The 72089-nt window shown below is 33.0% G+C and overlaps 1 protein-coding gene across 5 annotated transcripts; it reads right to left on the bottom strand.

Annotated features, from left to right (window-relative positions):
• Positions 1-41391: 41391 nt before the first annotated feature.
• LOC129312333 (protein FAR-RED ELONGATED HYPOCOTYL 3-like) lies at positions 41392-62554 on the bottom strand. 5 transcript variants are annotated; one of them, XM_054954885.1, is made up of 10 exons: positions 62398-62530; positions 59535-59609; positions 48150-50357; positions 47825-47881; positions 47527-47595; positions 47383-47445; positions 47231-47299; positions 47093-47143; positions 46928-47008; positions 41392-41923 (listed from the first exon to the last, which is right to left on the bottom strand). In XM_054954885.1, the coding sequence occupies exons 2-9, from the start codon at positions 59538-59540 to the stop codon at positions 46952-46954; spliced, it is 2580 nt and encodes an 859-aa protein (XP_054810860.1). In that variant the 5' UTR covers positions 59541-59609; positions 62398-62530; the 3' UTR covers positions 41392-41923; positions 46928-46951. The 5 variants fall into 5 exon arrangements, with proteins under 5 accessions (XP_054810860.1, XP_054810859.1, XP_054810858.1 ...); XM_054954884.1 differs by having other exon boundaries at positions 41392-41915; positions 62398-62529; XM_054954883.1 differs by lacking the exon at positions 41392-41923 and adding an exon at positions 46047-46310 and having other exon boundaries at positions 62398-62527.
• Between the last annotated feature and the right edge of the window lie 9535 nt (positions 62555-72089).

Genomic DNA, 72089 nt, shown 5'->3' with positions numbered 1-72089 from the left:
TTTTTAGCCACTGAAGGTGCCTTTTTTAATGTGCCTAAGGGAGAATTAATATTCAAAGTGGGTGAGGAAAAAGAGATAGTTAAATTTACTAAAGCCACTAACCTCCTTATTCTTAAAAAAATCTTTATGCAGCATATAGGTGAACAGGAAGAGGAGAAACACCTAAAAGACCCTCCCTTACATACTTTAGGAAATAAAGAAGAGGAAATTAGCAATGGAGAAGGGAGGGAGCTACAAAGGCAACCTACAGATCTACTCACTAGTCCTCGCAAAAGCTCTAGCACTCATATATTAGAATCAAATTGAAAAGTTCCTTGCTCATTAACAAGAACCCTCTCCAAAAGGAAGATGAATGTTAGTTGGGTAAGAAAGTGTCTTCTAATTTAGGAGGATAAGGATTTCTACCATACTCAAAAGGCATCGCTTGATTTTTACAGTAGTGTCTAGTTATAGACATTAAATATAGCACTTGTTGGGAGGCAGCCCAATTTTGTTTTTATTTCCTTTTCTTTGTTATTTTAATTTGTTTTAATTTCTTTTTACCGTCTGTTATCTCCATAAAATTTTATTTGATCACTAAGACCCCTTTTAAAATGAATTGCAAGATTACAATGCTTAAAAAGGAGCTTCTTAAAGGTTATCAAAGTCATATCAAAACAAATTAAATCAGGAGAGTTTCAGTTCCTTTATCTTTTTCCTTTTCTGCAAATATTAAGGACAATGTAAAATTTAAGTGTGAGGGAGGGAATATCATAATTATTTTCTATTGCCTATTCTGTTATAATTTCCTTAGCAATTTACATGCTGTAATTGGCCTTAATTCTGAAAATTTTAAAAATTTTTAAATTTTTTTTGAAACTTTTTGCTTTTTTGTACTATTTTATTTAGCTATATAACTACTAAGGGTAACTATGTATTTGAGAAAGAGTTTAAAGCTGCCAATACCCTGTAGGAGTTTATCAAAAATATACTTAGTGCATGAATTATTTGTCCTAATTATTTATGCATATGCCTAGAAAGCTAACACCTTACAAAGTAGTTAAAAAGGGGAATGATCCTATAAAAAACAGAGAGTAAAAAATTGCTGAGTACATACCTACTTCGCTGATGCCAACTAGGCCTAATAACCAGGGACCTTCATCACCAATGTTGGCCTTCACATCAAATAGATTAATAAGTATCAAGAATGTGCCAATAAAGTTCTTAAAGTTTGAGTAACTGGGCCCTTGTATCACTAATATGAAGGTTTGCGTCAAAAGGACCTAAGGAGTATTTAAGGAGAAAGGCAATTCATGAATAGTTAATTATGGTGACCCCATTGCACTAACTCAGAAAAAGAAACAGGTAAGGTCTAAGGGTATAGACAAATTTATTTTACAGATAAGTGCTTAATCAAAATTTAATTCACTCCCTATGATGGTACTAGTATAGTTATTAGCTTTCTCTCTCATATTGAAACTCTATGGGTTGGCTATACAGTTAAGTTTTACTGGCACTTTGAGTAAAGTTCTTCTTTTTTGATATACTTATTTAAGGAATAAGGCTAAACGCAGAAGTATTTGCTTAAGGACAAGTAACAAGCTAAGTGTGAAGGAATTTGATAAGTGTATATTTTATAATTAAATAGGTATAGATTTTAGTTTGAATTTGATTATATTTATTGAGATTTCATATCTATTTAATTAATATTTATATATTTTTCCATCATCACTTGATTATAAGATAAAAAGGAATTTTAATACAAAATCTACTCATATCTTTTTATCTTTATATTTTGCAGAGAAAAAGAATAAACCAAATTGAAGGAAAGAAGGAAAAGAAAAAAAAATATATATATATATATATCAGAGTCCCACATCGACAAGGAACAAAAGAAGGAGCCTCCACTTTAACTATAAATACTCTCTCCATCAATAGGGAAGGCATCCAATCACTTATTTGAGTACCTCAAGAATTCTCTTTGAGATATTTGAACCTCGTAGAAGCATGCTAAAGGCTGAAAGCAAGATCATTGAGGAGTTTCACAAATTATAATTATTTCTTTTCTACTCCTTAATTTTCTCTGTGATCATTTTTCATGATTGGGGATTTTAGAACGATCTTATTTGATTTTATTATGTGTTTCTAAATTACCCAATTAGGATAAGGATGTAACCCAATTAGGGAACTAGTTTTTTATTTTCTTTGTTTTGACTCTTTGCATTTATATTTATGAATATTTTTGCTTTTTTTTAATTATATTTATTTCTCTTGTTCTTCATATTGATTTAATGACTGGCCACCATTTAATTAAATCTATGGGTAATCTTGATGGACTGAGAGGTGAAGGGAGAATCTAGATCTAGAGAAATAAACATAAATAACTAGGTTAGAGATAGTTTTAGAAATTTATGGTGAGTTAAAATATAGCTTCACAGTTTAATTAGTTGCTTGGGTATTGTGAAAATGAATTTAACACTAATTAAAAAGGGACTAATAATTCGGGAGAATATTAGGACACTTTAAAATAGTTGTCACTATAATTGATCCGAGTCAACTCAAAGGGTAGAAACTAACAATCTATAAGGTGAATTCTAAATCCGAACGCTTCAAGTGATTGCGTTTTCATCATCATTATTTTCTTTATTTAATTTTATTCTTTATATTTTCATTAAAATTATCCATTTTATCTATTTTTCTTAAATTATTAATTATTTAAATTAGTAAAAGTATAACTTTCTTGTGGGTTCAACACCTCAAATGTTCCGGGTAATTTATTACTGTGATCTCGTACACTTGCAAGAGCAATAAACTATTTTGACATTTCACTTCTCTTTTGACTTGAGGATGTGTTTTTTAGGATTTTTTAAATTGGCTTAATACTCAGATATATTTTCAAAAGGAAATAATGAAAGTAATGGTAATAGTATCTAACGATTAAAAAAAACAAAATTCACATATCATCATTATCATTAATCACCCTTATTTATTTTCCGTAAAAATTAAAATCAAATTGATGTCTTAACTTTAAGAAATAAAGAGATAAAAAATTAAATTCGATTCATATACTCTTTTATTTTAAAAAAATAGATTTTAGATCCAGTTTTTACCTTGGTCTAACAAGTATAAGAATTCTTTCCATTCTTCTTTTATACATTTTAGCAAACATTCTATAGGCATTCACACAATAATACAAAGCCACTTCTTATTCAAATATCTTCTTAAATATCCATTATCAATACTTAAATTTTCGAAGCTTCCAAATCTCCTTATTTCAAACACAAGCAAATTCTCATCAAGGATTGGTTCCATAACAGCATAATGAACACACAAACTTACACACATATCTATTGCAAGAATTAGAACAGGAACGACACAAGACAAAGAAAAGCAAAGCAGACCAATGGCAGAGCAAAGGAGGGAGAAAGAACCAGCAAATCGAACCTCTTGCAGTGATGGAAACAAGTCCGGCGTATCCAAAGAAGACGTGTAAAAGGAATGAAGGAGAAGGGAGAGTCAATAATGGAAAGCAAAACTTGAATGTTGAGGAGTCACAGTTGGCGCCAAAGTGATGGCTTTTAAGTCGAAGTACAGAGCTTTATACTGCATGCAAGACACAGCCTCTATTCTTCGTTTTTGCCCAGAAAAATGCCTCCAGCCCTCTCTCTCAACTACTGATACAGTGACCCTTTATATTAGGGGCTGCCTTGGAGTTTTCTCTCTCCATGTGGGGTGGGAGAAGATCAGAAGTCTTTGTGTGTGAGCTCAACAAACACCAGAAAAGCCCAGCATATTTTTCCTCTTCCCCATATCTGTAGCTACCCAGTTGTGCACGTCTCCCTCTTCTACTCTTCTCGCTTTTTGCCATTCTCTGTGTTTTTTCTTATGTGTTCCGTCCGCTGTGTTCGTGTGTGTGTGAGTCTGCTCTCTCTCTGCTTTTCTCGCTTTTTCCTGTGGCCGAGTCTTCTGTGTATACATATGCTCTCTGCTCTTTTTTTTCTTCTTCTACATTTTCGTGTGTGCCGTCTGCTCTCTCTCTCTCTCTGCCTTTCTCTGTTTTTCGTGTTCTGATTGCTTCTTCATACACGCGATTATCTGCTCTCTCTCTTTGCTCTCTGGCCGAAAGTGTGTTGTGTTTCTGTTTTGCTCTCTCTCTCTCTCTCTCGCGTGTGTGTATCCTTCCTCTTTCTGCTTTTCGTCTGGTCCCTTCTGCTCTCCTCCCGTGTTCTTCGTTTCTCTGCACTAAGGAAAAGAAGCTGATGGTTAAACGCTGGTTTTCCAGCATTTAACCTTTGATTTATGTCTCTTCTTAATTTTTTTTTTTAAAACATAACCCTTTTTTTGCTTGTTAATTATACTTGTTGCTTTTAGAAATTAGATTAAGAGGAAAAATCTGATTTTGAATTGAACAACAATATCTCTTTATTTTTTTTTATTGGAAAGTAACAAGATTTAAGGAAAAAAATTTAAAAAATATTGAACTCTCAAAAAAATTAATTCTCCTAATCTTTGAATTATTGAGTTACTTGGAAGAGATTATTTAAGACTTAAGTAAGATTTTTTTTTTCAAAATTGATTCTAAAGACCAATTAAATTCTCAATATTTTCTTTATGTTATTACTGTTATTATTATTATTTGAAAATATAATCCTAAAAAGAATTAATTTTTTTGTATTTTTATATTTTTTTAGTTGTTTTAATGAACTAGAAAAAAATAAAATTTTAATCAGCAAAAAATTATCTAGGCTAAAATAAAATTAAACCCTATTAATTAATGATTTTTTTATTTTATCTATTTCATTTTTTTGGTTGGGTTTTTTTATTATTTTTATTAAATGTAAAAAATGTCCGAACAAAATACAATATTTATACAAATAATCTAACATCAAAATTATCAATTAATGCCTTGTGGGCCGTTAGGTCAGTGCATTTATCAACTTCTCTATAGATGCGATCAAAGATAATCTCCCAATTACACATGGTAAGGTGTCTGATGCTACTGATAATGGCTGAGAGAGGGTGGTTATAAGGAGAGCTCCAATCAATGAGAGATAAGGCCTTTATAGAATCTGAGTAGACGTTGACTTTAGAAATCTTACCATTCTAACAAAGGTTGAGACCTTCCAAGATTCCTATTAATTCCACAACAGTGTTAGGTTGGTAACTAAGATTTTTAAAAAATTCTTTAATTCAGTTGCCCTTATCATCTTTGATAAGACCACCACAAGCTGCAATTCCATTAAGGTTGACAGAACTATTAACGTCTAATCTGACCCAACTTGAATTTGGCAGGATCCATTTAGTTATATTATGAGTGTCATAATTGCGTAGAAGATCCAGTTTAGACTGAAGCTTCATGTCATATATGATTTGTTGGGTGCATGTGAAAGCAATGTCATTGTCCAAACTGTTATCTTCAAAGTAGGTTTTCTTGCATCTGGCTTTCCATATGTTCCAACACGCTTGTGCAAAGAGTTTTTGCCAAGGCAATCTTCCCATAGACGTGTTGCTAGCTTCATTTTTTAAGTTCCAAAGAATTCAATCCTACATAGAAAGAGAGAAGAAAGTATTCAACTTATTAGGATTGAGCATTTTTTCCCAAACCTCTTTAGCTACCCTACAATTTCATAAAATATGGATGGAAGAGTCAGGAGAGTTACAACTAAAGGGGTAGGTACGTTGTTAAAGGGTATCCCTATTAAAGGAATCATGCTTGATTTGGAAACGGTCCAAACTAGCTTTTTAGAGAAAGTATTTAATTTTTTCATACATTATCCATTTCTAAATTGTTGGCTAGATATTCGAATGATTCTGAGTTTTATGATCCTTCATAGCTTTATAGGCTGATTTGATAGAGAAATTGCCATCGGAAGAAGGCCTCCAAACAAGAATGTCCTCCTCACCATGTCAATTAGGAGGTTGAATGTGAGTGATATGTTTGACTACATCATGGTGGAGATAACGTTTTATAATATCAAAATTCCAATCACAAGTGGCCTTATAAAAATCAGAGACTTTGGCATAAAGGATAGAATCAGCATTATCAAAGGCATGATTGACTAGAGGGTTAGGTAGAGAAGTCCATTTATCATACCAAAAGGAGATATGATCTCCTTTACCAACTTTCCAACCAATGTGAATTAAGAAATGTAACATCCTTAAACTTTAAATCTAGAAAAGTTGATTAATTAAGGGATAAATTAGTTAAAAAATATGATTAATTTATTTAATTATGTTTTTGGGTGGCTAATTGGATTTTTGGGTTATATTTGGCTCTAAATTGAGATAGGATGAAAGTTGGAGCAAGTTGGGAGGCATTGGGGAGAGCAAAATCAACTTGATCATAGGGTGTGGAAGTGTGATAAGTTGAGATATTGAGTTTTATGTTGTGATAGAGTTAGAAGGAGACTTGAAGGGATGATGTGAACAAATTCTAATCTTGACAAGTTTCTTTGTTGAGAATATGAGTGAGAAGTGGGAGAATTGAGAGGTTATTGGTAGCTAATAGTGCTTGTGTTAATTGAAAATTAACATATAGTACTTGTTGTTGTAGATTGTGGTGTGGGAAGACTTATCTTGACACAAGAAGAGAATTAGTACCACGGGTAACCCTTTTAGTAACAAAAGGGTTGAGATAACTAGATAATTTACATTGTTTATTACCTTGTATATGTTATTCTCAAGTTGCTTTTCTATGAATTGTTGAGTATATATGTATAAATTCCTTAAAGGTTAACTATTTTAGAAAATGAGTGGAGTATTGCTTTGTTAAATTTTATATTTTTGAAGCAAATGGTAAGGTTTTGTTATATTTGTTTAGAAAGTTGTTTATGCATGTTTAAGTGAAGATATGTAATGAAATGTGACATATTAGAGGGTGACCTTAGTGGAGATAGTGAAGACTAAGTCTATATGGCATTGCTAGCACCTTGAGATGCCAAGTGCAGCACTTAGTCTCCTTAGTGCCTGAAAATGAGTGCGGTGTTGAAGACTCACTCTCCTTAGTACCCAAAAGGGTGCGGAGTTGGAGACTATACTCCTTAACATCCGTAGGATGCGGTGTTGGAGTAACGACACCCCAATTACTTGTAATAGGGGGAAACAGTAGTCCAGAAGTAGTTTAGGATACTTGGCTGGGTAGTCCTACCATGGATGGTGAGCTTGGGGACCATATATGTGGTTTGGTTCTGTGAAATAGCCTACTGGTTTGGTTGGGAGTATTGGAAGACCGGATGGTTAGGTATCATGCATGCAATTTGTGGTAATCTTATATGATGTGATTATGTCACTTATTTTAATGCTTGTTTATAACTTGGCTTGTTAATCAATAATGTAGATTATCTTAGTTATTGAGATTTTTATCTCACCCCGTGGTTACCATTTTACAGGTTCTACAGTTGAGATTGAGTGAGGGAAGGAATCGAGCAAGGATTTGTAGATTTGCTACATTGAATAGTAATGCCCAATTTTGATTTGAGTGGTATACATAAAATTGTTATATGATATTATATATTGCCAACTAGGAATGCGTATCATTTTGATTGGTTGCACTTATTTCATACTATGTTGTTGTGTATTTTAGCCCAATATGGTATATGATGTGAATATACGGGAATTTTTATAGTGATGGGCTAAAACACCAATACAAGTGCAAGGAATGTATTATCTATGTGGTGACAATGTAATTGTAATGTATTATGTGGCAATAGAAGCCAAATAGTGCATGTAGTATTGATTGTGTGTTTTGGCCATATTGGGTGAAATGGCCATTGAGTGAACAAATTTTTTGTTTGGTATGTTTTTGTGTGTTTGATTGGTCACTCAAGTGTATTTTGGTCCATTGGACTTAGTTCAAGCCTTATAATGGGTTAATGGAATAAGTTATGAGTTTTGTGTACTTGGATGGTTGAAAATTTCTTTGAAAAACTGACTTTTGCATTCGAGTGTCTAAAATTCTCATATGGTGTCGGATCATAACAAAACTTGTACCATTAGTTAGCTTATTAAATAAGCTTCGTGTAGGCGCTTGAAACACTCCAATCAAACATCCGATATGAAAAATGGTGCACGTTCAAAGTTTGTCTAGAAAAGCTATCATGACAGCATTGCTGTTATGGACATGTGCGCCGTGGCGCACGGTACAGCGAGCGAACTTGGCTTTCTGTGCCACATGCCACAGCGCATGGACCAAAACACTCAAAAATGACACTTTTGACCCCGTTTTGAAGTTGTTTACTTCTCAAAACTTTTGCATACTTCCAAAGCCTATATAAATCATTAAGTTTGAGCTCAAACTATCAATTTTAAGGGTTTTTATAGGATCTCAAATATTCCTCAATTATTTTTAAAAGATTATTAGTTTTAACCTGATATGGATAATGTGAGATTAGGAGCAAATACTTGCTCATAATTATGATTGTTTGTTGTGATTGTGTGGGAAACTTTGGTAATGTCAAGGTGGACATTACAAGAAAACATCCCAAATTTTGCATATGTTATTCCAAGTGTAGGACCCGTACCCAGAGATAGTCAAGTTTGGTAATAAGATCCCAATAAAGCTTCGTTATGAATGTAATATTTTTATTTTTGGGTCTTTTGAGGCCATGACCCCCATCCTTTTTGTCAGAATAACACAATCCCATGATAAAAGGTGGGGTTTTTTGTTCCTATCAGTAGAATTCTAGAGAAAATTTCTAGAGATTCAATTCAACTAAAACATTGTCAGGTAAGAGTATAGTTTACATGGTATAGCTAAGGATAGTCATGAGAATAGATTTAATGAGAGCAGATTTCCTTACTATGTTAAGGTAGCAATTTTTCTAGTTACCCAAACACTAGTTAGTCTTATCAATTAGAGGCGTAAAGGTAAGCTTAGTTATTCTCTTATAAATAATAGGGATTTTGAGATATTTTCCAAGGTTGCTAGTTAAGGAATTCCCAATTCATCACTGATTTGTAAAGCTTTAGTGATGTTGACATTTTTGGAGCAATAGAGTTTAGATTTTCTAGTGTTGATCTTCCATCCAAAGGCATTACAAAAGTCTAAAAGACATTGCTAGATAATATGAGCTTGTGGAAGAGATGTTTATGTAAAAAGAATTAGTGAAAAAGAGGTGAGAAATAAGAGGCTTATTAGGTGTTAGCCTAATTGGCTTCCATTCATTTTTATCTAAACTACTAAGAATGCAATGGCTTAAATGCTCAATACAAAGGATAAAAAGATAAGGACAAAGAAGATCCCCCTGATGAATGCCATGAGAAAGTGTAAATTCTTGGTATGGTTTACTATTCCATAGGACCCCCATACTCAATGTGGAGATAGCAACTTGGATTAGTTTCTTGAAGTGATTATTCATCCTAATGGAATTGAGAGGATCATCAATAAAGTTCTAGGATAGTTTGTCAAAAGTTTTTTCAAGGTTTACGTTTATCGCTATAAAGCCTTTCTTCCCATTTTTATTTCATATAGAGTGGATAATTTCTTGAGCAATAATAATATTGTCACTACTTTATTGCCCTTGAATGAAGCTACTTTGATTATCACTAATTAAATGATTCATACATCCACATAGACAGCTAAAGGGAATTTTGGTGATGATTTTATAGCTCACATTACAGAGAGAAATAGGACGGAAGTCTTTCATGTAGGTAGGGTGATCAATCTTAAGAATCAGAGTGATATAAGTGTCGTTAATCACCTTGATAGAATCTAGTTCTCTAAAAACCCCTTTGACAAGGTTAATAATGCTAACTTTAAGATCATCCCAATAAGAGTGAATGAAACCAGCATTGATACCATCAAGGCCAAGAGTTTTAAAAGCACCAATAACAAAGGCAGCATTTTTTATTTCATCATTAGTCACTTCCTTGTGTAGAGTACGAAGTTGGATGGGAGATAGTGGAGGAAAGCATCTTTTAATGGTGAGCTTAGGTCTATCTTCATTATTTTCCTTAAAAAGATCTTCATAGAAAAAAGTAGCCGTGTTTTTAAGGGTATTTTGATCTTCAATCCAATTATCATCATCTGCTTTGAGAGATAAAATCTAATTTCTTTTCCTTTCTGATGATGGATGTGGTATGGAAGAATTTTGTGTTTTGATCTCCCCATTTGAGCCATTTACATCTAGACTTTTAGAACCATATCAACTTTTCTTACAAGAGAACTTTGTTATATTCTTCCCAAAGTGATTTTTCCAGTTTTCTTAGGAAGTAATCATCTCTATAGTTCCTACTTCTATCAATTCCTTCCAGTCTTTGAAGAATTTTCATCTTGTTAGCAGAAATATTATCAATTTTCTCCTTGTTCCATTTGGTTGTAGAGTAGGCAAAGTTTTTTGTACCATTCTTCCAATTGTTATTAGACTAAGCTTCTTTAATCACAGGATAGAAGGATTCCTTAAGCATTAAAGCAATGTGACAACGAAAAGGTTTGGAATTATGTTCCTTGTAAGGCTCTTTAAATATTTAGATTCTAATCAATGGTGATCAAAACCATATCTAAGTAGGTGGAAGGAATTAGCTTGGGGAAACTTAAGCCTCCATTCAATGTTGCAAAAGGCCCAATCAAGTCGCTCTTTAACGTTGCCTTTTTTCTAAGTAAATCTATCCCCAGAGAAGTTTTGCCTAAGGAGGTTAGAAGAGTTTATGCATTGTCTGAATTGTTTCACAGACCTCCAGTTAACATTGTCCCTACTACTTTTGTCATCACAAGAAAGATAAGAGTTGAAATCACTAATGATAAGCCAAGGATAAATATATTAAGAGTAAGAGAATTGATAGAATGCCAAAGTAGATCACGGTAGAGAGGATTAGATTCACCATCAACACCAAAGAGTAAATAGGATTGATTATTTGCTAATATATTAACCCTATAATGCAACAATTAAACATTAGAATAAATATAATCAATGTTAATAAAATCATTATTCCAAAGAAGCCAAATATCATTAGCATAGCTAGTAGCTTTAACAAGGATCTAGTCAGAGAAACCCATCTTTTTAATAATAGAATCAGCTCTAATTCTACTAGCTCTAGTCTCAAGCAAAATAAGAATTTGAGTATTACAAGATTTTGTGATTTCTTTTATTCTCTTAGGAAAACTTTTAGCACATGTACCTCTACCACTCCAACAAATTAATTCCATAGGGAGAAAAGGAGTAGAAAAAACCTAAAAAAAGATTCAGCCTCTTGTATTTCTAGTAGGTCCTCAATCTGGTCGTCACTAAATTTGTCATCCTCATAATCATCATTATGGATTGGTTGACCACAGTCCTCATCCAGGAAATCGTCATCAAGTATATCATCCTTATCATTAACTTGAATGAGCTAATTATGAATATTATCTGGTCTTAATAAGTGATTATGATTTCCATAGGAGAGTCCTTATTAAATTGGGCTTCAGGTACAATGCCTTGAGAATAATCTGGGTTTAGACTCTTCCCAATATCAATTTGAGAAACAGAAGAATTATGAGGGTTTTTCTAAGTAGAAATTCCCCTTCTAGTATTAGTTATTCTAGATTTTTGGATTAAGGGAGAATATGGTTTCAGATATAGCTTTCCTAGCATTATTTCCAGGCCTATTTTGAATGCTCTTTTTGTTTATGGGCTTGCCACAAGAGCCTATATCTCTTTTATTACCTTTGACCACATTATGAATTCATTTGAAAAGCCTAATATTTGCATTATTGGGCTGACCTTCTTTAGCTTCCTTTTCATCCAGATTGACCTTGCTTGGCCTATCCCATTTGAATGCTAGCCTACTATTTCTAGTGATATCTTGGTCTACTGCCTCATTTCTTGTCTTTGCCCTTAGTATTCTCGTCAATCTCATCTAATTCCTTTGGCTAAGATCTCTTCGCACCTGTGACATCCTTTCTTCCCCATACTTTTCTGACATTCTTCATAGGAGAGGCTATAGGTGAAAACATTAGAGGTGATTTCTTTCTACCTTGCACCATTTGGTTCATGATCTAAAGCAATGACGACATCAAATCGTGTCCTGGAAGAGAAGCCTAGGTCTCGATTATGACATAGAGCCCGATAATCCACTGGGTATATCGAGAATCATGAAATTTTTAGATGCTTGTACTTCATCTATTCTTCGTATTCCTCCTCTAGTAAGTTGAGGTTGTTTTTAGGTGAATCATGAGTAGTTCTACCCTAGTTAGTCTCATTAGCTCTGGTAATGTACTGTTGGGATCTGCTGCTTTATTGATGAGTATTATTCTCGTGTCTTATATCTTTCTCTTCATTTTTGTTCTTTAGATTGTAGGGGCAGCTATTTTTTATTATGACCATAGCATCCACAACAAAAGCAAATCAAGTTAAGCTTTCATATTTCACATTGTACAGCTCGTCTTTGATCAGAAGCCTGCGCATTACTTTTTTGTAGAGGTCTACTTCGAAGCTAATTTGTACAAATTTTCCTCTTTCTATTTTCCCCTGTTCATCCTTAAAGATAGATTTGGATAGAGAGTTTAAGTTAACTTTTAAAATTTTCCCGATGCAATTTCCCAATCTCCAAAGAATTTCTTTGTCATGGCATTGAATTGGAACATTTGTCAGCCTAACCCATAAAGCAATTTTCCCTAGTATATTAGCATTTGGGTTGAAGCTGGGTGACTAGCATTGCACCAAAATACAATGATAAAAAAATCATCCATGGAACAACATTAAGTATTTTATCATAAGTTGATTGATCATTAGTTTTGACGATATAGTAACTATTGATTAGGTTTATTAGCTCAAAGTCTTTTTAGTCAGGTTTAGGTTAGTGTTTTCATCCAAAACTGAATCACGGTAGATAGTAATACACTTTTTTTTAAATCAATATAGTATGTAAAACAAAATGGTTAAAGCCTAAAAGTGGCTTAGTGTGGCTCTTGACTCATAGCATTGTTCATAGAGCTAGTGATACTGTTAATAGAGCCATGGCTTAAGGAAAAATGTGCTGGCTTAATTTTGGGCTGTGTGTTGTGATTTTGGGTCTAGAAAATACTCTTCTTTTAAATTTCAAAACTCTATCTTTTCAAACTTAAAAAAAGGTGATATATCTTGAGCCTCGTGCATGACGTTTATCATCTCTACCTTTTCACCTCTCTTACTAAATGAGTCTCTATTGTTTGTTTTCCCCATTTAAGTAGCCCTTAGTCTTAGTTTAGCTTAGAGTTTATTTTTTAAAGACCAGAGGCTGATCGAGTCTGATTCTAAAACCCTCAACCTCTCTCCTTATTTAATAAAATCTCTCCTTGTCATTGTTAAGCTTAGAAGTCTCACTTGGCATCATGGCTTCTGTGACTTAAGCTTCTTACTACCTTCCTTTTCGATTTTGTTCTCTACTGGGTCCTGTTACTAGCACCTTCATATTCTTGTTCATTTCTACTGGTGTGAGCAAATATTTTATTCTTTAGTTTTTGCTAAGTAATCAACAAGCCTCCTAAATTGATATAGATTAGTGAGAAACTCTAGAAGGGTCTCTTCTATTATGCTTGACACGCTGACAAGGTTCCTGTTTAGGTTGAACTCATTGATTGCTTCCCCTTGCTCCTCCAAATTCTCAATCTAAGTCCCTTACAATCATTTCTACTTATGGTTGTAAACAGCTTGGATAAAGGGGGTAAAGTAGTAGGAACATTAAAGAGTAGAAGAAGTGGGTTTATCCTAAACTTTAGTTATATTCATCTTTTCCCTTCCTTTTATCTCTTTCATTATGATCTTGAGTTTCTCTCTATTTTTTTTAATTCTACATAAACCATACTTCTGCTTTAAAAAATATTTGTATCTCATTCTCATTGTCTTCTTGGCAATTTTGATTTCTTGAGGTTTCACATCCACTTATCTGACTGATTATAAATGCATATAAATGTCGTATATTTATAAGTGTAATATATAAGATCATAATTTTTTGATTTCACACTACGCAAGGTGGGTCTCTTAGGAAAATATCATGTGTTTTAGCTTAAACATTTATTATGCCTTTGCAACTTTATACTTTTATGTTGGAAGTGAATGACATTACTTTCCTTAATCATATTTCACTAGATTAGGGAGTAGTTTTCTAGTCACAGAATTTATTATAATCAAATGTAATATGAAAAAAATGTTATTGAATCAAAGAACAATTAACTATTTCCTAGATTTTCTTAGTGTTCGCTATTCTGTTTTGTTTCTCTATTGGATTCTTCCTTGAGCTTGCTTAGTTTTCCTATAAGGATTATAGTAATTTGTACAAGGATTAGGTTGGGTGCAAGTTTCTCCACCTTCTAATTTACATGTAAATCACAGATGTTTCCCATGTAAATCTTAACTACTCATAGGGGCACCCTCTTTGTGTGATTGGTTTACATGTAATACATTAGGGATTACATGTAAATCATTCATATAGCATGATCGTGAGTTTTTACATCTACTGGTTTACATATAAACCATAAACACTTCCCTATAAATATCAGCCACTCACAAGGGCATCCTCTCTGTGTGACTGGTTTACGTATAATGCCTGGGCATTACTGTAAATCATTCCCAATGCATGTTGTCGCTTTTTTCTTGTATTTTTTTACATGAAATTTAGTGGCAATGACAATAGGTGATCTCATTGGGTTTCACTTACATGAAATACATTAGTTCTTACATGTAATTATTGCTTTAACAGCTGATGAGGATTCAACAATTTTTTGTTTATGACAATTGAGTTTTCCAAGGAAAACAAGTACATGTGTAAGGAGAATATGGGAAACACAAATTTAAGGAAACAACCTTAATACCATTGCAATCACTTTGTCAATCTACCAAATACAAAACATATGATACAAAAAGACTATGAGGCACCTCAAATTAAAAAAAATATATCCTAAAGGCTAAGAACAACATCATACCTATGTTAACCTACATAAAACCTTGCACAAAAAACATCTTAGGGGGATGGCTATAAATATACTTCATAATACAATAAAAAGTCTGTCTAATATTAGAATATACTACAGGTGAAAGTGAATAGGTATAAATGTCAAAGGTAAGGTCAGCTCGAATTTGGGTTCCTACACCTTTGCTTGGCATGCCCTTCTTGATGGCACCTTAAGTACTAATATGTCTGCACACACATGAACTGAGACTCCCATCTCCTGGTGCAGGGTCTCTTTACACTACAATGTGTGCTTAGGGGCTATAAGAGTGTGTTAGTCTGATAATCATCATAATCTAAGTTATCCAACCTTAGCATGTCGCGTGTGTTGATTAGGGTCATAGTTCTTTGATATATCTTCTCTTGAGTTGTCTTCGAATAACATTCATCAACATAGATGTATACACTATGATTTACCTTTCTAAATGCATGCGCATGCATGTGGGCAAGGTAAGCCAATCATTTCTTATGCCTTGTAAGCACATTCCCTCGACAAAAGATTGCCAGCAATATGGAAATTTCTAAATATTACCTCAAACTCATAATTAGAGCACTCCATAACATGCATTGACTCAGATTTGGCTACACTTGCCTTTAACTTAGCTTTAATGTTTGGTCCCACTCCATTAGACTATGCATTTACTGCATCATGCATAGCAAACAACTTATTAGCTAGCTTCTCTCAATGTTCCTTTATTAGTGTAAAAACTTAGTTTTTCCTCTCAGTCATGAGCTATGCATTATATGATTTAGCCAAATTTGACGTTATATTGTCCCATCTCTTGTGCAGGAATTGTGACATTGCCTACCTATCATTGTCTCCTTATTCTTTAACCTACCTTGCTAGTGGAAGACTACAAGCTCGCATGTTTTTCATGGCTCTTTGGAAATCCTTATCAACCCTGGCATATGCAATCCCCTAACATCTTCAATGCATCATCCTTCCTAATTCTAGTATTCATGTTTAGAACTTTATGCACTTTTGAATATTTAGAATTAAAGTTCTTTTTTATATGCCTATAGTAGAAGGTAAGCCTCTCAGTCCTAAAAACAAATTAAACTACAAGGGATGATTGTGTTGTATTTATTAGAAACTCTAACAACTATAAGGGATCCTAAAATCTCCTATAGGAGATACATGAACTAAAGCCACTCTTCATTCATCTCACCCAAGACAATAGCAAAAGTAATAGGGTACAAATTATTGTCGGTATCACGAGTTGATGTAAATAACATTGTTTTGCAATAAGGTTAACTAAGGAAAGTTCCATCAATGTACAAGATAGGTCAGCATGCTTTGAAGAAAACCTCTTTACAATACCTATAACTAATGAAGACCTTATGAAACATGTGGTCAATACCCATATCTTATTTCACCATTGCTTTTAGATCTGCCTCAACTAATCTTTCACAACACTAAGGATCTAGCATGTATGATTGGTTAAGTCATCCTTCCATATCTACCAAAGCTTTCTCTTTACCCATCCATGCTTGATTATAGTTTAATGATACGCCATTCCTTATGCAACTTACATCTAATCTCCTTAGGAGACTTGCTAGCACAACCCCTCAACCCTTCTCTTATAACATTGGATGCCAAGCTTGACCTAAATGACCTCCTAATAATCAAGTTGTCTTAAGTGAAGTAATTGTGTTCTCTAATGAAAGTTGTCACTCTCGTGAACTTTGATCCTTCTTCCCCTCCCTTATAAATAGTGATCTTTCAAGAACAAATATTAACCTTACATTTAGCTATAACCTTAGTGGCAGCATTCCTCTTAAACTTATATGCAAAATCATGAGCTATACTATACTTGTAGAGTACTTCTCTTACTTCTTTAGCATGTTCAAAACTTTAATTTGGACTTGTTGGTAAATCATTTCACTTCCTCGAACCAAGATTTGGAATGAGTATAGGGCCACTTTAAGGTACGAATGGGGATTTTTGTGTTGAAATTGTTGATGAAGATCCAAAAACTATTTGTGATAGTACTTGTGATATCCCAAGGCATGATTTTAACTTGCACCACAATCAATAGTCATGTAAGTGTCATTTCTTCAAAAATAAAAAACACCTTCTAATAATTATTATAGCTCACCCTTGTGAAATGGAAGTCAATTGTGGGTTTCCTTCATGTTTGAATTCATATGCTTTTTATAGTATGTACATGTGTGCACATTTATGATTATACTTGACTACTTACCTCATAGCCTCATCAACTTATATATTTACAAGAGTATGTTTTTCCAAATCCTTAATGATAAATCATTCCAATTCAATACCTAGGCATGAAGATATGGTTCCTTATCTTACCATTCTTTCATGTGCTATCCCACTATCATATAAAAATCCCTTTAAAGCTTTCACAATGTTCCTACCCATGTGGAAGAAGCAATATATCTCACTCTCTTGCATACTAATCATTTTACTCTACAAGATAATAAAAAAACAAGAACCAAAAGCTTCACATATGAGAGAAATACATTAAAACTAAAGGAGTGAGGAACTAATTCATGTTCTTTATAAGTTTGGTACGAGTGCTATGGGTCATGTTTGGTCATGAAGGTTGCAACTAAAAATGGCATCACAACACCATCATACTATCCGAAAACTACTCTCTATCGATGCTTCTATAATTTATGTTGTAACTATTTTTTATAATTTTTAAAGCCTTAACCTTCAGAGGAAGCCCTATTTTGTAGTCAAAGATAGTGCCTTATGAATATCTGAAGTTAGATAGGTGTTATAGGATGAACAAAGAGTCAACAAAATTATATTTGCATTGAATAGTAGCTCTCTTACTTTTAAATGCACCAACAAAGCATCCATCAATGGGGTCTAAATGAGGTCAAACCAAGCAACTCCACCAACGAAACAATCTTCAGCATCCTCATAATAAGAAAGCAATATCTAGTCAATAACAACTTCATCCACCGTGCTTGACCAAAGATGGCTGTCAAAACACCATGATCGGGCATGCCCAAGACATTGATATTCTAACATTTGAAAACCTCTATAGCCTTTTCCTTTATTTATTTCTTTTTTCCCCTCTATATGTTAAAGGCATTTTTCTCAGACAATAAAATTGTTAAATGCATAAAATAATAAGTTTGGCTTAAGGTGCAAGCCATATGGCTTAGGATGCAAGTGTTATGTATAGTGTGATGGCAACATTAATTTACATGTAAACTGAAGGCATTTCATGTAACTATGCTCTTAGTTAAGCCTTCTAGCTTGGGTGTAAGCCTTTTGATTTAAGGTGCAAATCGTCTAGCTTAGGATGTAAGCCTTCTGGCTTAGGGTGCAAGCCTTCTGGCTTATAATGCAAGTCTTATGTGTAATGTGATGGCAACATTAATTTACATGTAAACCTAAGGTGTTTTCATGTAATTATGCTCTTGGTGTAAGTTTTTGACTTAAGGTACAAGCCGTCTAGCTTAAGGTGTAAGATTCTGAATTAGGGTATAAGTCTTATGTGTAGTGTGATAGCAACATTGATTTACATGTAAACCTAATGCGTTTTCATGTAATTATGCTCTTAGTGCAAGCCTTTTGGCTTTAGATGCAAGGCTTATGGCTTGGGGTGTAAGGGTTAAGTATTGTGTGATGGCAATATTGATTTACATGTAATCTTTGGGCATTTTCATGAAATTCTGGCTTACGGTGCAAGGGTTCTAGCTAAGGTACAAGACTTCTAGCTTGGTGATGAAACCCTAGTCGATTAAGGTCATCAAATAAAACTAAAATATAGTCATGAGCATTCTAGGTCATCTTCCTGGAGAGCAATGCATATAAATTTCTAATTCTAATGCCAACAAATTAAAAGAGTTTTTAAGTAATGAAACTAAGTCTAAAGTGCAAGAAGTAAATGTTTATAATTTCTGTTTTGAATGAGATGATATGAATGAGTATAATGGAGAGCCCAAGTTAAATTCCCTAACAATTATAATAATCACAATTAACCTAATGTAGAACACTTAAAGAACCTTCAAGTATAGTAAATCATTTGACTCAAATTTTTACTTAAGAATTTAGGCCAAGTGAATTAAAGTTAATAATGTGAGCAACCTTGTTCTTAGTCATTTGATTTAGACCAAATCAAGTGGTGGAAAAACCTCTTAAACTAAATTCATACAAACTCATATGGATCTAGCTCAAGCTGAAATAAAAATCTGAATAAGAAAAGCAAGAACACATGAACAAACTTAAGAACACTCAAATGAGTTCATAAATTCCAATACTAAAACACATTATCAAACTTAAATTAAACATCTATAATCTCAACTAAATATGAAACTAGAATCAAAATCCATAATCTAATCAAATTACAAATTCCAAAATCCATAAGAAACAAGAAGAAATCATGAAATTAAGAAAACAAATGAGGAAAACAAATTTGGAAAGCTCAAATTGCTAAGTCATCTTCCTTGGAGCTCAATGTTGGATTAGCCACTTATGCTCCTCTCCATCTCTTGGTTGAGCTCTTGAACTTAAGAAGCTTCCATGAATACATGAAGATGAAATATAGATTTGGAAGCAATAAGGCTGGAGCGTGATTCTTGATGCTGGAAGGAAGAAGAATATAGATGAAAATCTGAATAGAGAAGGGAAAAATGAATCTGGACATGTGATTGATGATAGAAGATGAATGAAGCAAATCTAGGAAATGGAGAAAAGATCAAGAAGGACGTGAATGGATGAAAAAAAGATGAAAGAATGGAAAAAGCTAAAGAGAAAAAGGTAAAGATGAAGCTGAAAAATGAAATAAGGGATTATGTAGGTGTGGAAAATGTGAATGGGTGAAAAAACAATGAAAAGGGTGATAATACCAAAGTGATATAGATCTAAAAAGCTTAACATTCTAGTTAGAAAATGGATTAATTGGGCTAAAATTAAGGCTAGAAATTAAATCACATTAGCACCTAAGAGAGCTGAACCATGAGGCATGGAACATATGATCTAGGTGTGAGAAATGTGACTTCATTTGGCTCTTGATCAGCTGCCACATCATCCTTCTTGGATTCAGATTTAAGGTTATGCACAAATGCTCTTCCCTTGCCTTATGATGATGTCATCTAATACTTCCTATGCTCCTTGTCTTTTATCTAATTCCAGTAGCTAATTTGATTAAAGAGATGATCAAATGCTTAAATAAAAGCTCTAGCCACCACAACACTAAATTCCAAAATTAACAAAAAATGTAACACAAATTAAAATGGCAATTGAATCAAAAATCTATATGGCTAATAGTTCCTCGACAATGGCACCAATTAATAAACCCCTAGTCGCTTTAGGTCATAAAATTTAACTAGAATGTAGCAATGAGTACTCTAGGTCATTTCCATAGGAGCTATGCATACAAGTTTTAAGTCTAAATTGTAACAAATTAAAAGTATGAGAGAAAGGTTTCAGCTATCTCTAAATGCAAGAATTAAATGTTTGTAATTTTTAAATTTAGTGAGATGAAATGAAGAGCCCAAGTTAGATTCCCAAGCTTATCCTTGAATTCCATATTTGAATCAATATAAGAAATCTCAATTAACCTAATGTAGAACACTTAAAAGCCTTTAAGTGTAGTAAATCATTTGACTCAATATTTACTTAAGAATTTAGGCCAAGTGAATTAAAGTTAATAATGTGATCAACCTTATTCTTAGCCACTTAATTTAGACCAAATCAAGTGGAGGAAAAACCTCTTAAACTAAATTCATACAAACTCATATGGATCTACCTCAAATTAAAATGAAAATCTGAACAAGAAAAGCAAGAATACATGAACAAACTTAAGAACATTCAAATGAGTTCATGAATTCTAGCACTGAAACACATTATCAAACTTCAATTCAACATCCATAATCTCAACTAAATATGAAAATGGAATCATAATCACTAACCTAACTAGGATAGCAATTTTGAACATCCAAAAGAAATAAGAAGTAACTATGAAATTGAGAAAACACATGAGGAATACAAATCTAGAAAACTTAAATTGCTAAGTCATCTTTCTTGGAGCTCAATGTAGATTAACCTCTCTTGCTCCTGTCCTTCACTAATTTGAGTTCTTGAGCTTGATATGCTTCCATGGATGAATGTAGATGAATATATGTAGCTAGAAAATGGCTTGATGATGGATGAATTGGTGCTAGAATCTAGAAAGAACTAGACATAATTATGGAGGCTGGAAGAAGAAGCAATCTGGGCATGAATGGATGATGAAATGAAGAAGAGAATTTGAAAAAATGGTGATGAAAAATAAAAGAAAATTGAGAGGAAAATGAAGAGAGAAAATCTGGAAAAACTGAAGAGAGGTGAAGAATGAGCTAAAAATGAAATTAAAAGGCTTATGTAGGTGTGAAAAATATGAAGCGTGATAATAACAATGTAAATAGTGATAATATCAAAGTGGTCCAGATATGAAAATGGTTAATATCCAATAGAATTTTAGATTAATTTGATGGAAAATGGAGCTAAAAGTGACACCTAAAAAATGCTGAAACATGAAGCAAGGGACATGTGGTTGAAGTGTAGAAAATGTGACTCTCTTTGACTTGTCTTCATCTATCACATAAACATCTTTAGATTCAGATATGAGGTCACACACAAAATGCTCTTCTTTTGCCTTATGATCATGTCATTCAATGCTCTCCATTCTCCCTATCTATTTATTTAATTATTTCTTCCTCAAAATGAATTTTAAAATTGACGCCACAACTCTTCCTTTCTTCATCTTCAAAATGAATTTTGAAAATACTAAATTTATTTACTTTTTAATTCTTCCAAATGATTTAACTTTGATCATTGATTCCAAGATTGCCCTTACAAAAATCTAAAAATAAAATCACAAGACTAAATAAATTCTAATAAGAGAATTAAAAAGGAAGAAAAGAGAATTAAAGCCGAAAACATCAATTTAGGGTTTGGAAGTATCAAAATAATCATTAAATAGCAACATTAGGACTTACAAGATCACTATATAAAAGACAACTCAAAATCAGGAATAAAACCCTAATATACATAATTTCATGCCAAAAACCAAGTGTTTTAGTATGTAAAATATGTGACAGATTTGGGTGTAAGGCTTCTAACTTATAGTGCAAGGCTTCTGACTTGAGATGCAAGGCTTCTAGCATAGGTGCAAGCCTTCTGGCTTACATACGATGCAAGGCTTTTGGCCTAAGGTGCAAGGGTTTTACCATATGTTATACCAATGAGATTTGTTTGTAATCTATAGTTCTTTTCATGTAATTCTTGATGACTAATAAGGGCTTCATTTTTTGTGATAGGCTTACATGTAATTCGCTAGAGATTACATGTAAATTGTTACTCAGTCAGGCTCACAATTTTTCTTCCCTTATTGATTTACATGTAATCCTCAATCATTTTTATGTAATTCATGGTGATTAAAATGGGCTTCCTTTTTGTGTGTTGAGTTTACATGTAATCCACTAGAGATTACATGTAAATTGTTACTTCATCATGCTCAAGATTTTTCTCTCCTTATTGATTTACATGTAATCCTTAATCATTTTTATACAATTCTTGGTGACTGACAGGGGCTTCTTTTTTGTGTGATGACTTTACATGTAATCTACTAGACATGTAAATTGCTTCTCAGCCATGCTCACAAAATTTTCCCTTTATTGATTTACATTGAATTAGTTGTATTTTTTGGGTAATTATAGGAGCACTCATACTGGTTTCTCTTAGTGTATTTTATTTACATGTAATCCACAACATATTCCATGTAATAGTTGCACTGAAAGTTGATGTGAGGATTCAACAATTTTACATGAAAGACAACTAAATTTTCAATTTTACATATTACTATGAGCAATTAAAATATGAAAGAAAGAATAATATTTCTATTGGTTTTAGTATGTTGTTGTGCAAAATACAAACCAAGAAAAAGATGAACTACTAGTATAGTTACAAGGATTATGATTAGAATGATGTTACCATTCTATAGAAAAGAGTAGGCCACTATTTTTATGTAGCAAGCTTCTGCTGTTACAAAGAAGACCTCATTAAGGACACAAAATTCATTGACACTGCATAAAAAGCAAAGCACAACTTAAACTATATATATGTGATGGCAAACACTAGGGCCAATTTATATTTTTATACATTAGCTAGCATTCTTCAATTTTTGTTAATCATGTCAATTAAGGTTCTTTTTGTAGATTGTACAAATATTAAGATATTGAATGTTATCTCCCTAATTTAAGTTTGGACTTCTCTAGTGCTATCTTTGCTACATGTTGCTTTACTTCTATCTCTTGACTAAGTGTTCTTATAGTGCCTACTTGCTCTGTTGGAATCTTTAAGCTTTCTTTAGCCTTTATCATACTTGCATTGATCTTATGAAGATGAGTCTCCCTCTTCTTGAACTCTATCTCACAAGAGGTTTGTTGAGATTCTATTCCTTGAAGTATCTCCTTAAGTCAAAAGGCCTCCTCTTGAAAGGCTTGACTATGTTGCTGAGATGTTTCAAGCAAATCCTTAGTATGCTGAATGCTTCAAACAAAGTTGTCATAAATGCCAGAAAGTATCAGCTTCTCCTCCTCATAATGCTAAATGTGCTCTCTAAGAGAAAGGCCATTTTAAGTAAAATTTTGCACTTCAGTTAAGGAAGATGTAGAATTGATGAACTCTTAAACATGTTCTCAAAATTCTTTATAGTCAACTCATAAAGTTTTCAACAGATCAAAATGTTGGAACATATATTTTGATGAGTACAAAACCAAAAGAAGAGATATTTGTTGTGTGTGCAGAAATAAAGAATCATAGATGAAGACAAAACCTTAAAAGCATAAAGAATCCAAAGAAGATGAAGAAGTTTAGGATAAGTAATTTAAATTCTCTTAAATTCAATGTAAAAACTTAGAGAGCTTAATTACTTTTCTTAATCACTAAATCGATGCATCATATGTCTGTTTTATATGTATTAAGACTTATCTAAGTATGTTGAAGCTTGCAAAAAATGGCCCTCTTGTGTATGGTTCTTTACAGAAAAAGTTTTTATAGTGAATAGATAAAATCATGCATGCTTCTATAAGTCACTCATGAGTTTTTGCATGTTAGACACATTGATAGCTAAATGACGTGAGTGTAAAGAAGTGCTTCACACGTGATTAAGCACTTGTGTTGTATGTTGCCTTATGCTTTGTCTCTGCATGTAAAACCACACGTGAAAGGTTTCATTGTCTATGCAAGTTTTAGCACCTATTCTTCATTGTATTGTGACAAAGTGTAAAACTATGCGTGAGATTGATGATAGCTATGCTTGATTTGTCACTTGTTGAACAATCACACTTTATTTTGTTGAGTCTTAAAATTTCTCAAATCAAGCTAAAATTGTTCACATTATGATATTTGATTCACGGATCCACATCTCTTGATCATGAAAAATATTGCTTGAGTTGTGCTTTGTTCCACATGTGAATATGCATCAGACAAGTTGATGCATTAGTGCTTGCAATTTCATGCATGATATGTTTCTAGTTCCATGTGAGTTTTGATCACATTGAATGGCTTTGGAATTCTACCAGCTATTTTATGCGTGAGAGAGTAGGGGTTCCATGTGTGATTTGTTACACAAAATTGATGATAGTTCATTATGTGCAAAACCACATGTGAGAGCAAGTGGTGCACTCACAACTTTTAGCACCTTGATATGTTAGTATATTCATAAGTGCAAAACCATATGAAATAGAAATACAGTACCTTATGAGTTTTAGTATCCAGAACTAAATATATATTCACAAGTGTTAAATCACGTGAGAGAGTAATGAGGCACCACAAGTGATTAAGCACACAGAACTGAATGGTTACTCAAAAATGCAAAACCACACATAAGAAGACAAGGTGCTCACGCATGATCTGTCCCAATCTGTTTTGTGAAACTTTATCAATGTAAAATCACATGTGATTATACCAATTACTCACATGACAATGCACCAATAGATAAAATTACTATTCCAATAGTCTTTTAAGTTCTAAAAACTATATATATGATTCATTTTGAACTAAAACAGAGACAAATGATCTTTAAGTGAACAAATTATCATTTGTGCATTTAAAGAGCTTTTAAATTGTGATTTTATGCATTGCGTTCATTCATTATTCTTGAAAAAAATTGTGAAAATCTCTCAAAAGCTTTCATTTGTATTCTCATCCACTCTTTATAAGAGTTTCATGCAAAAAGCTTTTGTTATCTTCTTAGAAATCTTGAAAAGGAATTTTTCAAGTGTTGTAACAACTTGCTGGTGCTTGTAGCAAGGTGTGTGAAGTAAATCGAGACAGGATTAGTCTTAAAAGTTATACTGTGGTGGCAAGCTCCCATTAAATCTTGTGTGATCTTGAGAACTAGATGTAGGCCAAGTTTGTGGCTGAAGCAATATAAAACTTAATATGTCATCTTCTTCCTTCATTCTTTAACTCTTCACTCTTTTCAAGTTTTTAACAGTTTTAAGTGTCACCCAATTCACCCCCCTCTTGAGTGTCAGCCTAGCCTAACATAAAAGTATCATCTACAACCTTTCTCATGGACTTGTAATCAATAGTATTCATGGACTCAAGTTCAGGTAGAAGATCTTTCAAGGCATTTAATACAATCTACCTTTGTCTTTGTGCTCAAGATCTTTCACTAATAAGTGAGATAATGGTGTTAACAACATTTCTAAAATCCTCAAAAAGGCAACCAGTTGAAAGTGTTACATGTTTACCAAGTTTGCTGATTACATTCATCAAAAAGACCAACATCATTAATTTCTTGCATACGAGTGATGATAGCATTAAATGAATCGAAATGAAAGAGGACATTTCTAAAATTAGGAAAACACTTGCAAACAAGAGATGGGGGAGCTATGTCAAATAAATCCAAATGAAAGAGGGCATAAACTCATTAGAAAAATTAATCAGGTCATAATTACAATAGAAAAAAGGCTTAAGTTGGGTGAGTTTTATGTTTAAAGTTGGATGGAAGGATACAAGTATATCTAACCAACCTACTAGACCAGGATCTACTGTAACATTTTTTAGACCCTTTACCTTGCCTTTATTTTTCAACTGATGTAAATAAATATGCAATCCATTAGGCCTTGAATGATATGCAACCATTTCCTTAACCATGATTTCCAATTGTAAAATGTATAGAGTACAAGTCTTAGACAATTGTATAAGATAGGGTCAGGTTTTACTTGACATTGAAGACAATTCAATCACAACGTAATCATGTGTGTTAGCATGATCATAAGCATGTTAGCATGATCACATATTATTTTACATGGTGTCACATAATGGTTAACATGGAAGGTAAGTAGGGGCACAAGAAGGTTGTATTCATTTTATATGAAATTTGATACACATAACATGTAATTTTGGCACACCCAACTCTATTCATGGATTAATTTACATGAAATATTTGAAGAGCATTATGTTCGGGCAATTGAAAATTCAAGGTAAATCTCAAATGAATTTTTTTTGACAAGTTTGGATGACATGAAGAATAGAAGGACTAGCTCAGAACAAGAGAAAACCAAAACCATGCTTGCGTAGACAAAATGAAAGCTTTGACACACAACACATACCTAATCTTTATGCTCTATCTCAACCAAAAGGTGGCATGCTTTTCCATAGACTGCTAAAGGGAGACATCCTTACAGGGGTCTTAAAGGCAATTCTATATGTAACATCTTGAATTTCTTACTCCAATGATTATCTGTTAATCAGAGGTAAAGTGGTAATTAGTGTAGGACTAGAGATTTTGATGGTTAGTTGATGATTTATGTCTTTAGGATGTTGTATGAACAGATACAGGTGGAATGATCACTTTTTGGGTTAAAGTAAGTGCATGTGGTAAGAATTATTCTCATTGTGCCATGCACCGCGACTTATGCTACATGCGCCGTAGCACATAGACTAGAAAGTGACTTCTTAAGTTGTGAAATTTTAGAAATTTTATAAAAGAGAAATTAGAAACACACGAAAGGGAGAAGAGAAAAGCGAGGGTGTGTTAGGGCAAGATATTTCAGAGCTGTAGAAGTGCTTTTGATCAGTAACTCAGAGGTAAGCTACGTATAACTCTTACCTTCCATTATACCCAAATTTCTTTGAATATGAGTTATAGTGAAATTGAATCGGTGAAATTTTAGGGGTTTGATTCTTGCCTAATAGTATTAAAAAGGTTTTCAAGAGTTAAATTGCAGCTTTATGATTGGTTTAGGGTTGAATGATAGAGTTTTGAACTCGTAGGCTTGATTTGACCTTAATTCAAGAGGAAATTAGAGTGGAAATCTTGTTTGAGTAAAATGAGACCTATTGAGGTGATGTAAAGTAATAATCGAGTAGTAATAGACTTATAATGGATAAGTGAAAAAGAATAGACAGCTAAATATAGACATAAGTAGTAAACATGTACTTTTGGTCAAATTGGACTAAATGACTAAATTATGTCAAATGTGTTCATATTAACATATTGAGTGTGTGAGTTGAGAAAGGAAGCTTACAATGAGCTGTTGTGGTAATTAAAATCCATGGGTAACATTTCTAGTGACAAAAGGGTTAAGGTAACTGAATAATTTTCTTTGTTTGACTATTTGTTGTAACTGTGTATGAGTAAGCAATATAAAGCATGAAATAGTTTTGAATTGAGCATGTTTTATTGCATTAAGTGTTTATTGCATAAATGAGATTTTGGTTAAAACAAGTCATGAAATTTGTGTAATTTGATATGAAAATGTGTACATATATATATATATATATATATGAGTAAAGTGGTAAATTAGAACCTACAATGATTCGAAAAGCATGATCATAGGGGTGGGAGTTCACTTGAGTAGAGAGGTGGTAATAAAACCATATGGCATATTCTCCTTAGTGCCCAACAAGGTGTAGTGTTGGAGAATTATACCCTCTTAGTGCCTTTTAAGGTATAGTGTTGGAGATGATCTCTTTAACACTTATTGAGATATGGTGTTAGAGATTTGGGACTCCTTAGTATCTGTATAATATGGTGTTGGAGTCAACGATACCCCAGTGTGTGTATTAGGCAAAACCATAGTTTGAAAGTAAGATAGAACACATTTGGCTAGGTGATTCTACCATTGAAGGTGAGCTTGAGGCCAATGAGAGTGTACATTGGTATAAGACAAGCCTATGGCTTCATGTTGGGGTGATTTGGAGGTTTGATCGGTAGTGATCATGTTATATGTTGCGTGTGTTAGTAAAGTAGTGAAAAGTGGTATAAAGAGACGAAATGTAAAACATTGATGTGATTTAAGTAAAACTTGTAATATATGTTATGTTTAATGGTATATATGCTTTACCCTCATATAGTTGCATGTGATAGTCAATAAGATTGAGTTATTCTATTATTGCAATTTTTATCTCACTCTTGTGGTTATATTTTATAGTCAAAAAGAGTCTAGACCGGTATAGTTGTCACACCCCAATACTGAGAGTATGATCGATACAGAATATGAGATAAACTCACATTCCATAAGCCTTAAATAACTAAAAAATTAATTCAAAATAATGATATAATTTACATCTAAATTAAAAATTCATAAAGTTTTAACCTTTTTGTAAAAATTTTGACAGAATCTCGCCTATAATTAGATCTCTTAAAATTTTTACAATAATATAACCTATCAGCCAATCTAAAAAAGAGCTTAGCTTCACACCAACACATTTTACAATATTAAAAAAAGACCAGGACTTAACTATGATATACGTGGAGCGCTAAAATTATAATTTTAATATAATACATAATTACATCAAAATGAATGGTCAAAGAGTATCCTACTATCCAAAAAGCAATACTACCCCTCAATGATCACCAGGATGTACAGGGTTAGTTATAATATCTAAGACCAAAATTTTTTTTGGAGTGAGTAGCATTCCAATTAGCATTATAATTTGAAAACATTTAATAAAATGGAACTGACAGACTTACTTTAAAACGATTTAATGAAGTAACGAAACATATACATAAATTAATAATGAAGAATAAGTTTCTCAACAAGAAGAAGTTTCTCCATAATATGATTGTGAAATTTAAATAATACTATTGAAACAATATAAATTTATTAAAATTTGTAATGCGCATAGGATATAAAAATTTCAATTAATGGTACACTTAAGTAGAATGCATTTTAAAGAATTAACATAGAAATAATAAATTTTAACTTAAATTTAGGAGGGCTTTATCAGAATGAATAAGAAGCGTGGACACATAATCCACGAGAGTAAATAACAAACAAGCATGGACACACAGTCCATAAGGGTAAATAACTAATTAAGCGCGGTTGGAAGCTATGAAACAAGCGTGACATAAGCCACGAAACAAGCGTGAGTACAATACTCACGGATATCCATCCTTCCATTCCACATGCGTTAGCTTGCACAAAAAGCTAGCATCTCCTACAAACACTCTGTTAGCTAGGTGTACCATGGCACACCAAGGGCTAACGGAATTGTCATTAGCAACCAACGTCTTGAACTCAATCCCCTTTAATTAAAACCAAGCGTGTATGGAGCATGAAAATAGTTTCAAAATTATCATTTTTAAACATTGTTCAATTATTATTTTCCAATGCTCAAATTTATTATCATTTCCTCCAAATACAAATCATTGCATTAAAAAAAAATATCAACGCACAATTAAGTAATTAAACTACTTCTAAGAAAAAATACCATTTGTCGTATATCCATTTCAATCATTACTTATCAACAATATAAGTCAATAAAATCAACACATTATCAATAATAAAATGATTGTTAGAAAATAGATTTGTAAGAATATTTTGTAAAATTTATAAAGAAATAATAGTAAAATTTAAAAAAAGGAATTTTGTAAACACTTTACTAGAAATTCATTCAGAATGCTACCCACTCACCTAAAAGTTTTCCCAAAATTCTAAAATTTACTTCTCTTACTTTTCACTTTACTTCTAATGATGCTCTTAACTTCCTAACAAAAATTACAACCTTAGAGTCATTTATCATGTAATTTTCTAATACTTGGTGAACATTCAAATTCAATTTTCAAACATCACAACCTAAAATATACAATCTATAAACTCATTATCAATTAACTAACTTATTCACAACCCAACTCAAATGAGGGAAAATATTTCCACCTCTTTTGTACCTTCTTAAAACTCAATTAAATACCACAATCATCACTTACTTTAACATAATCTACCTTAGGATTCTAATTTAGCAACATTATTTCTACCAATTTCTTCTTTCAAGCATTTTCACAAACATCTTGAGTGCATTCAAATTTAGCTCCCAACAACCATTCAACCAATTAATCAACTTCCAACGTTAATTCTAAAACCAACATTCAGCTTATCACCAACTAAAATCATACACAGCCTCAACAAAAATTACAACTCAAACTCAAATATATATATATATATATATATTATTAGCAAAATGCCATAATTCAGCCAAAGCAGGGAAGGATGGCTCGGTGCTGTTATAGAACTCAGAGGAAGGAAAAATCGGCAACTCACCATAACAAAACTTAATCGCAACAATTATGAATCAGCTCATATCCTGCATTGAAGAAGCAATAGAGAAAAACTTTAGTCTTGTACATGAACAAAAAGGAGGGAGGCTAGAAATTTCAGTTAGCAAACATAAGGAATCAAGCTACCATACACACATACATGTAACTTTTAGTAGTGAAAATGGATGAAGAAGGAAGAAAGACTGATCACGCACATACACATATACTTCTGTCAACCACACAATAGAGTAGGAGAGAGGGAGAGATTCAGCTACTTCACCTAATAGAAACAAGTGAACAATAAGGGAAAGGAACAAAACTTATGTATATATGCACACACTTCCAACACCTAAAGGAAAGATGAAAGCTAAAAGCACAGACGCACCTTTACCTTCAATCAACCACAAAACAAAGAAGAGGCAAAGAACAATGAACACGAGAGAAAATACAACAACCTAACACTTCCAGCTATGAAATAGTGATAGTAAAGAGAAGAAATTGAAGGGAAAGAAAGTAAATCAATGGAAAGAACAAGAGGAATAGATGATGGTGAAAACCCAATGAAATTAGACGAAAAAGAGAAGAGAAAAAAGGAAAAAAAATATGAGATAGCTGAATGCTCTGTTTCTACACACAAGAGATATAAAAATCTAGAGAAAAGAAAAAATAGAGAAATTACAAGAAAGGCATAAGAAAATTTACAAGAGAGGGCATAAAATTTTTCTATAATTTAAAACAAAATAAAACCAAATTTTGCTTAGTAAAATTCAAACTCTAGACCTTCAAGAAAGTTATTAATATAAGTTTCACTTAAACTACCACTCTCCACTTTTTACAAAATCAATTTGAATAAAATATCAATTGGGAGATTTTTTTTAGGTCATTACAATAGTGGTGCAGTAGTCGTGTGGAAGCTATAAGTTTGTGTAATAAATTGATTTAGTGTGAATTATATATATATATATATATATAAAAGTTGCCATAGGATTGCATACATGATTTGAATGTTTGAGTTATGTGTTATGGGAAATGTAGAGATTTGTGGTAATGTTGTAAATTTTGGTGAATCTTAACCCATGTATGAAATTATGATGAAATGAGTAATTTGGGGCTAAGATTGAGTTGTGATTATGTTATGGATATGAATAGATATGATTTTGGTGTGAAAAGGGCTAAGTAGGCTAAAATATGTTAAATTATAAAAGTTGAGAAATGTAGAAATTGACTGTTGAGGGGTCAAATTTTGATATGTGTGTATATATATGTTATGCTATAGTCAATCAGGTATAATAGGTTCTTTTGGACTTGATTTAAGGCCTTGTGTGGTCTAATGAAAGAAAAGGATTAATTTGAACACTTGGGTGCATGAAATTTTTATATAAAGTAACTTTTTGCACTTGGGTGTTCAAATTTCAATCGAACTATTAGATCATTTTCAAACCTATCTCATTAGCTAGCTTATGAGATAAACTTTGTGTGAGCGCTTGAATCACTCTGCTCGAATGTTATATATGGAAACGACACACGTTAGAAGTTCACTTTGCTATTAAAATGATAGCAGAAATTTCAAACTAGCGCGCTATGATGCATGGTGTCTCATGCCGCAGCATATGTCATAAAAAGCTTGGGCGTGTGGCTCTGTGCCACATGCTACAATGTATGTACTGCACGCTATGGCGCATGGCCTATTTTTCCAACTTAATTTTGTGGTTTGTCATGCATGCAATGATTGAGATGAATGTATATGATTTATTTCCACTGCGTATTGCTCTGATGCATTATGATTTTGATGATTTTACAAACAAGTTTTTTATCAAAGTTTTTCAAATAAAATATTTGATTAAAGATCAGTTGTTAGTATGGTAATTAGTTTAATCTTCTCCTAACACTATAAGCCTAAAGAGCATCATCAAGATAGAGAGACCAATCTTTTCTATTTGTGTGAACAAAACCTTGGCTAAAATATTCTTCATTTCTCTGTTAGAGATCTCGGCTTGTCCATTTGTTTGTAAGTGATGACGTGTAGCAACCTTATGGTAAACTCCATACTTTTTCAACAAAGAATCCATCCACTTGTTACAAAAGTAGGAACCTTGATCAGTTATCAATGCCTTTGGCACTCCATACCTGCAAAAGATATGAAACTTTAAAAACTTTATGACAACCTTTAAATCACATGTTCTCATGGTAATAGCTTCAATTCATTTAGAAATATAATCCATATAAAGTAAGATGTATTCAAAACCAATATAGTCAGGGAAATGTCCTATACATCAACTACTTCATAAAACAATATGAGATTTTGTGGCATCTCATGTTTCTTCCCCTAAATAGCCTGTTGTTGACATTTCAAGCATGACTTACAGAAAGCATAGGAGTCTTTAAACAAAGTAGGCCAATAAAACTCACAATCTAAGACCTTCCTAGATGTCTTGACTAAAATGACCCCCTCACACATAGTCATAACAAAATACAAGTATGGATTTTTCTTCATGCTCATCAGTGCATCTTTTAATCACATCATCATAGCAAATGCGTGACAAGAATGGAGGATCCTAAATGTAATATCTAGATTCCCTCTTGATTTTCTCTTTTTGAAATCGAGATAAGCAAGGTGAAAAAGTACCATACTCAATGAAATTAGCCACATGTGCATACCATAGCATGTGAGTAAATATAGCATTAAGGATCTCATCAAGGAATGCATCACAAAGGTTAAGGTTAAAGTTTACCATGCTTTCTTCCAAGTTAGGAACTCTAGAGAGAAGGTTAGCCACTTGATTGGTGGATCCACTTCAGTCCTTGATTTCAAGATCAAACTCTTACATGAGAATGACCCATCTTATCAATCTTGGATTTGAATATGTCTTTTTAAACAAAGACTTAATAGCACACAGTCAGTGAAAACAATAGCCTTTGAATTCAACAAGTGGATCTAAACTTATACAATGCAAACACAATTATAAACAGTTCCTTCTCAATAATGGTGTAGTGAATTTATGTAGCATCTAAAGTTCTAGAAGCATAGGCAATAACATAAGATAGTTTATCACATTTCTAACCTAACATAGCTCCCATAACAAAATGAGATGCATCACAAGACAATTCAAAAGGAAAATCCCAATTAAGTGCCTTTTAGATAAGAGGGGAAATAAGCATGCTCTTAAGAGTATCAAAGTTGTTTTTGCATTTCTCATCAAATACAAAAGACACATCTTTTTGCAACAACTTAGACATAGAAAGATAAATTTTGCTAAAGTCCCTAATGAACCTCCTATAAAAACTAGCATGACCCAAGAAAGATCTAACATCTTTAACATAAGTAGGGTAAAGCAAAGATGCAATGACTTTTACATTATCTTTATCAACCTCAATTCCTTTGGATGAAATCAAGTGACCCAAAACAACACCCTTATTAACCATGAAATGGCATTTTTCAATATTCAACACAAGTTTCTTTTCAATACATCTTTTCAAAACTTTGTCCAAAAAATACAAACAAGCATCAAAAGAGTCACCATAAATAGTAAAATCATCCATAAACACTACCTTGCAATCTTCAATGAAATCACAGAAAATCAACAATATGCATCTATGAAAAGTACTAGGAGCATTACATAAACCAAATGACATTCTCTTATAAATAAATAAGCCAAAGGGACAAGTGAATGTGGTCTTTTCTTAGTCATGTAGGGTAATAGGTATTTGAAAGTACCCACTAAACCCATCAAGGAAATAGTAATGTGTCTCACAAGAAAGGCTTTCAAGCATTTGGTTAATGAAAGGAAGTGGAAAATGATCCTTTCTATTCACATCATTCAACTTTTTATAATCTATACACACTCTCCATGAATTTTGAACCCTAGTAGGAACTAACTCACCCTTTTTATCTGTTACAACAGTTCTCCGTTTCTTAGGAACAACTTGGGTTGGTAAAACCCACTCACTATTAGCTATGGGGTAAATAATAATAGCACTCAAAGTTTCACAACTCTTTTTACACAATATATAAAATCAAAGGGTTAAGCCTGCTTTGAGGTTGTTTAATAGGTTTAGCATTATCTTCTAAGAAAATTTTGTATGTGCAAACATGTGGATCAATCATAGGAATATCTGCCAATGACCATCAACTAATAGCAAGCATATTACATTTAAGCACATCAAGTAAAGCATGCTCTTCTTTTTTAGCAAGAGGGTTAAAAAGGATAATAGGAAGTTTCTCATCCTCAAGAAAAAAAAACATATTTCAAGTTGCTTGGCAATGGCTAAAGCTCTAAGGTAAGAGGTTCAATGCTTGATGGTAGCAACTTGTGAGTTCAAAGCCTCTATGTATCTCAGCCATCACACCTTTTTTGTAGGGTACAATTGAGTTTACTTCATTTGTAATATTCTTTAACTTGGCCTTTCCTTCTTTATCTTCATCCTCAAGCAAGGTCAATATAGCTACAACTTTGTCCTTTAAGCATGCATAATCAACCTCCAATAACTTGGAAAGCCAAGCCACATAAAGTTCTAGTGGAGGTTGACCATGTAATTTAGCCATAGACTTTTCACCTATATGGGAACAAGAAATAATACCTCTCTCAAGACCAAGTGAGTTAAGAATAACACCTATATCAATGTCACCAAAAGAGAAACAATTAAACTTTCTCATAAGAAAAGCAAGAATACCCATCAATGTAAGAGCAAGGCAATGGAAGAGATTTAAGAGGATAAGAGCTAATAAGCAAAGCATTTTTTAAAACAACATTTAAAACATCTTCAATAACAATTTCAATAGCACTCACACCCAAGAGTGAGTAATCCTCATAGGGATGCTTAATAGCCTTATAAATATTAAAAGCAGTAGAATCCTTACCATACCTCAAGATAAGTTTACCTTAATCTATATCAATCAAAGTGTGAGCAATACTCATAAAAGTCTACCAAGTGTCAAAATATCCTCCCCACTACTCTCTTTAGACATGTCAAGAACATAAACATTAGTAGGGAAAGGCATATTTTCTAACTCCAACCAAAACATCCTCAACTTTTCCATATGGGTGCCTTGGTGTCCTATCAACTAATTGGAAAATCATTTTTGTAAGGCACATGCAATTCAAGCCAACAGCTTTATAAATGGATAAAGGCATCACATGAATAGCAGTACCCAAGTCAATCAAAGCATGTGAAAATTACAATTCACTAATTTTGCAAGGAATTGTAAATGACTCCGAATCTTCACATCTAATTGGCAATTAGGTTTTTACTATGGCACTAATGGAAGAAGAAAGTTTCACCATAGTATTTGGAGTAAATTTTCTTTTATTAGTACAACAATCTTTTAAAAACTTAGCATGTTTAAGGACATTTTTCACTAAATCAAGCAAAGATACATTCATATGAATTTTATTAAAGAGCTCATATACCTCATTGTCTTGTCCCTTTTCTTTCCTTGGAATCCTCATTGCTTGAGGAAAAAGACAATATCTTCATCAACTTAAGGCTTGGCCTCTCCTCTTCCTTATTTAGCACAAGCTTTCTCCTTATTTAGCACAAGCTCATTGCTTGGTTTATCTATCTTGGCCAAATAGCTATGCTTCTCTTTCTTAGTTGGAGGTGGCTCACAAACAATATATTCAATGGTCTCATCATCCTCACAACAAGAGGGCATACTATTTGTAACAAAAAGAGTAGGGTTAAAAGTTTTACCATGAGGCTAAACCTCTTGAAGTATAGGTTCAACGTCCTCCCTCTTCTTAGCCTTAGTTAGATGATTCTCCCACTTCCTTACCACTTCTCAATGTTATGGCATTAATGTTGGCTTTAGGATTAGCCACAATGTTACTAGGAAGAGTGAGGTTCTTTGCTTGTGCTGCACTAAGAGCGTTAGCAAGAGAAGTCATTTGATTGGTAATAACATCTTTAAGAGCATCAAATTTAGCACTTATTTTATTTCTCAAAACATCAACCTTATTAGGTCTAGAAGAGGAAGTAGATTCAACTAGGACTAATTGCTTACCATAGGGAATTTTAGGATTGAAAGAAATTACCTCCTTGACCAAAACCAAAGCTTGGTCCACTATGGTTAAAGTTTCAACCTTATGAGTTAGAAAGTCCTCCTCTTGCAAACCATTCCCCTTGTTGGCATAAGAGAAATTTAGATGGTTCCTCGAATTAAGATTATATGTGTTTGAAATCATCCCTTGATTTTGGAATTGTCTTTAACCATATTGTGATCTCCCATACATGGAATTTACCTGCTAAACTTGATGAAGGCAATTGGATTCAAGATGTGTAGAGGAATCACAAATGGTACAATAATAAGGGACCAATGCGTTAGACATGCCAACATTATGAACTTGGCCATAAGATGCAAAAGACATAGGAGCTTGTGAGAGATGTGCAACACTAGTATGGTTATAAGATGAGGGCATTTAGCTAACAACCCTTGAAATCAATTCCAATACTCATATAATGTCTCATCCTCCCCTTACAAAATAGTATAAATGTTTTTCTTAAAATTTGAAAATTTAGAATTGGGGAAGAACTTTTCAAGGAACAAACATCTCAATTCAGCCTAAGTGTGAACTTTTAAAGTACCATTCCTTAGCATTGCCCTCAAGAGCGAAGACAAAAGCCTTGGCTTACACTTCTTCTACTCTAACATATGGGGGTTTTATATTATTGTAAACATGGAAGTAAGATGAGAGGAACCTATGGTAATCTTCACTAGGAAGGTTATGAAATTTAGGTAGGGCATTTAACAAAGAGGGTTTAAGTTCAAAATCTAGACTATGAGTAGCTACATACAAACCATAGGGATTTTCATCCTAATATGGTTGCGTAACTTGCCTAATTGACCTCTCTTCATTTTTTAATCCATTGTTATTCCCATTATCCATAAAATTCTCACCATTCCTCTCACCATTACCCTTTCCCTCATGCATATGATTATGATTATGGGTTGGATTCTCATCCTCAACTTTTGTAAAATTTTCCATGACTTGATCAAAAACTATATGATTGTTTTGATGCAAATGTAACCTCCTAAGTTGCCTAATTGTATGCTCAATTTCAAGATTTAAGGGAGCTAAAAGGGATGGTTTTCCCCTCTTCATGGACCAAAAAAATGCCCCAAATCAAAGAAAACAAGCAACAACACTCAAACAAATTCAAGCAACAACAAAAATGCGACAAAAAAAAGAAACACATAAATGAAAATAGAAACTAAGAAAATGACTAATCCTTATACAAAACTTAAATTGGATGCAAAATATAAGAACTTGGGAGTGCAATTAATACTTTGGACAGCTCCAATTCAAATAAAACACTCAAAACAAAGAAACACATAAAAAATAATTGAAAATTACAAAAACACTAAAAAATTGAAAAGTCATTGAAGATGATTGAACTTAGCCACATTTCCCGAGGTCTAATAGCAAAATCTATTAAAAATGTTCACTGGCCCTAAAAAACTCAAAATATGTGGGTTCTTGAATTTTCTAGGCAAAATTCAAAAAAATTCCAGCAATAGTGAAATTTCAAGACAATAACTAAGACGAAAATAATTTTGTAAGTTTTTTACTTAAAAATATAAAAAAATTACCTGAAAATGAAAACATGGAGAGGACTATAAAAACCAAATATCACATGAAAATCACTCACATTAACTAAAACACAACAAAACTCAAAAAGACTCAAAATAGGAAAACAAAGTGAAAGTATGTGGAAATGAATGGAAATGTGAAAAAGAATGAAGTGATGCAAATGTAATGATATGGAAGCAAGATGGAAGAGATGAAAATGAGAGTGAAGCACCAAGAAACACAAAAATTCAATCCAAAACAACCTCCTTGGCAACGGGGTCAAAAATTGAACTAAGCGATCGCACACTTAGCAATTTAAACTAGATTAATCAACTATATAGCATAGTGGCAACCTAGTCATTTCTCAAAGAGATGTTTAAAGATTAAATCTAGAGCTTCTTAATGCAATTAAATTAAAATAAAAATCCCAAGAGTTGATTGATTTTAATTGATTTAAACTAAATCCTAATTAACCTAATTAAGACCTAAAAACTTAAGCTAATGAGTTTGTGAAAATAAGATGGAATAGGGTACTTGGAGTTAGATTAATGATCAAATCCTAACCACTTATGACATGTAAATTAGCCACCCTTAATTCTTTTCTTCCTAACTAAATTATGAAGCCACTAGGATAATTCTCTCTAGCAACTTAACTTCACTAGGGACCCTAATTAAGCCTAGGATTCTAGAGCCCAATTCAACTCCCTAATTTAGTTTTAGGCCCGAGTTAGGTAATTAATGGAAAATTTCACCAAGTATGTTCAGCTCTTTACAACTGAAATGACCCCTAAAATTATGGTAGATTACAAGCAAGCCCAACAAACCCTCCTCAAGATTATAATAAAGTATAAGCTAGATTAAAACATTCAAGAACAATCAAAATTATGACACATTCAAGAGTGGATGAAATATATAGCTCAACATATCAAATAAAATTTAACAATAATCAAATCAATCTCCATACATAAATGTCAACCAAGATTATGGTTGTAAAGCCAGGACATAGCAATCCAATATTATGGTCTGACAAGTCTATTAAGGGAGAAAAATTAAGACAAAAATAAAAGGATTACAAAATTGAAGACCTAAATGGTTCATTGAGCTTTCATCCTCCTCCAAGCACGCAAAATTATTTTGCCTTTTAAGTTCTTCAAGTCCTCTATGAAAAGCTCAAATTGGCCAAACCTCTCTATGAAACCAAGTAGAGAATGAAGCCTGAAATGGATGATCAAGTGGTAAGGATATGTGTAGAGGGAAGTGTGAGGAGAAGAATAGGAGTGATTTGGTGATGATCCAATGGTTAGATGAAGAGAAATGAAGGAGAGAAAGGGGCTGCCATGACTAGAAAAATGAGAGAAAATGAGTAACAAGAGAGAGAATGTAAAATGCAAATGAAGGAATTGGTGAGAGATTGTGTGTGGTGGCTAGGATTACTTCCTTAGGTGAAATGGAGCTAATGGGTGCATGTATTCAGCTACTCAATGGGCAAAAATAAAACAAAAAGAAAAAAAAAAAGCTAGGGTGAGATACACACTTTTCACATGCTCAAATAGATGGCTTCCTCTCATTGGATCAAAGGGAATACCCTAAGTAAGAATATTCTCATTTATGATTTGATTATTCTCTCCCTTTTTGGCCCATAAATGATGCCACATTTTTCTTTTTTAGCCCACTTCCATGATCCTTAACCAATTGCAAAATGTCCAAGTCAACATGTGCTACCTAAGTTACAAATGTATATAAAATCAAAATCAAATATTCATCTAACCTAATAAATAAATCCTTGCACATGAAATTAATTAATTATTATGAAAGAATATTAATAAAGTAAAATTTAAGGGTCATGACACGTGAAAGTTCATGCATGCGCATAAAACCCTAATTCAGTTAACAAAATCAACAACGCCTAAAATGTTATTTTTATTTTATAACTCCTAAACCAAATTGAATTTTGAAAAACTAATTTTATATTCATTCTTTAGGGCATAAAATACATGGAACACAACATTAACCCAATTTTTCTTAAAAAGTACAATTTTGGATCAAAATATCCTTAGTACACAATTTTGCCCCTTAGGCAATTTTCTTACTTTTGACACCATGAACACACTAAAATGAGAAATAAAACATTTTAAAATGGGTCTTAAATGAAAGGATAAAGTATGTAAAATATGAGTATTATCACTTTGTCATACAAAACTTTGACAATAGAATTATTTCAACAAGAAGCAGTCCAAGAGTTGAAATTTTTAATATGATCAGATATTTTTGAGAGCATTAGAATCCCGCTAAATAGGTTTCGACCAATGAGTAGGAGTAAGAGTGATGGCTTCTCCATTACCAACTTTCCAGTGAAGGTGTTTTTTGATGATGTCAGCAACCTTATAGATGCCTTTCCAATACCATGAAGCATTATATGATAATTTAAAACAAGAAACATCAGTATTTGAGCAATATTTGAGTTGCAAATTATATCCAAGAAGAGAAAGCTTCTTTGTTGCCTTCATCCTCCAAATTTATTTAGTTAAAAGGCTAGTGTTCGCAAGAATCAAAATAAACAAGTAGTCGTGTGTGTTCACCCAAACAAAAAACATAAGAAAAATATAAAATCTATTTTTCTCTTTAAACCTTTTTTTAGAAGTATGAACATTTATACTTAATAGTGGAGCAATAATCCTTCTAAACAGGGGTAGTTATAGCTTCTGTCGTACATCTCAAGGGACAATTTTAGCGGAGAAAATTGTTGTACAAGAGCCTTTGGCTTCCCTACCCACCATAAGCCAACCATTACGGAAGGGATACCTTGGTCTCCATTCGTGCCCAAGTTGATCCCGCAAGTGGTGCCTCTGCGGCTAGTGTAAATGGCGACGAAGGATTTAACAATGAGGTTGTTGAGCTCAGACTTGGCAAGATGAAAGGTAGTGGTGACCTAGGGGACCTATGAATTAGGGAAAGTGTGGGCAAAAAGAAGGAAGGGGACGAGGGCATATTGAGGATGGAAATTCTTGAGGGATGAGCCGCCATGGAAGCGTGGTAATTGAGCAAAGAGGACGAGTTTGTTGAGTCTCTTCTTTTGAAAAAAAAATAATAATAAAGGGCGTTATGGTCATTAATCTTCAAAACTTATTTACAATTAATTGCTTTGGTCTTGCAGAATTTTCAGAATTTATTGGATCCAATTTGAAATAAAATCTCATCTATGGTATGGAGGGTAATCGATTTGAGGCTATCGAGTTATATCACAGTGCTTTGAATCAACTATCTAAGGCAATGAAGAACGGGAAACTTAAGCATAAGATTTTCCAAAGCTTTAAGAAGGCAGAGGAGAGATGGTATCTGCATGAGATGGGATTTACACGATTAGATGTTGAGGGATCAATTGACCAATAAGGACACACCACTTGTGGGGGAGTTTTCAAAGATAATAATAAAAATTGGCTAATGGGATTTCAAGGATTTCAAAAGAAATGCTTAGATTAGGAGTGAAAACATTTATAATTAGATGAAGTGTATTTCTATTAATTTTGGACAGAACTACTATGATAATCCGGTAGCACAGTGGCAACTTCTACTGGTGCTTTTTTTCAGGTTACAGGTTCGATTCTGTCGAGGGAAATGATTACAAAATTACTAAAATGCCCTTGAAGGAAATGACGCTCAGATTAGATATTTTACTCCCTCTCTTCATTTTTCCCCTTTTTATTTTGCTTGGTAGAAGCTTCAGGATGCTTTGCCTCCTCTTCCTCCCCCTTTGTCTTTCAATCTCTGTCTTTCCTCCTCCTCTCTCCACCGTCGCATCCTCGCCCTAGCCGCTGTGGATGCAGAAGTTTTGTCCACACTACTGATGGAAATTGGGTCGTGAGACGATTCTTTTCCTCCCCTGTTTCAAGTGGCCCAAATCATCCCCTCTTCCTTGTTAAAGCTTCGATCCTCTTCCATCATTCCTTTTCTGCATTGCTTGGAATTAAGCAGCGGCCCACATTGCGAAAGTGACAGTAAGTTATGCATTTAAAAATGCATCAAATAAGTAAATAACATTTCAATAAATTTACTAACAAATTTTTTTTCATTGAGATATTATTTTTCTTAAAATACATTTCATGTACTATTTCAAGTGTTTAATGTTTTGATAATTATATTGTTTTAAATTCTTGCAATTGTAATTTATATGGTGAAAAGTAATGAAATTATAATATGTCTATATATTCATTGTAAAATATATCTTGAAGGTTGGTGAAAAGTTTTATTAGCTCAAATAGTAAATTTTTTTTATTGTATATATATATATATTTTTTATAAAGGTAAATGTAGAATTAGTGAAGAATTTTATATTGAGAAGGATTGAGATTTTAAAAGGTTCATACAAGTTTAATATTAAGAATACAATCTTTTATTTTGAAAATGATTAATTTCTCGCATGTTTGAAAGTGTAATTTTTTAAAAGACTAAACGCAGAGCACTGATTGCTAATGGTAGTTTTGTTAACCCTTAACGTACCTTGATCAACGACTAATTAGTTTGATTTTCGTGAGTTTTGTTCTTACGTCTGTAATTCGTGGGTCTCATACCTACGTATGTTTCGTGACTTTGACCATGTCTGGTTAATATTTGTTTCATGGCTTCGACTACACTCATGGACTGTGTGTCCATGTTTATTTTCGTGGCGTAAGCATTTACTTATTTACTCTCGTGGATTATGTGTTCACGTTTGTTACTTGTTTTGCAAAGTCTTTAAATTTAATTGATTTGTGAATGTATATATTTATAAACGCTTTACTGATTTTAAACAGTGAATGTTGTTATTTTTTATTTACTTAACTTATTTTATTTTAAAAGATCAATTGCTAAAATTGTCATTGTAAATTTACTGATTCAATATTTTCAAAGCTATATAAAATCTCTTAATCTTCAAATTCAATTACGTACCAGTTTACTTAATGAATTTATTTATCTTGATTTTTTTAAATTTTATTATTGAGATGTTATTCATTGAACAAATTTTTGGCCTCAAATAGTGTAGATAGCTATGGTGTCCAAGGGATCAAAGAAGGGTATATTTTCAAATTGAGGTTAAAGCATTAATTTGATTAAATTTTTATTTGTTGTGAAACTTGATTTTATATATTATATTATGTGATTTGTAAATTCTATTTTAAATGCTCCACATAAACTATACTTAAGATCTTTGTATTAGTTAATTATTTGTTTGTCTATTATTGATAAAAGCAAAACTCATTATTGCTATTTGTACTAATATTGTTGTTGTAGAATGGAGACTTTATATTAAATTTCCAAGAAAAATTTATAACTTTTGTTATAAATAAAATAAAATAAAATAAAATAAAAAAAGGCACTACTCAATATCATGAATGTGTTATAATTAAAATATAGTTGTTGGTATTAAGGCTAAAGGATGTGTGCTCCCATGCATATCCCAAGCTGATCACACATAAATTTTAGGGTGTGACATAATTTCATGTAATTAACATTTTAATTAGTTATCTTCATGCAATGCACAAGATTTGAGTCTTAATAAAATTCAATGTGTATTATTTGTAAAAGTTAAACACCAAGTTGAATTGAAAATGCTAATTTCATCTCAATTAGTTATTATCCAATTGTTCAAGGGAAAATGATAAAGGTTCTAAAAATATCAATTAATTCAAGTTAGATTTTAAAATATTAAATTTTAAAAATTTATAACTCAATCTCTCAATTTTACAACTCCATTATGATGAATTTATAATTTATATTTCAAATTTTAACAAGAAAAATAAATTTTTTTATTTTTTAATCATGTTTTTAAAAAATAAGTTACAAATTAATTATAACGCAACTACAAAATAAAAAAATTAAGACCTAACTTAAATTTTTTAATCATGTTTTTTTATAAATTTTTAAAATTTGACACTTAAAACCTAACTTAAATTAATTAATCCTTTTAAAATCTCTTTGTCATTCTCCCAATTGTTCAAACACTTTTTTTAATGAATTAAAGTTTGAAATTGTCAAAAATTAAAATAATATCGACGATTCATTATCAATGAAAAATAATTAAAATATATGTAATCTTTAATTTTATAACCCATAATCAGGTGTGCTTATACATGACATTTTAAATTAACTCTTAATGAATAAAATTTTATTTCATCTACTTATACATGACATTTTATTTATTATAATTGATCTTGTAATCTAGAAGGGTAACCAAAACCGATCATAGTAAATCAATTCAATAAAAACCAAATAAGACCGATCATTAATTAAGCTTAGTTTTGTTTTATAAATTTGAGAATCGAATGGTTTATTTCAAGTTTTTATTTTTTTTTCTTTGAAGCTTTAACCAAACCCAACCTATACCATTTATATCTTTAAATGTATTTTTTATAATTAATATTACATTATTAATCTTTATTATTTAAAAAATTGTAAATTTAACTAAAGTCCAACCTAAACTCAAGATACTTTAATGTTATGTTTGAATGCATGTGAATTTTGATTTGAATTTGAATTTGAGCTAAATCTATTTTTAAATAACTAAAAATGTATAGATTTGAATTTGATGCAAATCTAAGTCTAACTTTTACCTCATTCTCTTTATAATTTAAAATCCTTTATAAACCCAAGTTATTTCAAATCTTATTTCAATCTTTTTACAATTTGATCACTCTATCAGTGGCATTGAACAAGACCAAATCGCTAGTAATGACCAAGACCAGACTATTGCCACTACCAATTGAGACTAGGCTACCACCGTTGATCGGGACCAAGCTACCATTGCCCACTAAGGCTAGAGCGCGAGCAACAACCGAAATCAAACAGCTGACTTCTACTAGGATGGGACAATCGACACTAACCAAGATCAAAGTGCAAGCAACAACCAAGACCAAACGACCAACTTCTACCGAGATCGAAAGACTTCCATTTGATCCCAGTCAGCACTGGCAGTCTGATCCTAATGGAAGTCAGTTGTTTAGACGATTGATATTGTCCCAATTGCTTTTAAATTCAAATATAAAATTTAAAATTTTACTTAAGATCCAAAAAAGAATTCTAACATTATAATTTGCAATTTTTACGTTATCCAAACAAAAAAATTAAAACTTATAAATTTTAAATATAAGATTTCAAATATGAAATTTCAAATTCAAATACACACATCAAAACACAACCTAATAGAATTCCTAGTCTTAACCCTTCCTTTCTCAAATCTGTTATGAGAAAGTCAAATGCATATACCGATGTTACTTCAAAAATGATCTTTTAAATAATTTTAGATATAGAATTTTTCTTTTTTTTAATTAAAATGAGTTACTTTTAATAATAGACATTAAAACAAGTTGTAATGATCTTTTAAATAATTTTAACTCATGTTACATTGTTATGTACAAATGCATATACTATGTTGTTTATTGATAATAAAATTTGAATATTTTTATGCTAGATATGATGTTTATTTCCTGTATGTGAACGATAAAATGTGAATGTGATTTGAAATTGAAATATGTAAGAAAAAGAAGGGTAAAAAGCTATGCCTAGCCTTAATATATAATTTTGTATGTTAAAAAATATTGAAATTTAATCCATTCACACACCAAACCTAACCAAATTGCCTAAAAACTAAAACTAAACCAAATCAAATCAATCTTAAAAAGACATTGATCAAATATCTTTTTTTGTGCAAATTTGGCTCGGTTCGATTCACGTCTTGACCAAAACCAAACCAAACATCATCTCTGATCACCCTTAGTAATATGGTTTGATTAATACACGAACAATGCATGGGATTTAAGCAATGCATGGGATTTGAGCCTAGTTTGGAAAGAAAATATGTGGGTTCAATATATTATTTGCCCCCAATTTCCTCTCCCTCCCATTCCTTTTTTCCAGGCAAATACTTCAAAAAGAAGCTTCTGATATGTTGTTCCTAAATCTAGCTAAAAAAATAGTTTCACAATTTTTTTTGTATGTTTAAAAAATCAAAAAAAACCTCCATTTTTCCCCCTTCTCTTTCTCGAGACGAGGGCCACCAACAATTTGAAGTCTTGGGAAGAACCCCAAAAAAAAAAAAAACCAGAGAGAAAATCAAATGGAAATATGGGATATGAACAATTTGCAACATGTTTCCTAGTAATAACTCCCATGTAGCCTAAAAGAATCAGAATTACAAGAGCTTTAATGCTCGACCCTTTTCCCTATCACCAAGACAAATAGACAGAAGAGATAATAGCAATTATCCTATAACTTATAAACAGAGGACTAGGTCTTTCCCCATTGTAATTTTCACAAGGTGTGATGCATTCCACGCTAAAAAAGACTAGCAGCTCAGTCCTCGGTGTCTCTCCTTTATATATTACATGGCACGAATAATTTAGTTAGTTCCGTGACAAATCATATTCACATAAATAGCTAATTCACACTTTCAGTCTTTAAAAGATCCAGCTTGTATTGTATCTATTTGGTCCGCCAATGTTCTCCAAAGAAAATTCGTTTTGTGTCATCCTCACATGAAGCCCGTTAAATAGATACTTAACAAAGATGAATGAGATGACTTCAACCAGAAGCCAAAATGGTCATCAAATGCCTAATTGTCACTGAAATACGCCCTGCCTTTCTATATAGAAGATGTCTTCTAGAACCTCTCTCCAGTCCACAAGATATGGAGTTTTGTCATATAAGAATAGAAATGAATCTTTAATTATGTTTTTAAGGAAAATACCTTATCTATAAGCACAGACGAAGTAATCCATAACAAAGAACCTTAGGAAGGTGATGGGGCTACTTTGAGTAATGTGATGCTTTGTCTTGGCACAGTTTCAATGGTAGTTTGGAACTCAGTCACTTCATGTTTGTTAACGAGCTTGATGTGAGGATAATTTTTAAGATAAATTACTCTTTCAAGGAATTAAGCATCAATTTAATCAAAATTATTAGGTTGCCCTGCAAAAAAACTTTTATTACCTTTTGTTCAAAGTTTGGTGCCGTTCATGTATGCCTTGATGGATCCTCGTGCAACTGTGCTGATCTTACATTGGGATCATCCTGCCATAAGGAAGTAGCCATTATAAAGTACTCATTTGGAAATAAGAAACCCACCTTAAACATTAATCTAAAATACTAACTAACCCGAATGCCATATGCAAAACCTGTTGATGCTCGAAAAAAATCTAGCTGTGCCTGCAAATTTAGACCAAATATGAATTTGTCATAAATATAAATATTGTAGACAGGAAAATAATTTTAGCATGAGTTAATTCACCGTACCAGACCAGGCATGCTCTGGTGAGCGCCATAATAACCATCGTGGCTGGGTGGTATGGAACTTAATTGTCCCTACGCATACATAGAACACAGGTTCCAAATCATTTTCATCCACCAAATATTATTTGACTAATTAATCACAATCTCTGACTCACCAGGCCCTGAATAGTCTGTTGATTTCCATAGTAATTATCACGAGTTGGTCCCATCAAGTTTAACTGAACCATCAAGCAACTGATGTACATGTTCACTCGATAACATGGAAAAATACAGAAGACTAAAGTAGATCCTATTCATACCATTCCCTGCACACTCTGTTGAGCACCATAATAACCATCAAGTGTTACAGCCCTCGTGCTGAACTTGTCCTACAAATTAAAATTCCTGTTATTTACAGAGAAGTTCACTTCAATTGACTGTGTTAAGAAGAAACAGGTAAAAATTTAACCAAATTGGAAATCGGATTTCAGTCTTCATAACAATTTCTTCCCTCTGTCCATTATTGCCCAATTAGCGTAAATTTCTTCTGCTAGCTTTAAGGCCCAAAATTTAATATTAAAACTTTCGGAGAGATTTATTGACAGTAGAAGGACAAACCATTTGTTGCAAGTTGTCTTGAGCCCCAACAGTCATCACTTCTGCATCAGAGTTCATCTGCAATTGAAAGAGGAGGTCATGATAGAAATAAAATAGCGACATAGATGTGCGCTAATTGGCTTGCTGATTAAGCTTATCACATGGAACCAGATTATGAAGTTTTTAACTCAATCCCTGTAGGGTGTGGGGGTATTTATATCACCAACATGGATTGATTCTGTTTTCTTTCCACATGGCACCTAGCCATGGCAAATTCTGAAAAAGAAAAGGGAAAAAAAAAAGGATAAAAGAATACATAGATACCATGTTATTAGCACCGACTGACCTTTTTCTTTTTAGCTGGATTCTTCTTTCTGTTTGTCTTGCCCATATTTTTACTCTGGGCATCTTCTTCAGTTGAAAGCTGACCATGACCAGCTGATGTGCCAGCTTCTGGAGGATCTTTACTGGAATTATTGACACTCACACAATTTGCATATGCATCATGAAGCGCATGGAATGCCATGCTATAACTTTCTTGAGACAGCGATCCCTCTTCACTCAGTTTAAGTGCTCTCTGACACAAATCATTGTACCGTTGCACCCTAGCCAGCATATGTTCAGATTCCTCCCCAAGTAAATGCCTTGACTTTGCATCTCTTGTCCACCTTTTCAAAATATACTGAGAAGGGATTGCTGAAAGGCGAGAATATTGTAGAACAATCAATGCATGTCGACAAAGATAACCTTTATATTCAAATAACCGACATATACAAGACACCTCTGATTTTAATTCATTCAACGCAACTGTGAATTCTTGGTTCCTTTCCATATCATGAACCTTGTAAGTAATGCTTGCCTCATCTCGTCTTTCAGCTTTAGGATGACAAGCAACTGCACCAATAACCTCAACCTGAATCTTCTTAAATACTGCATGCGTGTAGATTCCTGCAACACTCTTCTCTAAAGGTGAAGGAGTTTTTAATGTTGCCACTTTATTCCAAGTATCAGAATCTGCTTTTGCTTCCTCTTCATACCTGTCTTGCAATATCGATTCATACTGTCTGACAAAATCTTGTACAGAGGTCTTCTTATGAACATATTTATCAAAGAAGGAATTTATGCTTTCGGATCGCTGGACAGTAGACATGCCACCTAAAAATACATCCTTCATGAATGTTGGCACCCAGAACTTGTAATCTTCGTACATTGTCTGCATGCAATCATCCTCTCGGAGCTCAAACCTATCTACCATTTTCCACCACCTCTTCTCAAACTCATCACTCGTCCATGATCTATGGATACATTTTTCAAATTTTGCCATAAAATTCTCATGTCGTTTAATGACATGACCCAAATTTTCAGATACTTTCCCCAATATGTGCCAAAGGCACATACAATGATGGGCACTGGTCAAGACATCAGAAATTACTGACTTGAGTATCGTGTCATGGTCAGTAATTATCACTTTTGGAACTTGACCTCCAACTGCTTTCAGCCACGTCTGCATCAGCCAAGAATAAGTTGCAGCAGTTTCATCTGATACCAAGGCACACCCAAGCAACATAAATTGATAATGCTGATTTACTCCAACAAAAAGTGCAAGAGGCATCTTATATTTGTTTCTCACATAGGTGGTGTCAAAAGAAACTACATCACAAAAGTTTATGTAGTCATGCCTGCATTTAGCATCAAGCCATAATAGGCTTTTCACCCGTTGATCCTCACCAAGGTCTACAGCGTAAAAGAAGTTAGAATTCATGTTTTGCATCTGTATAAAAAAATCAAGCAGATGTTTGACGTCCCCTGTCTCCAGGCCTAAATTCCGACCTTTATCGAATGGGCTTTTCTCATTCTTTAAACCAACTACAGTTTTGTATTCAGCAAACTGTCTAGCCATAGCAGCATACATTTTCCTTGCTTGCTCACTGACAGCTTGGGCTGGTAAAAGCTCATGATTATGCTCCTTCACAAAACTATGTATAACCCATTTTCCATCTGACCTCCTTTTTACATGCATGCTTGCCTTACAATCAGTCTTTGAACAAGATCTCCTGGCAGTTGAATTTTCAGACTCCTGCTTATTCTGTCTTGCTCGTGGTCGATTGAATGATTTGTTGTCATACTCCCGTTTAGTTCCATATCTGGAACAAGCAAACTTTGCATCGATAAATTCTCTAGATGTTTTTGAACGGCGACTATTTTGAATTGCAGTGTTGAATCCCATTGACCGAGCATACTCTTGGTAGAAAGAATAAGCTTCCCCATGAGAATCAAATTCCATGCCAGAAAGTGGTTCAAGATTTGTATCTTCCTTAAATATTGCCATATCCGAAGTTGGTGAATTCAAATCCCCGCCATCTAGAGCAGGTACACCAGTTTCAACTATATTTCTTCCTTCTATGTCTACATTATGCAATTTTTCGTCACCATCCAATATGTTATCAATCGTATTTGGCTCTTCATCCTCTTTATCATGCTCACCAGAAGGTAACCTAAGATCTATATCCATGATCAGAATAACAATTTGCTGCCTGATTATATTCAAGTGTACCTGAAAAGAGGAGATAACAGATGAAAAACCCAAAAGTCTAGTCTAGGGAAATTGAGGGGTAGAACTAGCCAAAATAAATCTCAGATACATTACAAATAAAATCTGACGCCTTCTTTCATTTCTTTCTATTTTCTTTCATATTTTATTCATTTCCTTCGATGTTGATGTGTGCGGTACATAGTTCATGATGCAGAACCTTTTTAGTTCATCCTATTGGCTCGGCTCATCCAAGATAAATACGCTTTTCAAACAAACGGTAGATGCAGGATTGTACAAATGTCAGATGCCATGTGAACTATCTCATTGTAATTTTTAGCCCATACATATTTAATTATTTTGCTTGCTAATGCTCAGGCAAGAGGAAGTCATGCCTGACCACACTAGGTCACACTAACTGCATAACATCAAATAAGTTGTACACTCATAAAACAAACAGAATGCACAACTTCACCATTACACAGTGCCCATAGGCTAGCTGTGTTAAATTAAATTGCTCTTGTATCTGGCCTGGGAGGCTCCAACACATGTGAAGACCACTGTTACTAGTTTAGATGTATCAGGGACCTAAGTCCCCTCTGTTCTTTCTGACTTAGCATTTCTTCTAGGACCTTGAGCTGTCATTTTTCATCCCGGAAAAAAAAAATCATATTATCTTGCAGGGAAATCTTCAGTTAAAAAAATCTTGCAGGGAAATCTTTTTTTTATTGTTTTTTTCAAGCTTTGCTGCACCAAGTACTATGAAGTCATATTTAGTGCCCGTTTCGATTTCAATTGAATAAATTGATTATGAAAATAATTGATTAAAATGATTGATTTTAATTATAATTGATTATGAAAATAATTAATTTAAATTATAATTGATTATGCTATAACGCAATTTGTTTGAATAATGAAATTAATTTTAACTATACAAATTTCCACAAAAGACATTGATTTTTGAAATTAAGTTATTGATAAAGTTGTATTTAATATTATTAAATTTGTTAAACTTTATTTAAAAAGTAAAATATATTATTTAACAGTAAAATTAAATCTCTAAGCAACCTCCCAGAACTTATTTCAAAACGTAATTCTAGCTCAATAATCAATTATCAACTTTTTTGGCTGTTTGGGTATTTTCTTTCAAAAATCAATTATTTGGGCCCCAAAATTGATTAATATGATAATCCAAACAGGCTGTTACTCTATGTTCCAAACCCAATAGCCTTTCTCATCAGGATGCAAGAGAGGTATAAACATTTTTCTTAGATGGTTAAGCTCGACGTTAACTCCGCCTATGTTTATAGCCGGTCCCAAGCCCGGGTAAAGGAGGAGGGTTGTGTTAGGCCATCAACAGCCAATGTAAAACTTTGTTGAATCTATCATGAACATGGACAATAGACGTTACAATGTTAATGCTAGGTCGTTGCCCGTAAGTAACGTGCTGCATGGCTCGAGTACAGTGATAAGTGAGTTAGAGCCGCTGCATCGGCGCCCGGATGTAGTGTTAAATGAGCAAGGGCTACCGCGTCATTCTGGACGCACGCGGCTAAAGAAGTTAGTCCATGAGAGCAAAATTAGATTTGGTACTTGGAATGTTGGGACATTGAATTGTAAATCTGTAGAGGTTGTCGGGGTTATGATTCAAAGGAAAATCAATATCCTTTGCCTGCAAGAAACAAAATGGCGTGGAGAAGAAGCTAAGTATATTCAAGGTTTCAAACTTTGGTATACAGGAAAAGTAAGTGCACGCAATGGAGTAGGCATCATTATAGATAAGGAGTGGAAGAAGAACGTTGTAGAAGTTAGCAGAATTGGAGATAGAATTATTTCCTTAAAAATGATAATTGGACGTGAGACTGTTAATATTGTTAGCGCTTATGCGCCGCAAGTCGGAACAGAAGCCAATCTTAAGGAATTATTTTGGGAGGATCTGGAGGGGTTGATTCGACACATACCACAAAGTGAAAAGATTTTTATTGGAGGAGACTTTAATGGGCATGTTGGGAGGGAAGCTGGTTAGTATGCGAGGGTGCATGGTGGTTTTGGTTTTGGAGAGCTAAACAATGAAGGACAAACTCTTCTTGATTTCTCATTGGCGTATGATTTTAAAATTGCCAACACTTGTTTCAAGAAGAGAGATGAGCATCTCATCACTTACAAAAATGGAGCCTCAAGGTCACAGATTGATTTTCTTTTGATTAGGAACACAGATAGAAGACTTTGTAAAAATTGCAAGGTGATCCCCGGAGATGCTGTAACGACACAACATAGGGTCCTAATCCTTGATGTGTGTATTATGAGTAAAATCCAAAAACGTCGACAAGTAGTAGCACCAAGGATTAGGTGGTGGCAATTAAAAGGTGAGAAGCAAGATATTTTCAAGCAAAATCTTTTGGATAAAGGAATTTGAAAATCTCAGGGAAGTGCTAACATCATGTGGGAGGATATGGCTAAAAAGATACGGGAGGTTGCAAAAGTAGTTTTGGGAGAATCAAAAGGTTCTGGTCCGAGAGATAAGGAGTCTTGGTGGTGGAATAATAGTGTACAGGACAAAATCAAGTATAAGAAGAACTGTTTTAAAGCCATACATTTGTGTAACAATGAGGAAAATTGGGAGAGGTACCGTATGGCTAAGAAGGAAACTAAGAGAGCTGTGGCTGAAGCTCGTTCTAAAGCTTTTGAAGAATTTTATAAGAGCCTTGAGACGAAGGAAAGAGAGCGAAATATTTATAAGATTGCCAAGAGTAGGAAAAGAAAATCAAGAGATCTAGAACAGGTAAGGTGTATTAAGGATGAAGAAGGAAGAACTTTAGTTACAGATGATGAAATTAAAAATAGATGGGAGACTTACTTTTCTAAACTTTTCAATGATGGAGAGGGTTCATCTAGTAACTTGGAGGATTTAGTAACAGGTGAAGGAGAACAAAATTTGTCATTCTATCGAATAATACGTGATAAGGAGGTAAAGGAAGCTCTTAAGGAAATGGCAAATGGTAGAGCCAACGGACCTGACTGTATATCTATCGAAGCGTGAAAATGTTTAGGTGAAGAAGGGGTGAGATGGTTAACTAAGTTATTTAATGTGATTTTACGGTCCAAGAAAATGCCTGATGAGTGGAGGAGAAGTACATTAATTCCTATTTATAAAAATAAAGGAGATATTCAAATACTAACTATAGAGGGATTAAACTCATGAGCCACATAATGAAATTGTGGGAGAAAGTAATTGAGCACAGGTTGAGATTGGAGACAAGTATTTCTAAGAATCAGTTTGGTTTTATGCTAGGTAGATAAACTACAGAGGCGATTTATCTACTAAGGGGATTAATAGAAAAGTATCATTGTAAAGACAAAGATCTACACATGGTTTTTATTGATTTGGAAAAAACTTATGACCGTATACCAAGAGAAGTGCTTTGGAAAGCGTTAGAAAAAAAGGGAGTACGGATTGCTTATATTAAAGCCATACAAGATATGTATGAGGGGGTAAAAACTAGTATAAGAACGCCTAGTGGTCAAACAAAGGATTTTCCTATAAAGATTGGACTATATCAGGGATCATCTCTGAGTCCTTATTTGTTCAACTTGATCTTAAATGTTTTGACGGAACATATTCAAGGAGAAATTCCGAAATGTATGCTCTTCGCAGATGATATAATTCTTATAGCAGATACAAGAGAAAAGGTTAATTGCAAACTTGAGTTATGGAGGAGGACATTGGAGTCGAAAGGTTTTCGTCTGAGTAGAAGTAAGACAGAATATTTATATTGTAAATTTGGTAAAGGACTATTCAACAATAATTTAGAAGTGAAATTGGGAGATCAAGTTATACCTCAAATGGAAAAGTTTAGATATTTGGGAGCCATTATTCAAAATGATGGCGAAATCAGTGGAGATATTTCACATAGAATTCAAGCTGGGTGGTTTAATTGAGAAAAGCTAAAGGAGTTATTTGCGACCGTAAGGTGCCTAATAAATTTAAAGGAAAGTTTTATCGCATTGCTATCAGACCGGCAATGTTATATAGTAGTGAATGCTGGGCTCTAACGGGACAGCAAGAGCATAAAGTTGGAGTAACAGAGATGAGAATGTTACGATGGATGTGCGGACATACACGTAAAGATAAAATTCGAAATGAGCACGTACGCGAAAAAGTGAGGGTGGCACCTATTGAGGAAAAAATGGTAAAAAATCGATTGAGATGGTTTGGACATGTACAAAGAAGACCAAAGGAGGCACCAGTGAGAAGAGTAGAATATATAACTTTGAATCCGATTAAGAGAGGTAGAGGAAGGCCTAAGAGAACACTTTTGGAAGTTATTGAACGCGATCTGTTAATTAATAATACTCCTAAAAGCTTGATAAATGATAGAGCACAATGGCGTCTTGCAATCCATGTAGCCAACCCCACCTAGTGGGATAAAGGCTTGCTGTTGTTGCTGCTGTTGTTGTTGTTGTTAAGCTCGGCGTTCTAAAATTTGGGCAAAATTCTAATCATGCCACATGATTCACATAACCACAAGATGCATCCCCGTCTGACACAGAAGATAAACATGCCTTCCTAATACTTGTATGGTGCACCAAAGCACCCAAGCAGTTTTAGAGGAAACTTTTCAAAAAGAAAAGATAGTGAAGACTTTGTTATGTTGACAAAATTCCTGAATATGAGATTCAAGTTAAAAGGGGGGGAAAGGAATGTAGGAGAAAGAAAAATAAGATCAAGGGAAATGCAAGTTAAAATAAGAGTAATATGAAAGAAACGGGCAAGCTAGGGAGAATTTCATATGAAAAAATAAATCGCATAATGAAGTAGTCTCCAGCACATTAATTCACATAATGGATATTTTCAGTAACCCAACATTTTGAACATCAAAAGTCCAGACAAAGAGCCAAGGAAATAAAGTTTTTTTAAAAAAAATGCATTAATACACATGTTGTTTGATCAAAGAAATGGTAAGGTCAAATCAATCAACTTACAGGATTAAATCAGCCCAGTCAGTTTTCAGGATTATAGGTATTGGCAAGAAACTTTGTCATTCATTTTATGCATAAGTTATTGTTAATTTTCCAATGTGGTTGCTAATTGACAGAGAGATTAATTTTCAATATCACAATTTCCAATCTTGGAAAAGCTAATGTGAAGTATAAAAAACCATGACATGGGCTTGAGAATCGTAGTTCCAGTACAAAGGAAGAGCTTATAGGAATTAAAGTTTTTAAGATCCATAAACCACCATCATATGCATGAAATATATCAAATTCCTAACAGCATATGCTACTAGTTAGCAAGTACAAAAAGAGCAATTGATTGATGAAGCATTAAAAAAAAAATGAAGGAAAATTATATAAATCCAGATCCATAGAGAATGAGTTGCCACTTGTGACTTGTGTAAGGGCTTTGAAAGGAAAACTATAACTTGAGCAATGAGACAAAGAAGCCATCTAACATGGTTTTAAACACTCAATGGAACAAATATTAATTTCCAGCTATAAATTTCAACAGTGCCTATCCAACTGTGGTAGAGTATCAAAAGGGAATACATGAGTGAAGAGTACATTAAAATTCAAAAAATGAATAAATGAATAATCTCTAACTTTCATTTTGCTACCAAGTCCAACAATCTTAAAACAATCAAAAGGATAACTAGGACAAGGATAGCGAGCGATTGATCTTCAAGGAGTCACGTAGCAGATTTATAAGGTAGCAACTAAACATGTGAGACCAGAACAAGAAGACTAATTGATAGGTATAAAAGGGAAATAGAGACAAACAGTAATATCATTCACAAGACACCCATTACATCCTTAGGACCCTATTTAGTATTTATAGTGAATATAACTAAATTCCCAAACTACCCTTTTCACCCCTAGTTTCCCTAATTACTATTTATAGTGAATATGACTAAATTCCCAAGCCTGCTGCAGTACAACTTCAATCCAAAAGCCCATTATGCTCAAACTATCCATCCAAAATTGATAGAAAACAGCTCATGGAAGATACTCAAATCACTTAAATATTTATAAAACGTCCTTAAATGTATCTTAATCATTCTTGAAACAATGGAGACCATAAATTGGACGTGCTGCATCATCATTAAGAGGCCCACGTCTAGGCTCCAGCTACTTCTAAAAGACATCTGCACTATTGGATCATTTAGCAAAGGCCCAATTCCATTGCCCTTAGTCACCCAAAGTATATTAGATGGGACTTCCTTGCGGTCACATAGAGAATATTTGGAGCAAATCTGAAATACATCTGGCACTAGCAGCGTTGAACAATTTGATCATGGATATGCATAGTTGTAGATGCATGTCCTCCCCACTAAAGAAAATTTGAGAAACATTAAAGAAAACTGAAGACCCGCAACATCCGAAACCATGAAACTGGCAAGTGCATCCAAACTAGGGACCCAAAACCCATATCTCCGAACATCCATGCCACTTTGTACAACCATGTACAAGCAGAATCATCAACCACATAATATCAATATCCACATAGAGAATATAACTAAATTCCCAAACTACCCTTTTTACCCCTAATTTCCCTAATTACCCTTGTTATTCCCAGGAAATGTTTAGGTGAAGAAGGGGTGAGATGGTTAACTAAGTTATTTAATGTGATTTTACGGTCCAAGAAAATGCCTGATGAATGGAGGAGAAGTACATTAATTCCTATTTATAAAAATAAAGGAGATATTTAGAATTGTACTAACTATAGAGGGATTAAGCTCATGAGCCACACAATGAAATTGTGGGAGAAAGTAATTGAGCACAGGTTGAGATTGGAGACAAGTATTTCTGAGAATCAGTTTGGTTTTATGCCAGGTAGATCAATTACAGAGGCATTTATCTACTAAGGGGATTAATGGAAAAGTATCATTGTAAAGATAAAGATCTACACATGGTTTTTATTGATTTGGAAAAAGCTTATGACCGTATACCAAGAGAAGTGATTTGGAAAGCGTTAGAAAAAAAGGAGTACGGATTGCTTATATTAAAGCCATACAAGATATGTATGAGGGGGTAAAAACTAGTATAAGAACGCCTAGTGGTCAAACAAAGGATTTTCCTATAAAAATTGAACTACATCAGGGATCATCTCTGAGTCCTTATTTATTCAACTTGATCTTAAATGTTTTGACGGAACATATTCAAGGAGAAATTCCGAAATGTATGCTCTTTGCAGATGATATAGTTCTTATAGCAGATACAAGAGAAAAGGTTAATTGCAAACTTGAGTTATGGAGGAGGACATTGGAGTCGAAAGGTTTTCGTCTGAGTAGAAGTAAGACAGAATATTTATATTGTAAATTTGGTAAAGGACTATTCAACAATAATTTGGAAGTGAAATTGGGAGATCAAGTTATACCTCAAGTGGAAAAGTTTAGATATTTGGGAGCCATTATTCAAAATGATGGCAAAATCAGTGGAGATATTTCACATAGAATTCAAGCTGGGTGGTTTAATTGGAGAAAAGCTAAAGGAGTTATTTGCGACCGTAAGGTGCCTAATAAACTTAAAGGAAAGTTTTATTACACTGCTATCAGACCGGCAATGTTATATAGTAGTAATGCTGGGCTCTAACGGGACAGCAAGAGCATAAAGTTGGAGTAGCAGAGATGAGAATGTTACGATAGATGTGCAGACATACACGTAAAGATAAAATTCGAAATGAGCACGTACGCGAAAAAGTGAGGGTAGCACCTATTGAGGAAAAAATGGTAGAAAATCGATTGAGATGGTTTGGGCATGTACAAAGAAGACCAAGGGAGGCACGGATGAGAAGAGTGGAACATATAACTTTGAGTCCGATTAAGAGAGATAGAGGAAGGCCTAAGAGAACACTTTTGGAAGTTATTGAATGCGATCTGTTAATTAATAATATTCCTAAAAGTTTGATAAATGATAGAGCACAATGGCGTCTTACAATCCATGTAGCCGACCCCACCAAGTGGGATAAAGGCTTGTTGTTGTTGTTGTTGTACCCTTGTTATTCCCAATTCCCATGTATCACTAATGGTTTCTATTGGTATTTAGATGGGTGGACAGTAGAGTAGACATAAAAACATAAGAGGAACAAGGAAGAAAAAATATGATAAAGGGCAAAAATTGACTCACTAGCCTTCAGTGCTCAAACATAGTCTTGCCAGCTAAATTCATATACCAAATCTCAACTCTACAAAATCATGAAATATAATGAAACATCTAGGCAAAAGTTGGTAGTATAAATTAGACTAAGTTTGCTGGTAAAATAAATAAATGATTATTATACCACAATTAAGCTAAACATACAAACCCAGAAAATGTAAAACATTTAATTAGACAGTGGAAATAAATAGTCCAGGTTAAATATTGGGCTTGAGCTTAATAAATTTAAATGACTTGACTTTGGGCCTCCAAAGACAGAAATGTACCCAACCAATGAGTAGGTAATGAATCTTGCAAATGCATGAACTTTCTAAAAATTGTTATGACAGCACACACCACAATCAAAGTAGCCCTCATAGATTTCTATGTTAAAATGTGGAAAGACCACTGAGAAATGGTCAAAGGTGAAAAGAACAATTTAATCAAAGAAAAAATCATATGGGCAGTGTTCTTATTGGTGGTGAGTGATATAGAAGCCCTGCGAGAAAAACACATGATTTAATGTTTAAATACCAGATCTAAAACACTTATGGTTGTGGACATGGTTTCTTTAGGTCTTTATACAGACAAGCATGGGTATGGTTCCTTTAATAAAATTCACTGGTTCTCTTTGTCTTTCTAATCCTTTCCTCCACAAGATAAAATTTGATCCTCAAATTCAACCTTCACTAAAAATTCTTTTTCTCCATCATCTGACCATGTGCAGTCCATCTACTCAAAGTCTAGCTTTTGATTTGTCTTTCTAATAAGTTAAAGCATTCATTGGGGCTGCAGTATTTAAGGAGATCAACACTAACCAGTGTTCTATATTCTTTAGTTTTACAAACATCCCTACTAATGAAATGATCTCCGTTTTTTTTTAAGTGAATAAAATGACCTCTCTTTGATTTTACAACTCTAACAATAGAAAATCCCACATCATACTCTCTATTGTCATAGACACCCATGTGGAATGAAATCTCAACTTTTCTAAATTTTCTAAATAAAATTATGCAGATGCACAAGAACGACAATTTTGTTGATAACCATGACAAAGAGAATGTATACAAGCATTTTCTTGTAGAGGAGTAACTCAACGAGCCAAGTTGATGGGGAGCTTTTTTGTTGAAACTTCAGGGATATCTGCACAATGCGTTTTTGAAAATAGACAAACTGGGTGGGAAGTTTAATTTACTCAAAATTCAGATTGAAAGTCATATGAATATAGAAGCTACCATGCCACAAAACAATCAACAAAAGGTAGAAAGTAACCTTCAAATGTAATCATTAAAACTTCATCAAACACAAAATTTGCCATTTTATGGAAGAAATTACATGGCACATATAGATCCTAAGAATACATGTCCAAGTCCATAACAATATCACCTCACAATCTGATAAGAGACCTCTGCAGACTTATTTCAAAAGGAGAAAACATCAAAAACTGAATTAAGTTTTTTTTTTTTAATTTTTTCTGTTGATCAATTCAAATTATTTTGAATAAATCTGTTTGAGAAATTTTAGGAGTTGTTTAGCAGAATATGGAACCATATCATCTGTTCAAGTGGTTCAACATCTAGTTTGCTATTTAGCCTGTTTCATATATCTTAGGGATCATGCAAATTTTGCTTGGTTATTTCAAATGTATTCCAGCTCTATAAATAGGCTAGCAACTCAGAAGTTAGTCATATTCGAAAATAAAAGTTCATTTCATCCCTTTAGAAATTCTCCTTAGTGTTGGCCATTAAGAGATTATAGAGTGAGATACCTGCCCTATTTTTTTTTCTTAGTAGAATGCCTTTATCTTTTTTATCAATTTGAGCACTTACCACAATCACAGTCATGCTTGTCAAGAAATTGTTTCCAAGCTCCGTTAAATAGAAATATTGAATCATCATTATAATCACTATAAGCATGAAAATTCGAATCTTTTCTTTCCATTCAAAGCGTTTGATTTCTTTGAATGTCACACAACCAGCAAACAAAAATAGAACATAATTAGACTTGCAGAAACAAGCAGGCCTCCCAAAGCAAGAGACAAAAAACAAAAGAAAAAAACCAAGACTCGTTAGCTCAAAATGGCTTTCCAATCCCGATGCACATCCATATGGGACAAACCACCTTAAATGACCATTAGCTGAAACCGAGATGGAGACTAAAAAAAATCATTGTCAAAAAAGTGGCAGAAGAAATTTCTGTTTTGTAATATCTCACATTCAATTCTAACCCACAACCATGCCAATAAACTGTCAAAAAAACATCATGCGCCATTTTCTCCCAAAAACCCAAAAGCTTACTAGCTAAAGAAAAACCCTGTATATGAGCTGGAAAAGCATACATCTCACTAAAAACATGAAACAGTCTGATCAAAATCCACTATGCCACTTTGAGCCTTGATTCTCCAGGAAAGAAAAAGACAAAGTTAACATGCATGTGGATTTTGAATAAAGTTAAAGAATGGAGCACAACCATAGCAATCTGAAGAATCAAACCTCCAAACCCCTCTCTATTCACAACAAAGAAACTGAACGAGGCAAAGATTGCCATTTACAAAGCAAGATCATCAACGACCCTATCATTAAAATTCCTTTAAAAATGTCAAAATTCCAAGAAGATTTATTACTTTGATCAGTTGAAAAATCAGATACAGAGCATTATCCGAAGTTGATACATAAGATAATAGATAACCATGAATTAAAAAGATTTGCCCGCCAAGAGAAGTGCAAGCCCCTTTCTATGTTAATAATTTGTCTGAAGTTTTTAGCAATAAAAGGTCCCAAAAGAGCATGGCAATTGGAATTTCGGATTAACTTCTAAAGTAAATCAAGCACCATTTAAATACATAACACCAGCCATCTCAGCTAAATCTCCGAGACCACTAATGCCTACCAACACACTCAGAAAGAGTAATGTAAAGATCAAACTCCTAGCCCGTGTCCTAACCATCAAACATCACCTCATCCCTCTCTCACCCAAACCAACATACAACTCAAAACATAACAAAAGCAATAAGGGTGAACAAAAAAGGAGTAGGATCTCCTAGCCTTACACCACACTACCTAACCAAGACTTAGGGTTTCCATAAACAACAACAGAGAACACAACAGCAGAAAGGCAGCACTAAATCCACCGACATGTATAATTTGGGTGTTATCTACCTTTCCAATGCCTAAGCAAGAAATTACTAAAGTCTATACCAAGCATGAGTCATTGAACAGGAAGCAACTAGTTATATACAAAACAAAACTCAATTCAAGCTACACATGCCACAATAGCCAGACTAGACCCTTATTTGTCTAACATCCATGATCAGCTAATAGTAACCCCCATTTTACTATAACTGCAACTGCTAATAGTAGCCAACCAACAAAACGCCAATTTCCACCATTTTTTCCCTGCAACTGCTTCAACAAACCTTTTCCCCTATTACTATAACTCGTAAACAAAGACTTTTATACCAATCATCTTATAGTTTACACCTACGCTAAGTAGATATTAAAAAGATGCCAATGTCCATCTGAAAACAATTGAGTTTCCTAAAAATCGGTATGAGACCAATAAGCTCAAGCTATTAACAAGAAGCTTTATCTGTTCGTAATTCTCATTAAATGAATCGTTGATGACCCCGCTAAATTTGTTAACATTTTTCACGGAGCTTAATCTAAATTCTCAGTCAAATCGCTTATTAGTATTGATTACCGCGAAGAGGAGCATGGAACTTCCAAAAAAAAAAATTCAGCGTTCAACATTTTCAAAATTTCCACATAGCATCATATATTTTAAGTTACCATATGCGATAATGATACGCAATTATTTCTTAGAAATAAAGTGGGGGAAAAAAAACAGAGAGAGAATTATTTGAATTAACAATGTGAATAGATGAGAATGATTAAGAGAAGACCAAAAGACGAGAACAACAGAGAGTGAATACCTCTTTGATTTTAACGTAAAACAAGAAGATTATAGGGAGGGCCTTCTCCGCGTGGTGATCTGAAACTGAAAAATCTCACGCGAGGGGCTTGGGCGAGTGGACAAACCCCGATCCCCAAAATCTCATGCTTAGGGTTTCTAATCTAAAGTCCTCTGGTTCGCAATCCCACGCTCATATTCAGCCACTCGCGTAACACGTGTGGCGCGTGTGACGTACCCACAGGATTTGGCTTGTCACTCGTGCTCCGTGGCTTCCCCCTCAGTCGATTTAATAATCTAGTGAAGGCGCGTGCAACCAGAACGTTGCTCCTTCACATAGTGCAATGGATTTTAATCTTGTCATCATCATCGTCATCAATTTTGCAATGGGAATAAATGACACTAGATTAATCTTGGTCAACAAAAATGACACCATATTAGACATATAAAGCATCCTACTTGTTGATAATTTTGTTAAATAATCATTTTTGCTTATTTGTTGTAGTTTTACCCTTTCCCAACATTTCATTTTTAGTTCCTAATTCATATTTATTTATTAAAAACTTATACAATTGTAGGTTCTTTTTTTGTAAAGGCACATTTTTTATCTTTTAATTTTAAGCAAGGTTTTTTTACTTTGATTCCTTAGATTTACAAGATATTTTTCCAATCATGTAATTCTAACCTCATTGATCTTATTAAAAAAGGTCTCAATGAAGTATTTTCAAATAAAGAACATTACTAATAGATTCCGTGGAGCAAACTTATTTACCAATAAATCTTATGAAATTTAAAAATTATAGCCAAGTTTATTGAAACATGAGTGTAATTTAAAATTAAGTTGCAAAAACAATAATACCCTTATTAAATATATATTACATCAATTAAATAATTAATTTACAACCACTTCATCAGTAACTTACAATTATAATTTTAACTTTTTACAACTATAACTTCATATATTCAATGGTTAAACAATCATGTATTATTAATAAAATTTAATATTAACTATTTACAATTACTTTATTAGTAATTTATAACTATAAGTGTGACGTTACAATTGTAAAATGTTAAAGTTATAGTTATAAATTATTTAACTGATATAATGTATATATGTTTAATAGGGGCATTATTGTCTTTTTATCTTAATTTTAAATTACAACTGTAATGTATATTGTGGTTTCTGAATTTCTTAAAACTTATTTGTGAATGAGTTTTCTCCTCAAGACCTATATGTAATTTTCCCTTTCAAATATTGACTCTAAAGTGAATGTGAAACCACATTTTAACTCAAAAAGTATTGAATTTATAAGTCTTTTTTTATCTATATAGCTCTATTCAAGCCTAACTCTATCTACATGGTAGGACTTTCTCTCCACACTAAGCCAAGTCCACTTATACTTGACAACTCAAAAACCTCCTCCTCAAGTATAAGCCTACCGGCCTACTACAATAACTCAATCCAATAACATCGATGAGCTTCCGAGGCCTTTCTATTGTCTTCACATTGGGTCCCTTCCTAAACCTAACTTTGATAACACTTGTTGGGCCCGAGGAGCATCTTGGAAGAGGGAAAAACATAATTGGCCTACCCAACGATTCTAAGAGAATATATATAAGTGAGTGTGATATTACATCTTAACTAAAAACCTCAAATATTGAATTTATGATTTTTTTCAGTTATATACCTCTTTTTTAACTCAACTATGTTCAATATGGGACTTTCTCGTCATACCAAGTTAAGTCCACTCACACTTGACAAGTTGATATAGGGGGCCAATGATACTTCTTCCTATCTCAATTGTAAGCCAAAAAATGTTATGTAATATTTAAGAAAGTTAGTTATAATTTTTTCCACAATCTTAAAAATGGTATAATTCTCAATTCGTAATAAATGTACATGTTAGCAAACATTGACAATAAATATTAGAAATATTGATATTTTATTTGACATCAAGTACATACATGTGTTCAAATTTGTTATAACTAATTGAAATTAATTGTAGGCACAATATTTTATTTGTTATAAATCACAGCTACATAAACATATTTCGATTCAAAATTCATTTGGAAGCTATCTTAACTCCTAAATCTCTTCTCTTCAATACCCAAATTAGTTCAAATCCCTCTCCTTCTCCTCTTGATTATGAAGTGTGACAAAATAAAATATCATGTTTTGGCTTTATGCTAGTTAAGATAAAGTTGAATACATGTAATTTCTCATTTACACTTTAGGTCAAATAAAATTTCAATTTTTTTTTATATTCACGGTAAATGTTTGCAAACATATGTCTTTCTTTCAGATTAGGGATTTTTGTAGAGATAGTGATTTGGGCAAGCCAAGCTTATTTAGGCCAGCCTCAATTTAGGCCAGGTTTAAAATATCCAAACTTATGGAAAAGCTTATATAGCCAAACCTGACACTATACCTTGGCCTTTTAGCTAATTCAAGTTGGCCTAAATACTAGAAACTTTTTTAATTTATTTTTTCATTTTTAAGCTAATTTCAATTTGTAACTTAAAAATTAAGGTTTCTAATATATATATATATATAGATAGATAGATAGATAACATCATGCTCTAAATAAACAAGATAAATCATGAAAATTAGTCAACATTAACAATAAAGTTTGAAAAATTCATTTAACTGTAAAGCACACATAACGCTTCAAATGGCCTGACAAATGTAAACACCCTACTTTACAAATTATTAAAACCTTACCCTATTATAGTATAAAAGTGTCTATCATGATAATAAGAATGAAAGCATTTTAAATCACTACCATGGAAGAAAAAGATCTACCACAGTAGAAAAGAATGAAACTATCTTTAGAAAATTCTATCATGGTAAAAAAGGACTTACAAGTATCCTCTTATTGGAGGCAATCCTATTTGAGACAAGGTCAAGTATTAAATGTGGGCCCTCTCTTAATGGAGATTCAAATCTTAGTTTGCCACATTGTAAGGGATTGGCCCCTTTTGCTAGACCAAACCCTGTTGGTAGAAAATGTTAGATAAGGCAAAAACTCCCAAGAGGGGGGTGAATAGGGTGTTTAGGAAATTTTTGACTAAATAAAAATTTTCACAAAGTTTGGCACAATTTAGAAGGTGCAACATGAACATTGGAAAGAATAAGTGAGTAAACAACTCACTCATGTTGTAAGAGATTTATCAAAACACTTGATAGAATAAATTAAATTAGATTTTTACAATCAAGTATAGATGTGTGAAAAAAATAAGAGTATAAATTAAAAGATAAAGCTTTCTAAATCACAAATTCAAGAACCAAGAGAGAAAGTAGAACATAAATGTGCTGAATATAAAGAGTAAAGGGATAGAGGTACTATATAGAGAGTTTATTCTGGTTCAACCTAACCATTTGTCTTACATCTAGTTTTCAATGTCATAATTGAGATTCTTCACTAAATCCATAAGCTTTAATGGATGCCTGCCACTATAGTATAATTTACAAGTTTACTTAGGCAATTGTTAGCCATTTAAAAGTATCTCACAACACCTGTTAGTCTCTTAATCACAAGAGAACACCTCTCTTGACAAGAATAACCTTCATAAAGAAAATCTCTTCTTTGTAACAACTCAAGGATAATAGCCCTTGACTCACTTACGAATAAGTAGAAGGTGTTTCCTAGTCAATCCTCACTTAATGAGATGATAGGAATAATTTAAGAACTCACAAATACAAATATCAAGAAAATAGATAATACATTTATGGTCAAACAAACCAACTAAAAGGTGTTTTCACATAGAATGAGTGCAAGATGGTAAGATTTAAGCACTTTCACACTTAATACACTGTAAATTGTTCAAGAAGATTATTCACAAACTTAAATGAGATCTTATATATAGTTTGAGATAGTTTAGACAATTATGAACATTCAAGGAAGAAATTATAATGTTGGAGGTGTGTAGAAGTAAAGAACATAAAAAAAGCCATTTTTTTCGTGAAGCATTTAATAGTGTCAGAAGCCAATTCAAGCGTGAACTGGACTAAAACACATGTGGAATTGCTTTAAGGAAAATGGTTTTAGTCTACTAATGACAATTAAGGCATGGGACTATAATGCTCTCAAGCATGATTTGGAAGGTAGAAGTACCTAGCCTCTCTCTATGAGTTAAATCATGAGTGGGTAGCATGTGTATTCAAGCATGGATGGATAATAGAATTACTAAGCTTTTGTATGTGATGAAATGCTTGAAACACTCCAAAACAAGCTTGATTTGGCTTGCTTGGTTTTAAGGCTATCTAAGGTCAGACTTAAACCTAAAATGGGTGGGTTGCATTTCAAGTGTGAATCACCTCGATTCAAGCATGAAATGTCACTAAGGTGAAATACAATAGTCATATATGCACTAAAAATACTAACTAAACACTAATATAGTTAGTAGTTGCCTAGGTCAAATCCTAATGAGTTAGATTGAAAATTGATTTGAAATTGATTTCAAGTATATAAACAGTACTAAATTGATTGATTTTGTTAACTTAGTGTGAAGAATTAAAACCTACCTCGTGTTATGATTTTTCAATTTTTAATGAAAGCAAATGAGTGAATAAGTGTTTCAAGAATGAATGAAGAATTCCTTGGAGACTTGTAAAATGCTATCCTTGTCAAAATGACTAGGGTGAGTTCAATTCTACTTTCAATGGTCAAAATTTTGTTTAAGATAAGCCTAAAACAAGTAACTCGAGTGCAAACTAGTAATTAGACTTCTAGTGATTAATTTGGCACTCAAGTGATATTAAATGCATTGCCAAAATGTAAGTTTGATTACTTAGACATGGTGACAATCTAAAATAGTATCTATTCAAGTTCCAAACGTAGTTTAAAATATGAATTTAATCTATCCAATGGCATACAAAGTGAACATGCAAAGTAAAACTAAGAAAATAGTTCAAAAATCAAGGCAAGTCAGTAATTCCATCATGAATTTTGAAAATTCTAGTTAAATAATTCCTAATCCAACACTCAAATTACAAGCTTACCTATCTCAAATGGGTATCTAATAGGTCATATATATAACTGTAATTCCAAATTAACAATTAAATTGCAACTAAGTAAAGTTAAAATAGTGAAACTAAGTAGAAAGAATTTCTTCCCCTTGTAGACCCTATGACTCAAGCATTTCCACAAGTTCCTTGGAAGCAATGGACCTTAGCCATAAAACTCCATCTCCAAGCCTCCAATTTTCTCTTCAAAAGTCACGAACATTGCTAACTAGTAGATGAAATATCGCACATTGGAAGAAGAAGATGAGGGGATGAATTTGTATGGAGTAGATCCTTTGATTCAATCTAAAAATTGAAAGAATGTGAGGAAAGAAAATGACAATTGTGGTTGATTCTGCTGAGAGAATTAGAAAAACCAATTGAAGAAAAACAAAAACCAAGAATATAAAGTAGAGAAGTCGAAGTTCGCTGGTGTAAAAAAAATATAAATTAATTCTCCCTCCTCCTCCATAAATATGAATATATGAGTGTGTAAATCAAGAGTGGAAAGTGTAACATCTTAGAAAATTTAACTTAAGGATAATTGGGCAATTAAGGATAAATTAGATGATTGAGAGTTAACTTAGACTAAAATAATAATAATAATAATAATAATAATAATAATAATAATAATAATAATAATGCATGAATGGCTAATGGTTATATCGGATCTTAATTAGGGCTTAGAATTAGACCCTAGGTGGTATTGGGCCATATTTTAGCTCAATTAGATGGACAATGTTTGAAATCTAAAATTTTAATCTTTAGCCACAGCCAAAGATTTATTGGCTAAAGCTAAGAGTTGATTTTTAAACTGCTAGACTCGCTTTTCAAATTAAAAAATTAGAGTTTCGAGTAGGAGTTTAAAGGGTAGATGACTATAATAGGATTTTTGGGTTTAGGCTTTAATTAGAGTTAATTAAGAACAATTAGTCATTAATGACTATTGGTATATTTGATTGTAGATTGACCATTATTAGTGCTATTGAGCTTATTGGAAGCTCTATTTAATATTCACGAGTACTCTTAGTTGGTAAACCAAGAGTTGAGGTAATTGAGAATTTTAATTATTGTATATCATAGTGTCTACAATTGTAAGTTGTGTTAAGTTATCATTGGCTTGAGATGGGTAATATGGACATGTTCATTAATATAATGACTTTGATTTAATATTATGCGATAAACAAGCCTAATAATGATCAAAATGCTTTATGGCTATGTGATGACCTACAATTTTTATTTATGAATGTGTTGAATTATTAAAATATGCATGAATATATATATATATATATATATATATATTTTGTATATGTTGACTGAGCTTGCATGATCATGATGGGTGGGAGTTCAACCTAAAATAGTAGAAGATTAGAATGGTAAATTCACGTGGTGTGACCTCCATTAAGTTTACGCATAGCGGTTAGCATATTTTATTATTACATGTGCTTAGTATTGTCAACAACCTACGGGTAGAGCATGGGTTGGGCACGATGCTTAGTATCACTGATCTTGGATTAGATGGTATGGGTTGGGCACTTATGACACCTTAAAATTTGAGTAAGGGGAAGGGGAACCCATGGTTCAAGAGTGATTATAGGAGCCTTTGGTCGAGTAACCCCTTACAATTAGAGAACGAGGCTAATCCAATCGCACGGACTAGGCCTATATGAGTTGTTAGCCTATGGGTTTAATTAGAAGATATAAGGAGGGATATAAGGTGGATGCATTGATCATGTGGCATACTATCTTGTATTATAATGTGATTAATGTGTGATTGACTTATGTGATATAAATTTCTTATTCGTTTATATGCGGCACACTTTAATATGCTTTAATTAAGTTTCTTGATTAATGAGAATGTTTAATCTCACTCTTGTTTGTTAATATCATTATAGGAGACGATAATGATAAGGAAAAGGGAAAGGCATCGACGCTAAAGAATTAGAGCTCATCTTGTAAAGTCTCTAGTTAATATATGTGTAATTGACATTATTTTGCCAATATTAAGGGTTTTTCATATTGATTTATGTTTATTTGAAGTTCACTTGTAATGGTAGCCCTAAAATTTGATTTTAGGCATTTTTAGATTGTCTTGGCCATGGTTTTACATGTTTTAAGTGATTATTTAGCTTGAATGCAAAAAATTATATTTTTACCCCCTCATTATATGTCTTATAGAGATTGAGTGGTCAATTTTTATATTAAGGGTGGTTTAATGCTATGACCACTTAGATAAGTGTATTAGGACTTATTAAGTGTGATTCAAGCCCTTGTGTGGGCTAATGGCTTATGGTTTGGGATTTGGATACTTAGTTGATAGTTTAGAGGTAAAAATGTGAAGTTTTGGTTTTGGATGTCCAAATTCTTCATCTAATATCCGATTGATGTGCAACTAAAATCATTAGTTAGATTATGAAATTTTTGACATGTGGGTACTTGAAACCAAAACCATTAGTTAGATTATGCTTGTCGAAAGTTCATAGTTGGTAGCTATCATGACAAATGTTGTCATAAAGTCTTGGCTGCGGCTTAAAGAGTGTTGGCTGCAGCCAAAGGATGGCCAAGAGCTTTTGGCCATAGCTAAAAGGGAATTGGCTACAGCCAAGTCTTTACTGGAAGTGTTAGTCATGGCTAATTATGCTCTGGTTGCAATCAAATACCCCTGTTAAGCAAAAATGATCCTTTTTACTTCATTTTGACTTGTTTTCAACTCTAATTGATATTCATGCTTCCTAATTACTTTTCACTTTGATTTATAATGTTTAAATAACCTTTTAAACTTGGTTTTGCAATTAAATAATCAATGGGATCCCATTTCTACAAGATTTTCCTTACTTAACCTTTTGAATTTTTATATTGCCAAGGTTAATCTTTTTCTTTCCATGATATCTCTTATTATTGATTTAATTAGTTGAAATTATCATGGAATCTTTACCTTAAGGTTAATGTCTATGCTAGTTATTTATTTAATTAATAGAGGTATTATAGAAAGCACGTGGTTTAGTAAATCAAAACAAATCAATTGCGTATTATTTTTTCTAAAAAAAAGACATGATCGAAAAAGGGTTGGAAAGAAAAAAATGGGAAAGCAAAATTAAGAAAAACCAACCAGGGATGAAGGACAAGATAGTAAATTGCTTCTTCTCTCCATATAATTGCCTACACAAAAAAATCATAAAATCAATAGAAAATGAATTTTAGGGAATTAAAAATAATATTTAATAAAATCTGAAAAAAATATGCTACAAATCCCAAAAATTCCCTAAAAATATTTATTTGTCCTTTTACTATAAATATCACTTATTTATTTCAAATTATATTAAAACAAGTGCCAAAAAGCTAAAATAAGAGAGGTAAAAGTGTGTAAAATATATGAATTATCATAAGGCAATTTGAAGATGGCACAATGGACAATTTAAGAGTAAGCACAAAGTGTACTCAAGCTTGAATCAGAACACATAAGCATCTCTAAGACACTTCCCACTCTTAGCTGCCAAAACATGCATGGATCACTTTGATTCAATCATGGAATGACTTGCAGTGTAGTGTCTAATTCAGTCTAATTTAGGCTTGAATTGGATACACTGAGTCTTATCATGTACTAAGGATAGCCAAAACATGCATGGATCTGGCAAGATCAAGTGTGAATTAGAACAATGAACTCATGTGCATTCTAAAGGTTTGACACTTAAGATCAAAAGACTTATGAGCCTAAAGTTGGTTTAATAAGATATATTCTTACCATTTTCAAATCATATGATAGCTCTCATAGTTTTCACAATTAAATCTAAGAGAAGAATAAAATAAAAAATCCTATTAAACTAAGCCTTTTCTTAATCTTCACACTCTTGAGTTTTTGTCACTTCAATGATACTCATAACCTACACAAGTAATAAACACCACTCTTATTGGTTTTGTGATTATCAAAACATATGGTTCAACATTCTTCCCCTTTTTGATGCTAACAAAACCTCATATCAAAGTTTAGTTCTACTCAAGATAAATATTCCCACTTAAACAGGTATAAGAGTTTAAAATAACTTAGGACACAAACTTAAATAAGTGAAAACTAAATATCAATGAAATTAAAGAGAGATATAACACTACAAAAATTCATTTCATTGATGAGTAATAATAATAAAATAGATAATAGCACAAAGTCGTCAATGAATATAAAAGCAGACAATCAAGCATAAATTTCAAAATGCATAAATTTAAACAAATTAGCTTGATCTCTCTTTATCACTTCCCTTATTAAAGGTAAGCTAAGGTATCTGTCTATTTTTCTTTCCCTTTGACATCATTTGGAGGTTCGCTTTAAATAGCATGAAATCAAACTTAAACAAAGGCTTTCAGAACTTCTCTGTTAGACAAAGAATTTAGGTTAAAGGGTTGAGTAAAGCCATAGTCTATGTATTAGGATCATTGGGGTCTATGACTGGTATGGGATTACAAGCCTCATTAAAGCCTTCAATAGCTTTGACTTCTTCCTCTTTTCCTTCCTTATTCTCCCTAATGACCTCCAATGGTCATTGTCTCTTCTCCTTTTTCCTTCTCTTCTTATCGCTACTCAGTATGACTCTCAATAGCCTTTTCTTCATGTATGGTCTCCTCAGCCCAGATAGGAGTAGGATTTTTGGTAAGTTTGTGGTTTTGGCCTTAGGTTAAGATTTCTTCCTTTCAAAAGTTTTTGTGACAAATTGGGCACT

This window comes from Prosopis cineraria, unplaced genomic scaffold (genome assembly GCF_029017545.1).
Source record: "Prosopis cineraria cultivar Desert tree isolate PC_DT_omini unplaced genomic scaffold, ASM2901754v1 PC6, whole genome shotgun sequence".
Classification (NCBI taxonomy): Eukaryota; Viridiplantae; Streptophyta; class Magnoliopsida; order Fabales; family Fabaceae; genus Prosopis; species Prosopis cineraria.
Note: the sequence above shows the minus strand (reverse complement) of the source record. Positions and strands in the feature narration are given on the sequence as shown.

What these genes read in the sequence shown, in the direction of transcription:
- LOC129312333 (XM_054954885.1), bottom strand. An exon ending in AACAGAGTGTGCAGGGAATG is followed by an intron (nt 47,446 to 47,526) that starts GTATGAATAGGA and finishes TTGATGGTTCAG; the next exon opens with TTAAACTTGATGGGACCAAC. An exon ending in GTTTTGCATATGGCATTCGG is followed by an intron (nt 47,009 to 47,092) that starts GTTAGTTAGTAT and finishes TCCTTATGGCAG; the next exon opens with GATGATCCCAATGTAAGATC.